The sequence below is a fragment of the Nicotiana attenuata genome, chromosome 8 (assembly GCF_001879085.1).
Source record: "Nicotiana attenuata strain UT chromosome 8, NIATTr2, whole genome shotgun sequence".
In the NCBI taxonomy this organism is placed as follows: Eukaryota; Viridiplantae; Streptophyta; class Magnoliopsida; order Solanales; family Solanaceae; genus Nicotiana; species Nicotiana attenuata.
In genome coordinates, this window is record NC_031996.1 from 33,170,212 (window position 1) to 33,224,487 (window position 54,276).

Genomic DNA, 54,276 nt, shown 5'->3' on the forward strand with positions numbered 1-54,276 from the left:
GGGGGGGGGGGGGGGGTTAGAAAAGAAAAGAAAATAAATAAAAATAAAATAAAATTTACATCTAACTTACCTGGGTGACGGAAAGTCACGACTCACCGCGGTCGACCGCGGTCCCACCGCGGCCGCGGTGAGTGAAGGAACGAAAAATAGAATCCTCGTGTTTTACCGCGATCGTACCGCGGTCCCACCGCGGCCGCGGTGGGTCGAGCACTTATGAGGCAGAATACTCGTCATTTACCGCGGTCGAGCCGCGATCGCGGTCACGAGGATTTTTTTTCATAACAAGGTTACATAAGGAAACAAAAACAATAACATTCATGGGTTGCCTCCCATGCAGCGCCTGATTTAACGTCGTGGCATGACGCAGGCTTTGATCATCACTCCTCATTCGCGTACTGGGGCTCTTCCAAAGTTATTATCTCTCTGTACCCTTTTTCTTCGGCCATTCCAAGGTAATGTTTCAACCTTTGCCCATTTACTGTGAACTTATTCGTCTCATCTTCTGATTCAATCTCTACAGCTCCACTTAAGAATATTTGCACCACTCTGAAGGGTCCTGACCATCGGGACTTCAACTTACCCAGGAACAATCTCAATCTCGAGTTGAATAACAACACTAGATCTCCGGATTTGAAGTTCCGATCCAAGATGTGCTTATCATGCATCAGTTTCATCCTTTCTATGTATAATCTAGCACTCTCAAATGCCTAGAACCTGAATTCCTCGAGCTCATGTAACCTAGTGATTCTGCTGGTGCCTGCTGTCTCCATATCCAAATTCAACTGCCGCAGTGCCCAAAGTGCTTTATGTTCGAGCTCTACCGGAAGGTGGCATGCCTTTCCAAACACCAACTTGTACGGTGACATACCAATTGGAGTTTTGAATGCTGTGCGGTACGCTCACAATGTATCTTCCAGCTTCTTCGCCCAATCGGTCCTTGTTGCATTCACTGGTTTTGCAAGGACACTTTTAATTTCCCTATTTGACACTTCAACTTGCCCGCTCGACTGTGGGTGATAAGGGGTGGTCACTTTATGACGAACTCCATACTTTTCCAACAGCCCTGCGAACGCTCTATTGCAAAAATGGGTTCCACCATCACTGATTATAGCTCTCGGGGTGCCAAAACGTGTGAAGATGTTTTCTTTAGAAAGCCTGTTACCCTTTTTGCATCATTGGTTGGGAGAGCCACCGCTTCGACCCACTTGGAGACATAGTCAACCTCTACCAATATATATTTGTTACCATACGAGCTGACAAATGACCCCATAAAGTCGATTCCCCATATGTCAAAAACCTCCACCTCTTGAATTGTGGTCATTGGCATCTCGTGACGGCGTGATATGTTGCATGTCCTTTGGCATTCATCGCAACTTTTGACCCAAGCGTGGGCATCCTTGAACAGAGTTGGCCAATACAAACCCGATTCCAACACCTTAGCTGTTATCCGAATTCCTCCAAAGTGTCCACCATATGGTGAAGCATCGCAAGCCTGCAAAACAGAATGTTGATCTTTCACGGGGATACACCTCCGGATCATGTTATCTACACATATTTTAAATAGTACAGGTTCATCCCAATATTAAGACCGACAATCGCGAAAAAAAAATTTCTTTTGAATTGAAGAGAGTTCATAAGGTACAATACCGCTTGCTAAATAATTAGCAATATCAGCATACCACGACATCTCCTCCATTGTCATTGCTAGTAACTGTTCATCCGAGAATGTCTCTATTATATCCTCAACCTCTACCTTCCTTTTAGCTCTTTCCAACCTTAAGAGGTGGTCAGCTACTTGGTTCTCTGTTCCTTTGCTGTCCCGGATCTCCAGATTGAATTTTTGTAGCAAAAGAACCCAGTGAATCAAGCGTGGCTTTGACTCCTTCTTTTCTATCAAGTACCTAATTGCTGCATGGTCAGTATAAACAATAACTTTTGAACCAATCAAGTATGACCTGAATTTGTCGAATGCAAAAACGACAGCCAACATCTCTTTTTCCGTCACGGTGTAGTTGAGTTGTGCACCACTTAGCGTTCTGCTTGCATAATAAATTGGGTGCATCATTTTATCCTTTCGCTGCCCCAAGACTGCTCCTATAGCATAGTCACTTGCGTCGCATATGAGCTCAAACGGTTGCTCCCAGTTGAGTGCAACAATGATGGGTGCAGTCACCAATCTCTTCTTCAGCTCCGCAAATGTCAACCTACAATCATTAGAAAACACAAAGGGCTGATCCTTTTCAAGGAGTTTACATAAAGGGTTAGCAATCTTAGAGAAATCTTTTATGAATCGCCTGTAGAACCCGGCGTGCCCAAGGAAACTTCTCACTGCCTTGACTGAAGTAGGCGGTGGCAACTTCTCTATCACGTCAACCTTAGCATGGTCAACCTCGATTCCTTTACTGGACACTCGATGCCCCAAGACTATCCCTTCTTATACCATAAAATGGCACTTTTCCCAATTCAGCACTAAATTTGTCTCCACACATCTTCTGAGCACTCTTCTTAAATTGTGAAGACAGTCCTCGAATGAATCCCCCACCACGGAGAAATCATCCATAAATACCTCCATGATGTCTTCAACCATGTCCGTGAAAATGGCTAACATACACCGTCGGAATGTAGCCGGTGCATTACAAAGCCCAAAAGGCATTCGTCTAAAGGCAAAGATGCCATACGGACAGGTGAAGGATGTTTTCTCTCTGTCTTCGGGGGCTATTGAGATCTGATTGTACCCCGAATATCCATCCAAGAAACATAAGTGAGATCGCCCAGCCAACCTGTCCAACATTTGGTCAATGAATGGCAAGGGAAAATGGTCCTTCCGAGTGGCCGTGTTCAATTTCCGGTAATCCATGCAAATCCGCCATCCCGTGACTGTATGAGTCGAGATCAACTCGTTATTCTCATTTTGTACGACCATCATTCCTCTTTTTTTTGGTACACACTGAACAGGGCTGTCCCAATTGCTGTCAGAGATGGGGAAGATGATACCCGCATCTAACCATTTGATCACTTCCTTCTTCACCACCTCTTTCATATTCGGGTTCAGCCTTCGTTGATGTTCTCTGGAAGGTTTGTGCCCTTCTTCCAAGAGAATCTTGTGCATACAAAAAGCTGGGCTGATACCCTTTATGTCCGCCATGGAACCAATGGCAGTCTTGCATTCCTGTAACACCTGTAGGAGTTGCTCTACCTGCACATCTAGCAAACCGAATGATATAATAATAGGTAAAGTAGAATTAGGCCCTAAGAAAGCGTACCTGAGGTGAGCTGGAAGCGGTTTCAGCTCTAGTCTGGGTGGTTCCTCTACTGATGGTTTTGCTGGTGGTGTAGCTATCTTTTCTAACTCAAGGGACTCGAACCGAGGTTCCCTCTTCCAGAATCCTTGGCCTTCGAGTGCCATGACCCACTCTGCCAACCCTTCACCATCCATCTCCTCCAAATTTGTCAAGCAAGCTCCCAATGGATCTTTAGCATTCAGGATCTCATCATCTTCATGCAGGGTCACATCCACTGCCTCCATTTAGGGAGAAATTAGCATATTCACTGGGTCTCCTCATGGATTGTTGAACGTTGAATATAACTTCTTCATCGTTTAACCTCATTTTTAATTCCCCTGTTTCACGATCAATCAATGCTCTCCCAGTGGCTATGAATGGCCTCCCTAGAATGATGGGTATCTCCTCATCTACGTGGCAATCCAGAATAATAAAGTCTACAGGGAATACAAACTTTTCCACTTGTACCATCACTTCATCAAGAATCCCTGTCGGCCTTTTAACCGTGCGGTCAGCTAGTTGCAACATCATCGAAGTCGGTCTACCTCTGCCAATGCCCAGTTTTGTATATATTGCCAAAGACATCAAGTATATGCTAGCTCCTAAGTCACACAATGTTTTTGCAAAGGCATAACTTCCAATAGTACACGGAATAGTGAAGCTACCCAGGTCAGAAATTCTTTTGAGCCATGGGTCTTGTCACTACTGCACTGCATGTCTGTGTCAGAGTTACTGTGGACAGGTCCTGAAAGTCAAATTTTTGTGAAATTAGGTCCTTCATCATCTTTGCATAGCCTGGCATTTCCCTCAAAGCATCCATCAGAGGAATATTCAATTGAATTTGACGAAGCATCTCCAACAATTTCCTGTATTGATCTTCTTTCTTTTGTTTTTCCGGTCTCTGAGGGAATGGTGCAGGTATCACCCTTTGTGCACTGCTTGCTGGCTTCTCTTTGTTGGGGTTTTGTGGCACAAGAGGTACCACTTGTTCTGCAGCTTGTTCACTCTCTTTAGCCTTACCCTTATCATCCTGAACCTGTTCAACCACCACTTCAGTAAGTTCTGTTGATTCATCTATCTCTGATGGAACTGGAGCGACTGGCTTAGTCTCTCTGCTGGATTGCGCAACTTCTTGCTCTCTATCTAAATCTCTCCCATTCTGGAGACTTACTGCCATCAGCTGATTCGGGTTTTGCTCCTTGGTGTTAATATTCGTGTCGGCTGGCAATGTTTCCTGTGGGCGTTTATTTAAGGCCATGGACAACTACCCCAATTGAGTTTCAATATTCTTTATTGCTGAGTCATGCACTGCCAACTTTTCCTGTATCTTACCATTTGTTCCAATGAGTTGTTGAAGCATACCCCTAATTTCTACCATGTTGCCATCCTGTTGCTAAGGAGGTGGCTGATATGCCAACTGTTGCTGGTTCTGCTGTGGATAGCCATGTTGTCTCTGATATGACACCATTTGGCCTTGGGGCTGCATACCTCCAGGTTGTGGCATGTTTGGTCTGTACTGCTGATTGGATGCTGGTATCCACTGTTGTCCTCCTTGGACCCCCAAAATTGTTGACATAATTTATATCCTCTCTTAACCCTTGGTTGTCACCTTCTCCACTCCATGAACACACATAAGATTGATTAATGCAAGGTGTGCAAAGTCCTCCATTTGTTGTGTAAACGATATGCACTTGCTTTGTACCCATCTCATCAATCTTCTTTGTCAATATACTCATCTGAGTCATGAGTGTGGCTATGTTCTCTGCATGCAAATTATTTGGGTCAAGAGGAACTGAATGCACTATTGGTGTCAGGGTCGTACCTCTCGTCATCCACCCCGAATTCTGGGACATCTTGTCATGAAGGATTTTACATTCTGTGAATGTCTTGCTAAAAAATGCTCCCCTAGTTGAAGCATCTACATTGGCTTTTAAATCGTCTGCTAACCCCATGCAGAATCTCTGGCCGAGCATCTGGTCTGGAATACCATGGTGGGGACACTTCACTAGCNGACAAAGCGGTCGTTGCAAATATAATCCGATTTTTCAACCCCGGAGGTGAATCCTCAGGGAACAAACCTATCTATTACAACTCTTAGTGATGCTAGTACAAGCTCAAACAATTTCCGAATGCAATATTTTTTTATCAATAACTATTGGGTTTTGTTTAACTAAAGTAAAATGATATCAAAACTAACAATATTCTAAATTAAAGATAATTCAATGGTAAAAAGATCTAGGGTATTGATTTCACCAATTGCTAGCTTAATTCTTAACTCTTTTGCTATAATCTCGCAATAATACTCTATGAGGATTATGAGCTATGGGTTACCGCAATTATCCCTCGATCAACTACGATAATTTACTAGAGCATTCTCTCGAACTACTCTAGCTGATAATTTATGCAGCTCTGAATTATCCCACCAAAGTTTCGTTATCTCTAACCTCACTTTTAAATTCAAGTAATGAATCTCTTCAATTACCCAAAAGTGGTGTTGTTCAACAACAATCTAATCTACTATTCTATCTCAAGCAACACAAGTCAATTAGACCCGATTAATCGAGGGCCCATTCAATTAATCACCATACAAAACATAGTTGAACAATCATATAATAAACCCGGCTCGATTATAACAAAACTGAGTCAAAACTTCATCTAACAATTGGTTCCATCAACCCTAGATTAAATTTTTAGCTACTCATAGTAAAACAAGATAAAACCATAAAATCATTCATAATTCACAAAATAATGATAACAAGAAGAAGAATGAAAAACTCTAATGGTGTCTTGATCTTCTCACACTTGTTCTTGCCTCCAATTTAGTCTAAAAACAAGCTTTACCTTGTACTTGGTCGAGTTTGTTGAGTTTATATAGAGTTAGGATAAGTTTCCCATGTTTTACACTTTAGCCCTTAAACTTCTTGACTTCCTCCAGATCGACCGCGGTCGCGGGACAACCGCAGCGCGACCGTGGTGATTTACGACCATTTTGTTTTCCGCTTTCTTTCACCGCGTTCCAGCCGCGGTCCGACCGCGGTCGCGGTGGACTATTGCCCAGTTATTCTTCGCCTTTTCTTGCTCATTTTCATCTGGGCTCTTCTCGATTGGCCTTGTATCTTCATTTTTGACCCCAAAACACTCTACATTCTCCTCTTAACTCGGAGTAGCTCCTGCAAAGCATATAAACCTCAATTAGAGCATTTTTTTATCATTTAGCACTTAAAACATCAATAAGGTATGGTTAATTTAGAGCATAAATAGCATCTACATCGCATAATATAGGCTACTATCCACACCCCACACTTAAATCGTTGTTAGTCCTCTAGCAACAAAACCACACTCTATAGGCCTAATCATCTCTGGGTCACTTCCCTACTCCTTATACCAAGAATAATTCTCATAGATAGACTACCTTAGCGTAACCTCCTAACCTCAAGAGTGGACTCCCTCTCTAGTCACGTAGTGTCCCTAACCGGCTTTCATACTCTCAGTCAGAGGTCCAGACTTACCTTTCCTNATCCTACCAAAATTTTGTTATCTCTAACCCCACTTTTAAGTTCAAGTAATGAATCTCTTCAATTACTCAAAAGTGGCGTTGTTCAACAACAGTCTAACCTAGTATTCTTTCTCAAGCAACACAAGACAATTAGACACGATTAATCAAGGGCCCATTCAATTAATCACCATACAACACATAGTTGAACAATCATATAATAAACCCGGCTCGATTGTAACAAAATTGAGTCAAAACTTCATCCAACAATTGGTTCCATCAACCCTAGATTAAATGTTAGCTACTCATAGCAAAGCAAGATAAAACTACAAAAGTATTCATAATGTGCAATTGAAATAACAAAGAGTAGATAGAAAAATTCTAATGGTTGCTTGCTCTTCTCACACTTGTTCTAGCCTCCAAATCAATCTAAAAATAAGCTTTACCTTTGCTTGGGCGAGTTTGTTGAGTTTATAAAGGGTTGCGATAAGTTTTCCCCGATTTACACTTTAGTCCCAAAATTTCTGGGCAGTTACACAGTCCACCGCGGCCGCGCCAGAACGCGGCGCGACCGCGGTGAAAGACAAACATTCTGCCTCGCTTTCTTAGCCTACCGCGGTCCAGCCGCGGTCGACCGCGGTCGCGGTGGCACCAAGCCCAGTCCTCTTTGCCTCTTTCTTGCTTATTTTCGCTCGGGGTCTTCTTGATTGGCCTTTTATCCACATTCTTGACTCCAAACTCCATATGCTCTTCCTAACTTGGATTAGTCCCTGCGAAGCAAAAGAACACCAATTAGAGTATTTTATTATCATTTAGCCTTTAAAACAACCATAAAGTATGGCACAATTGGAGTGTAAATAATATCTATATAGCCTATTATCAAATGGCTATCTTGAAGAAGAAGTCTATGTTGAACAACCATTGGGCTTCGTGGTCAAAAACCATGAAGATAAAGTGTTGCGGTTGAAGAAAGCTTTATATAGATTAAAGCAAGCCCCACGAGCATGGAATAGTTGCATCGACAAGTATTTTCAGGACAATGGGTTTACTCGTTGTCTCCATGAATATGCTCTTACCTTAAAGTTCATACTAATGGAGATATCTTACTTGTTTGTCTTTATGTTGATGATCTTATTTTCACGGTCAATAACTCAAGTTTTTTTGAAGCTTTGAAGAAAGATATGTCCCGTGAGTTTGAGATGACAGACGTAGGGCTCATGTCATACTACCTGGGCCTAGAAGTGAAGCAGATGGAGGATGGAATTTTTATCTCTCAAGAAAGCTATACAAAAGAGATATTGAAGAAGTTCAACATACTCGATTGCAACCCCGTGAACACACCGATGGAGAGTGGGACAAAATTGTCCAAGTTTGATGAAGGAGAAAAGGTGGATCCCACATTTTTCAAAAGTCTTGTGGGAAGTTTGAGGTACTTAACTTGTACTAGGCCAGATATACTCTTTGCAGTTGGAGTAGTAAGCCGCTTCATGGAAGCTCCTACCTCCACTCATTTGAAAGTCACTAGAAGAATTCTTCGTCACCTAAAAGGTACGATTGACTTTGGATTATTTTATTCTTCTTCTAATGATTTCAACCTTATGGGATTTTGTGATAGTGACTATGCGGAAGATATTGATGATAGAAAAAGTATAACTGGTTTTGTATTTTTCTTGGGTGATTCTGTTATTTCTTGGAGTTCAAAGAAACAATCAATTGTTACTCTCTCAACTTGTGAAGCTGAATATATAGCAGCAACATCATGTACATGTCATGCTATTTGGCTGAGAAGATTGTTGAAGGAGCTCAATTTGCCACAAATTGAAGCTACGGAGATTTGTATTGACAACAAATCCGCACAGGCACTCGCAAAGAATCTAGTGTATCATGATCGAAACAAGCATATTGATACAAGGTATCACTTCATCAGAGAATGCATTGCCAAGAAGGAAGTCGAGCTCAAATATGTGGAGTCTCATGATCAAGTTGCAGATATCTTCACAAAGCCTCTCAAGTTTGAAGATTTTCAGAGATTGGGATCTTGTCTGGGAATGAAGAAGAAAAATCAAAATTAAGGGAGAGATTTGTAACAACTTTCAGGTATAGATACGGTACTTGTGAACACTTTTTATGCAAGAATAACAAAATTATAATCACATAAAACATGTTATTCCTAAAGTAGCATGCATGACCACATATTTGGAGATCATCACAAGAATCTATGAAGATGTATTTCACGAACATCAAAAAGGATAGAAATTCATTAAAACAATGATAAGTAGAGTTGGAAAAGTTAGTTAGATGTTGAATCTGCAAACCTCCTTTTGTTTTAGAAAATTTCAAAATTAAGGGAGCAAATGACCAAAAATAGCAAAAGAATGAGGCCGATCCGTTGGTAATCCATCAAACTCTCCACTTTATACTTCTAACTGGAAAGAGAATCACTTGAGAAATCGGATAAACAAAAATGATCATTCCGATCCCAAAGCTTCAACCTTTGGACCATGAAGAGCAGGGAACGAAGGTCTTTGCCCCAGCCAACACCACGAATGGAATGAAGGTACTGATGGACAAGGTGTCGACAGTACTGAAGGTGGTTCACACCCTCTATAAGGTAACACCAACGTAGCTTTTCACAGAGGATTTTCGCCTTTTCAATGTCGATCCGTTTCTCCCTCACAAAATGCTCCGAGTACCATAGTTTGGAAAAATTCCAAATGGTTTCGGTCGTGCTTTTGGTTTCAATCGTGTGGGTATGTTATGGTTGAGGGACTGCCCACTATCAATATGGGTTTGCAGAGGAAATTTAGGGAAAACAGTTTTCTTTTTTAAGTAAACACGTATGTTTAAAATCAGTTAGTTTCTTAATATTGATGAAATATGAAATATGAATTAAATAAAGCACTTTCTTTTTTTTAAAAAAAACTCTTACGGTCTTCATAGTTCAAAAGTAGATGATCAAATAATTTTTTAAAATGTATGTTTTAAACTTAGTTAACTTTTAAAAAAAAAAAACCGAAATTTTGAATCAAATAAAGTTGTGTTAAAAAAAGTCGGATTCATGGTTCAAAGTTAAAGAGTAAAAAAAGTACAATATTTTTTAAAATCAGTTGATTTTTTATAAATAAAGAAATATTTATCTTTTTAAAAATAAAGAAATCTAAAAATTGTGAAGGATTTTTTTTTCAAATAATTTTATAGCTCCTATTTTTTTTGGAGGATTGTCTTAAAATGCCAAGTGGCATATTCTGATGGTGCCACTTGGCAAAATGAGAATGCCTTTTCTTCTGCTTTTAATTATAAATTGATGATTTTAAAATAGTGGTTACTTACAGTTTATGGTGTGAATAGTGAATAGCACTAAGAACAATTCCGCGAAAATTCTTTCAGTCCACCGATGATAAAATGAAATTTTAATACCACCAGTCCACAAACTTTAAAACCACCAGGAACACTTCGATTTACCTTCACCCGCTCAAATCGAACTTAATAGCCCGTGAACACTGGAAACTAAATTAGCTCCAGCATTTTGATCGATAACAAATTTTGGATTTGATATCAGACTAGGAATGCATAGGCACAAATACAAGGGCTTGAAATAGCATCCACGTGTTATGTTCTGATGGGTGGCTGTTCACACGCACTCTCTTATTTGTAAAAGATATGAAGTGGGTGTTTAAATGACACAGTCTATGAGCACTTGAAGTATTTAAACGGAACAAGGTTAAGATGAGGTGTCAAAATGAAAAACAGCCCCAAGTTCAATTGCCTGTGTATATATTTGGCCTATTTTTTTTTAAGGATCACGTGAGTTACACGTGGGTTCCGATGTTAGCTTTAACAGTTAATTTTGAAAGTATGTTAGTTTTAGGGTAGAAGACAAAAAATATCCACTTTTTCCGTACATTAAGGACTATACCTGTTAAGGGGTATATATCGAGGACTAAGATAAATCAACCCCAATACATTAAGGGCTATTTTGATCATTTCCTCTAAGAACAGGAGTACATGTATATAAGGGTGCATATGAATCGGGTTGGTTCGATTTTTATCAAAATCAAACTAAACCAACTATAACGGTTTGGATTAGTTCGGTTTTGTCGGGTTTTTTTTTTTGTTACATGAATATTATTCAAACTTACTTTGTTAACTTTTTTATCAGTAAATACATGTTTGGTGAAAATTAAAAAAATTGACAAACATATGATCTATTAACATATTCTTATGGGAGAATTTTCTTAGTAACATATGATAGTGTAGGCATTTAAATTTTATCGAATTTAAATCGATAAAATAATATGGACTATATTTTAAATTCAAGATATTTTAGTCCGGATAAATTGGGCTAATATAATTGAATTAATCTTATAAGTCCAATACATATGGATTAAATAAATAAGTCTTAATCCATTGGGCTAGCCCATTCAATTGGGCTAAAAGTGATAAGCCCATTTTATTAAGCCCAAGATGTCATCTTCCTAGAGGCCCAGTTTGGTGTCACATGTCAAATGACGTGGCCCGCCAAGTCAAGCAGAAGAGCCAATAGGACCATGCCACATGTCAAAATGACAATGCATGCCCAGTCACACTAAAAGGCCAATGAAATTGCGCCGCGGGTGCAAGTGACATGTTCTGGCCAAACAAATGCGGCCATGTCACACTTTAATTTGATTGGTCGGAAAGAGTTTATTCTTACCACAACTCCTCCTTTCGACAACTATAAATAGGGGTATTCATAACCAAGAAAAGGAACCGGAAGTTATAACAAGAAGCAAGAGAGAGCTCGTGGATCAAACACCGCAAATTCCTCCACAAGTTTCAAGCAATCAAGTTCAAGTTCAACAAATCAAGTTCAAGCTCAAGAACGAAGAACAAATCAAGTTCAAGCTCAAGAACGAAGAACAAATCAAGTTCAAGCTCAAGAACGAAGAACAAATCAAGTTCAAGCTCAAGGACGAAGAACAAATCAAGTTCAAGCTCAAGAACGAAGAACAAATCAAGGTTCAAGGAGTGCGAGTTCAAATCGAAGTTGCCAGTTGAATTCAAGATCATCGTTCGTGGCAACAAACATAGATTCAAGATCAAGCTCAAAGGCCCTTGAATTTATTTATACTATTGAAAAGAAGAATAAGAGGAATCATAGAGATTGTACACTCAAATATTCGAAATAAAATACTACGATTGTTGCGATATTTTCGGTCTTGATTTTATTTTCTCGACGCAAATTTATTGTCTACAAATAGTTATTTTTTTTGTCGTCTGACAGTAATTTATCGTTGATGTACACTTTTAAGGTTAATTGAATCAATAAATAAACATAAAAACTAATATTATACTTATATAATGATATGTTCTGTTTAATTTTAAATTATCGAAATACCACTTCAAAAAATATAAGAATTTAATCGATCTTGACATATGAATATGGAAGAACATAGAGATTGATGCATTTAGTAACACTTGATAAGAAAATGATCAACAACAACATCAACAACGGCTCAGTAAGATCCCATAAGTGGGGTCTAGGGAGGGTAGTGTGTACGCAGACCTTACCCTACCCGAGGGGGTAGAGAGGCTGTTTCCGATAGACCCTCAGCTCAAGAAAGTTATCATACAACCCATTATTTAAAAGTTAATAAGAATAGAGCACTTCACAATTAACTAAATATTACATCCCATAAGAGAATCACAAATATTTCTAGATATTTTTTAAAGAAAATTTTATGAAAAATTTTAAAAATATATATATATATATATATATAAATTATATATTTATATGTTGGTTTGATCCAGATTTTTTTACTCAATACCACACCAAATCAAACCAAACCTCCATTTTTGTTTTTGGTGCGATTTTCCGATTGCCCTACTTATTTATATATACAACACATCAATACGAAAGACATGGGAATGGCATATTCGTTATTCCAAAGGATGTAAAAGGCATTTCTGGCTATAAAATCAATGATTCACACATCATATTCTGTCGGCTCAAACGTCGGGTAAAACTGATAAAACCCAACACCATAGACCATAACAGTGCGCAAAGAAGCTTCGCGATTTCTGTAATTGTCATTTCATCAAACACTTCGCAAAAGAATACGGAGCGATCATTGTTCCTTAATTTTACATAGCGAGTAAAATATTGGCGGAAATTCAAATTGAACTGGACAATAAGATAAAAATGAGCGATGTAGCTGATAAAATAGCGTATTTTCAAGCGATCACAGGTGTTGAAGACACCGATTTGTGCACTGAAATCCTTGCCGCTCATGGCTGGGATCTCGAACTTGCGATCTCTACTTTTACCTCATCAAACTCTTCAGAAAATCACCATTCTGCTACTGACTATGCCTCCGAACCCACCACGAGCACGAATCTACAACCGGCAGAAACCGGTCTCGTCGCCGGTGGAACCGCCGGACAACCACCGGGACTAGCTTGGAAAATTATTACTCTTCCGTTCTCCATCATTTCCGGTAGTCTAGGGTTAATTTCAGGTGCTTTAGGGTTTGGTGTATGGGCCGCGGGAGGTGTACTTTCCTATTCGTTGAGAATGATCGGGCTCAATTCGGGCCGTAATGGCGAGTCCACGTCACCTTTAGTATCCGTATCTGCATCGGCTTCAGAGGCAATGAATTTTGTGAATATTTTTGATAGGGATTTTGGGAGTATAAGGCCGAATTTTATTGCTGAAGGTTTTATGGATGCTTTACAGAGGTCTAGGCATGAGTTTAAGCTGCTTTTCGTGTATTTGCATTCGCCTGAGCATCCTGATACGCCTATGTTTTGCGAAAGGACTTTGTGCAATGAGGCATTGGTGGCATTTATTAATGAGAATTTTGTTTCCTGGGGTGGGAGTATTAGAGCTAGTGAAGGTTTCAAGATGAGTAATAGCTTGAAGGCGTCAAGGTTTCCCTTTTGTGCTGTCGTTATGGCTGCGACAAACCAGAGGATTGCTCTGCTTCAGCAGGTAAACAGTGAAGCCTGTTAGGCGATTTTAATAATATGATTGTTTTGTTTTTTGCAAATTTTCAATGTGCTGTTAGTGTATGGATTTGGATTAATAGAGAGCTAGTAAAGGAAACAATTTCTAGAAGTGGTCTGGCAAATGTTGTTATATTGCTTTGCAAGTTGTCGATATAGTGTTAGCATATGAATTTGGATTGACTGAGAGTTCATAATGGAAATAGTATCTAGAAATTGTTTGTATCTTGTCTAACAAGATTCCATTGACCTGTAAAAAGCGGGCCTAACCCTTGGGGATGCGGTCGTTTCGGGGAAATACTTTAGTTGAAGTGAATGCCATATTAAATCCTGGCCTAAAGTTGCTTTATTTAGTCAAAGACTAGCTTTAGATTATGTGAGGGAAATTATGATTCTAGATTGAATTTGGATCAGTAACTTGAAAGCAATCAGCACAATCTTGGACAAATTGGGGATTGCTTGGAAAAATTCTTTAAACTTGTGGTCTTCACAAATCTTTGATTCCTTTTTTTTTTGGGTGCATGATAGAGCCATCTTTAACCTATTAACCACATAGGACATTGGAGAGCAATGCATGTCAAAATATGATTTCGTACTTAATGGCGTGGCATGATTTGATTTAAGGACTTTGGTTGACTTGTCAGGCCGAGACAAAGCAATGACAACATTGAACAATTTGTCAACCACCTGAGTTTATCATAGAACACTCCTCAGTTTGCCATACTTTGTTTTATATGATACTTTTTTTCCTAATAAGTAATGAGGTCAGTGCGGAAATCAGTAATGCCTAGCTTAATGTGATTTTCCTAGATGTCTATTTGTCTACGGCTCTACGCACAGAGCGTATGGTCGGTTTCTTCTGTCACTAATAAAATATGACGAAATGAGAGAATTTGGAATAGAACTGCTGGTAAATTCAAGAGGATCTAGTTGTCTATGGGATTGAAGTATGGTTACTTACCTGACTGCAATTAAGTTGTCTGGCTATTTCTGTTAACTTCTGTACTACTGTTGTACTAGTATACAAAAGTTCCTTTTGAATCATTTTCTAGAGTTAGAGAATGATCTGAGTGCAATAACTGTTGTATGTTCAGTCAGCTGATTTTTGTGATTTTGGGTATGTAGGTGTCATATGGTTGTGACTTGTGTCCCTCATTGTTATGCTGAAATAGTAATCTTTGAAGTAGACAGAGAAATGGTGGATCCTGTGTTTCTACTTCATTCTTTTCTTATCCACATAGTTACACCTTTTGCGCCAGCTTGAATATCAGGAAATATATAAATACACCACCAACAACAACAATACCTCAGTCCCAAACAAGTTGGGTCAGCTATACGAATCCTCACTTCTTCATTTAAGCTCAACTTATACCATCATCATATAGGAAATATATTAATCAAGATAGAAGGATTTTTCTACTGAAATGATGTCTAAAAATGTCGTAAAAAAGAAACAAACTTTGGTACACAAGCTTCCTTTTATCATTATCGGAACAAGGTTTAGTATTTCTAAGAATCAAGGCTCTATTCTTTTTACCTCTGTATGCTATGTACTCAGTGTGATGAAATCGGTTGTTGTTAGAAGCAGTTTTATCAACTTTTGCACATATTGCCCACTTTGGTTTTTTGCTTCATTGTCTCTTTCACCTCAATATTCGTTTAAGTTTTTTACCACCCTCTCGTTGTAATTTTTGTCACAAGAGTCAACTCATCCCGACATTGACTAGCAATGGTGGCACACATAATGCTTGTAGTTTTTTAAAATATTACGTTTCAGTTGTTCTGGACAATAGGGCACACTTGAAGTATTTTCTGTTCGGAAATTTATCTCTCTGTAAATATCTGAAATCACTTCTCTCAGAAATAAAAACTTTCCCCCTAAATCTAAAGCCTAAAGTTTACCTTTCACTTTTTTATCCATCCCTAAGTGAGTAAAAGGGCGTATTATCTTGTCATATTTCCTAAAAGCGCCGGTTTTCAGCACCAAAGGATTATTGTTGAACACAGTGTTATCTCTGTATTGAAGCGAATTGATCCTTCTTTGTTCTTCCAGCACACTGCTTCATCCTGTTCCATGCTTCATTAATTAGGTTGTTGGAGAGGTAAGCATGTAGTATTCCTTGTTGCTGCTATATGATAATGTTAAAGTTGTTTTCGTGAATTGTGTTAAGATGCTCTGTTGAGTCTGATCTTTTGGTCAAGAAATAAAATCAGATGAGAAGCTTTATTCTCTCTCGGTTTAGCTGCTTATGTGGGGTCACCTTAAGCATATCTGTACTCCTTGTTTGCTTAGGTTTACTGTTGTTATCCTTTAATCTAGGAGGAAAGATAGTGGTTTTCTAGCTAAAAGGTGAATTGCGGTGCTCTATTACCCTCGGAGCTTTGACCTCCCTGTTCCTTTGTATAGGTAATATGTTAATGATGTTTGAAGTCCTAGATTTGAAGTTAAACTCTTGAGTGTGGTCTCTCTGTTTCTCGTTTTATCTCTTGTAATTGTCTTGGAAAACTTGGCATTGATTAGCACTGGTTAGCGTCCGGCATTGTTGTATTTTTGCTTAGCGGTTTGGCTTAGTCTATTTGACATGATTGGAAATGTTTTGTCATTAATTGGGACATATCATGTGAACATTCTTTCCCGTGGTTTTCGTTAGTTCTGTACTTCCTTTCTATTGCTTTATCCTTCTTAGCTATCTGGCAAAAAGTAGCTGTGCAAGCTTTTTTCCATTTGTCGGCGAAATCCAATTCTTAGTTGTATTTACTACATTATTTACCAAAAGTAGTGCAAAATCATACCAGATATTATTTGACGTTTTGTGGCAGCAAACTTGCTGGACTGGTTTGATGTCTTCTTGTAAATTATATTCTGATGAACACTGCAGGTTGAGGGACCAAAATCTCCTGAAGAATTGCTTACTGCACTGCAAAGGGTGCTTGAGGAAAGTGCACCTGTGCTTGTTTCTGCCAGGCTTGAAGCAGAAGAAAGGAGAACTAATATACGTTTGAGGGAAGAGCAAGATGCCGCTTATCGTGCTGCCCTTGAAGCTGATCAGGCAAGTACTTTTAGGTTCTAAATAGGCTTTACAAGTTCAATCTTGAGAACAGGGAAAAAGTAATTTGTGCGTTTCTGAACTGTTTGTCCTATACCAGGCTAGAGAGCGTCAGAGGAAAGAAGAGCAAGAGCGGCAGGAAAGGGAGGCTGCTGAAGCTGAAAGGAAAAGAAAGGAGGAAGAAGAGGCTCGTGAAAGAGCAGCCCATGAAGCCGCTGAAAGAAAAGCTGCATTAGCTAAGATGCGTGAGGAGAAATTACTGTCACTGGGCCCTGAACCCGATAAGGGTCCTGATGTTACTCAAGTAATCAGCTTGGTCTTGATTCTTGTATTTACCTGTCGTTGTCAGTATGTCATAACCGTAGAGATGTGGTTGTTTCTCTTGGTTTTAAGTATGCAACGAGGAAACTTTGAGAGTAAAATGCACATATTAAATGACGTAGAAATAGCTGCTTCTCAGGTGATTAAATTCTTTATTTTCTTGTATCCTTCAGGTTTTGGTAAGGTTTCCTACCGGTGAGCGCAAGGAAAGGAGATTTCGTTGTACTACAACCATACAATCTCTGTATGACTATGTTGATTCTCTGGGATGCCTGGAGGTTGAGAGATACAGCCTCGTGTCTAACTTCCCCCGCACAGTGTATGGTTCAGAGAAGCTTGCTCTGTCCCTGAAGGATGCTGGATTACATCCTCAGGCCAGCCTTTTTGTGGAGTTGAACTCATGAGAACAACATGCTGAATAATGGAGTCTATTGGAAGTTTTGTGCTAGAGATAATAGCTTTTGCTGAAAATGTTTTGTCTGTCAATCAGAATTTGCAATGAATTTAATTAGATGCACTATTGTCTTGTTAACCTCGTTAAATTTCTACTACTTTCTCTCAAAGTAACAGATAATTGGGAACCATGATATATTCTTTACTTAGCTTTTGAATGAAGCCCCAGATATAACAAGTATTTCTTTTGGTAAGTATTGGAAAGGGATTGTTACATGAGTAGCCAGCTAGTTTTACGCTTCACTTTTTCTAGCCGGTATACATAGATTATACATTGATATAAACATATTATACATGAATTTTATATACATTATACATCCGTTGGCTATTTTTAGTTTAAGAAAATAGGTGGGTGGCTATTTGGGTTGATTCTTCTTGGTTGTTACCCAACCTGTCTATATGCAAGCAACCATATCTGATGGAACTCTTTACTCATTTTTCATCACACTGAGTGTTAATGTAACACATGCCAAGGTGACATGTCCTAATGCTTTTTATACGTGATATTTATCGTGAATTGATTAGTCTTATATTGTTTTAACCTACCACATTGTTTCTCCTTCATCTGAAATTGGGACCTGCAAATCGGCAATGGAAAAGACTTCGAAAAGACCAAGTATATTAGCATAGGTGTAACTCAAGGCCTGCTTCTTACCAATCTTAAGGACCACAGTTATATGATCATTTCTAAATAAGGAAAGTTATATTATCATTTCTAAATAAGGAAAGACATCTGAAAATGATCATTTCTAAATAAGGAAAGACATCTGAAAGACATTGTCACAATATTCTTCAAATACTCATTCAAACAAGCTGAATTTGGCTATAAAATCCCAGGCATTATTACAGAGTCACATTAATATTCAATCTTGAGAAGTTTTCAGCAATACAAATTAGGGCTGTCAAATTTGGCCCAAGCCCAAATGACCCGCCCAACCCGCCCAAGGTTGGGTTGGTTATTGACCCGTCCATTTATTGAACTTAGCCCATCTTGACCCAACTCATCTCAACCTATTTAAAGTTGGGCTAATTTTTAGCCCAAATTGATCCATGAGTAAGTTTGTCAAAATATCTTAGAAATAATTTTATTTTTTGTTTAATATTTTAAATATACCATAACAAAAGCAAAAAACCCTTATTTAGTAATTATACAATTTATAAGAAAATAACACATTAATTAAAGTTTAATAAGAGTTGGGCGGGTTGGGTTATGACCCGAATTTTAACCCATCTTGACCCAACCCATCTTAGCCCAAGTAACTTTTGGGCGGGTCATTTGACCCACCCAATTATTGACTCAACCCATTTTGACCCGTCCAAAATTGACCCAACCCGCCCATTTGACACCCCTAATACAAATCACCACAATTTTTGCTAAAAAAATGACATGAAAAATTTAAAGAAAAAACAAGAAAGAGAACACAAGCATATCATAAGTTACACAACACTGGTCATATCTTGCTCTTGTTGGAATGGCAATATCTGTGTAAATCAGTCAACTGCAACTTGGTACTAGCTGCTAATCCTTAGCAATCTCTTTTAAGGAAACCAAACTACCTTCCTCACAAGTTCACTGCAAAACCCAAATTTGAATTCAGGGCTCCTTTCTTCCATTGTAGAACAGAAAGATACACAATGTACATTAAAATACACAGTCTAAAGAGTCGAACAAATCAACCGAGGAATCAAATTCACTTTGAGAGACCTAATATTATTTGTAGTTCACCTTTACATGTTTGTCGATTCCACGAACATTACTGATTTAGTTTTCCTCTTATATCAGGAAGGAATAAACTAATATTATTTGTAGTTCACCTTTACATGTTTGTTTATTTCATGAACAGTACTGGTTTAGTTTTCCTCTTATATCAGGAAGGAATAAGCAAATAATAGCAAGAACAAACAACCATGAACCCCCCTCCCCAAAAAAAAAAAAATTTTTTTGCAAAGACGCACAAAGGGTACTAAAGAAAACTATAGCAACAACAAACAACAATGACAAACACTACGAAGCCCTCATAAAAATGAATTTTTAACAGGATTGTCAGAGCAGGAGTAGCCAAATTCAGAATATGAACATAGGCAAGCTGTATATGGATAGTACGAGCTCACTAATGAAATTACTGCATTGACAGAGACCGCCCTTATAAGAGTTTCATAGAACCATTTTCTACTTATGCAATGATTTTTCTAAATCTTTTCACTGACCATGTATATCATAATTAAAAGGCCGTACAACAAGCACATGCAACGAATGTAACAAACTCTTTATCACAGTCTACAATATACTCCTATTTAGTAGTTATAAAGAAGAAATCCTATTACAATCAACAGGTTAATTCTTACCTAATGATTCAACACAGTTCATGATCAGAAGTCAAAATATGTAATGGATATTGAAAGTTCATCGTTGATGATTTACTTACTTGAATCAAAAGCATAAACTTTAAGCATGTTGTTTCCCAATTCCTCATGCTTTTCCTGGATCTGCTTGGCAAAAGTGACAAGAGGATGACAGCATTTATGTAACTCAATTAGCTGCAGCGTCACACTATCTGCAAATCCTTCTGGGATTTCTTGTAAGTACCTGCATTCTCTGATGTATACACGCTCAAGGCATTGGAAACAATCATCGGTGGCTGTCCAATAAATAAGAAGCAGATCCTCAAGGAGTAAAAACTTCAATTTAGGGAATCCCATCTCTGTTATTTCCCACTCATTGCCTGAGAAGGCACCATTCTTCAATTCGAGCACCTCGAGATTGGGCAACTTGCTAAAAATGTTCGTGTAGTTCCATGGAAGACAAGTGCGGCTAAGCGTCAACTTCTTGAGATATGGTGGGAAAGAACCTGGACTTGGATTTATTAAACACGGCGGATAGTCAAAACCATAATAGAGTGAAACTGTAACCTTCAGTGCCTCGAGCTCTTCTAAATATTTAAGATTATTATGCCATCCCGTCTCACTATTAAATTCCTGTGCTTCACCAACAATTTCCAATTTCTTCACTTTCTTAATCCCTTCAAATATTTCCTTAGTGCAACAAGAAGGTCTCAACCCATAAACAGTTTGTAAGTTTTCCAAAATCGAGTTCTTCACCTCATTTTGTGATGCCAGCTGAGGAGAGTCCAAATACATACACCAACAATGGAGATGCCTTAATTGAGATAATTTCCAAATTCCATTTGGTAAGGAGTACATTCCCCATATACCAGTGTGTATTGGACGAACAACGAGAGTTTGTAAATTCAGAAGTTTAGAAATTGGTAACTTACCAGGCTTCCTAATCCTCAATGCCAAATACCTTAAAAGAACTAGTTCTAGTATAGCTATGGGGAAATGGAGAATCTTCCTTTTCTCCATGTCCAATACCCTAAGAAGTTTGAAATAACAGCGATTTAGAATGATTTTTTTACAATTGACAGAAAAGGAACGTAATTTACTATAAGCAAAATGAGGGAATGGACGGTGAAGATAAAAGCGCCTTAATTGTAGTGACATCCACCTGCAGCCTTCAGGAATAAACCATAGAGGTCCATCAATATCGGTATTCACAAAATACAGAAGATTCTGTCTGTCGGCTTCTTTCAAGCAGAAATCATGAACAAGATCATGAATCATACATCTTATGATTTTACCATCCATACTTCTTTTGCTAACAATAACTAGACTTTTATCAATAAGATAATTTAAATGACTAGCGGCCACTTCTTCCAATCCCTCCAAACCCTTTACCTTTAGGAGCCCTTCCGCAATCCATAATCTATTCAACTTTTCCATAGAAATTTTACTAGCTTTTGGAAAAAGTCCAAAATACAGAAAGCAACCTTTCAGATAGGAAGGAAGATGATTGTAGCTTAAAGCTAGCACTTCTGAGCATTGTTGATAAGCATCAACGTCTGCTAATGAGCTCAAACTTTCAGCTACTTTTCTCCACTCTTCCAATGTCCTCTTGCTAGACAGAAACTTGGCAACCACGACAATCATAAGTGGTAATCCTTTGCAGTTTTTTGCGACGTCCTTCCCGACATCCTCAAATTCAATTGGAAAACCTTTTTCTGCAAATGCTTTTTGGTAAAACAAATTCCAACTGTCATCGGGGCCTAGTAAATGCATCCTGAAAGGATCCTCCGGAGAGCTAGCATATTGAGCAACCTCAACGTCTCGAGTAGTCAACAATACCCGACTTCTTTTACCATCGTCTGGAAGACACAGTCTAATCTCTCCGAACCAAGCTAGATAGTCTCCTATCACTAGGCTCACCAACCAACCTGGACTTTTTTTTTATTATTCCTACCGGATATCAAAACAAACCATAAGGATTGTTTCCAGCCATGAGTTCCCCTATGACATAAGCGCTCTTGGGTGGGGTGGGCCATTCCATCAAATCTTTGAGAAGGGGCCCAATCTCGTATTTGATGGTCGGCGTGGCGATAGGCTTCGTTTCTACGACTGCCTTCCCAGCCGTTGAAAGACTGAGCGAGAACGGTAAGGGGCGCACAAACAAAGAATGTCGTTGTGCGGGGTTCGTTGTTATGATGTTCCATATTCAAATAGCGGAGATTCACGAAGAAGTATTGCGCTATTTACCTGTGAGTGGTATTATTGGACTGATCTTTTGGTGGGAGATGTTCTTTATTTTAGATAATGAAAGCATTCCATTACTACCAACCCAAAGAAATACGACCTCTCTGAGATATACGGTATCCCAAGCGTTTTTGCTCCATATGTCATCCACAACAATCAAATACCTTCGACCCATTAAACTTTGTTTCAAGCAAACGGCTAAATCTGAATCGCTTTTCTTATCAAGGTCTTCTTCCTTCCCAATATTAGCATCTTCAAGGAGGCCTAAAAGCATATTTCTATAACTATAGTCCTCAGACACGGTAACCCATCCACGGATGTCAAAGAAGCTCAAAACTGAGGGATGAGAAAACAGCTTTTTGGCAAAAGTTGACTTACCAATGCCGCCCATACCTGTAACAGAGATGACTTCCAGTTCAGGCGAGTCTCTGGTAAGTTGACTCAGCATGTTTGCTTGTTCAATGTTGTACCCCACCATATCGTTCTCAAGGGTTGGAGCATGCAATCGTGGTGAACTTGAATCAAGGAATTTCCAGCTTGCAAGTTGTTGTTCGGACTGTGCTTGATGAGCTCTTCCTTGAGGGAATCAACATTTTCAATACCTCGTTGTAAGATCTCAAAAAGACTCTCGAGGGCTTCCTTTTGATGGAGTCCATCATGTTGTTCCTCCATTACCACCTTCATCTGTGATTCAACTTCATCTTCTGCTTCATTTGCTGTCTCTGGCCTTTTCGTGCAAATTCTCCGTTTGTTCACCATCAGAATTATCAAGAAGCTCTTGCAGAGAATCAACCTTCTCGTAGAGTAAATTCAAACTTTCCACATGAGTGTCCAATAGATCTAACTTTGATAGCAAAAGCTGAAGCTGTTCTATTGTTCCCATTAGAGAAGCCAATGCAACGTATGCAGCCATCTCTCTCTGTACTTCTGCAGTAAAGGACCTTCAGATTAGCGAATGAATCAATTTGGACTAGGGAGACACTTAAAATGACAGATATGGCAAACACTAACATTGAATTATTGTATCGCATGCAATAAAAATTGACATTGTTTTGACAATTGACGTGATTCACATAGTCTCGGTCCAGCATATACACACAGAAAATACAGTAGATAGATTCCACCAATGCAACCTAACACATGCGCATGCCTATTATGGAATATAAACTGCGGATTAATTGTATTGATTATACCCAAAATCAGATCTAAGCATCTAACATATTTAACAAGTCCCTCATTTTAACGCTTACCTTTCTAATTACTCGGGATGCCCCAACCAACAACTGGTGCGCTCCTCCATACAATATTTAAAAAATAAGCTACTTATCACCAAGGCAAATCGGAGGAAAAGGTACAAAATAACCATTTACAATCCGAATAGAAGAACATGATCATACAAAGATATTTTTTGTCTTATATTACTTATCTTTTAGGTCTTAACATAAAAATCTCTTCTGAAATGAGTGTTGCGTTTTTATTAAGGGGTGTGAATGGGAAATGGAAGAGGCACCTCTTGGATTGCACCTCTTTATCTCACCCTCTCATTGTCTATAAATTTTGAGGCTTGGCCTCATTTTTAACAAGGAAAATCTGAAATCTTCTCCTCTCTTTTCTACATTGTTGCATTATTTTCTAAATAAATATAAGTGTCATGTGTGATTTGCTCCGTTTGTTGAGTTCGCTGAAGTTCTGTGATTTGAAGTGCCGCTATTACAGAATAGTTATTCCGTTCTATCCTAGGAGGAATTAATCTGTATACCTTGGACAACAGTGAGGGGATTAAATTCCTTAAGGACACACTGTGAATTCAGTGGGCTCGGAATTATTTTACAATGTGTTTATTGAACTAACGTTTGTTTGCTGCTCTGATTTTCTGATTTTGAACACAGTAATACCAACAATTAGTCATATAACTATAACTAAAAACATCTGTAATGGGTCAGATAAGAATTATTGAATTTCGATCCGCATACACATACTAAAAGAAGAATAAAATCAAACTAAATACAGAATCTCCATCATGATGTCACATTAACCTACAATAATTATGCTCTTTTAAAGAATATTAGCAACAAAATACTAGTAGAAAATGACTTTCTCATATCAAACACAGTATGACAGGAGAGGAGTCAGAGCTCTGACTTACGGGTTCGACAAAACCCAATAATTTCGGTACAGACTCGGTACTTGTGCTAAAAAATCTATTTATTATGTATAAATAACTAATTCAGAACCCGCTAATTTAGAATCTATAGACGGCACCAATCAAACTCTAGATGCAGCAATCCAAAATGAGTGAAGCATAAACAGAATGATATGTAAATTGTAAAATAAGAGAAGCACCTTAATTAAAGCAGAGATCTCTCTCTTGGAAGCTCTTGAATGCGTTTGCCTCACTAATAAGAGAGAGTAATGATTTTTTCTTTTTCTTGGGAAGTTTCCGGTGAAGAATAATGTGAATGAGAGCATTTTTCTTAGTTGAGGTGTAATTACATTATCTCCTCTCTATATTATATTGTTGTTATTATTATTATTATTATTATTATTATTATTATTATTATTATTATTTATTGACTCATGTTAAATATTATTCATCAACTGTGGCTGGCCTCTACTTAATTAATGCCACTAATCATGGAATATTTTTATTTGCATATGGTTTTCTTAATATTGGGTTAACGACAGTAGTTTTTGCACAGTCCGTGTATATATATACTTACTCCGTTTCAATTTATGTGAACATGTTTGGCTGGGCATGGAGTTTAAGAAAAAATGAAAACTTTTAGAATTTGTGGTCCTAAACAAGTTAAAAAGGGGCCCAGAGTATTTGTGTGTATATATATACTTACTCCGTTTCAATTTATGTGAACATGTTTGGCTGGGCATGGAGTTTAAGAAAAAATGAAAACTTTTAGAATTTGTGGTCCTAAACAAGTTAAAAAGGGGCCCAGAGTATTTGTGTGTATATATATACTTACTCCGTTTCAATTTGTGTGAACACGTTTGGCTGGGCATGGAGTTTAAGAAAAAATGAAAACTTTTAGAATTTGTGGTCCTAAACAAGTTAAAAAGGGGCCCAGAGTATTTGTTGTTAGTAGACTGTATTTGTAAAATAATTCTGGAAATATAAATGAGTATAAACAGAAATGAACATAAACAGAAATGACATAAAACCAATTCGAGCCCACTGAATTCACAGTGTTTCCTTAAGGAATTTAATCCCCTCCTAGTACCCAAGGTTATGGATTATTTCCTCCCAGGATAGAACGAATTACACACTGGTGTAGTGGTACTTCAAACCCCAGTGTTTCAGCGAACACAAAGTTCGGTAGCAAATCACACTTACTTTTTGCTTTGTTTGATGCTAAAAGTATGCAGAAGAAGGAGAAGAAACTCAGAAAATCATAGTGAAATTCTGAGCAGAATAGTGTTGTATTTATAGCCAAAGTTAGGCTGAAATCTGAAGAGGTGCAACTCTTCAGAATGGCTGTTTATGCAAAACGCCCACAGCATAAATGCCATTACATAAATGGCCATTTACTCAATAATAATGTTACCAAAAAGTTAATCAATCAATCGATCATTTGACCAAATCCGAATCCGAATCCGAATCCGAAGCCGAAGCCGAAGCCGAAGCCGAAGCCGAAGCCGTAGCCGTAGCCGAAGCCGAAGCCGAGCCGAGCGAGCGACGACGACGACGGCGCGAGGCTTGCCTTCTTCTCAACTCTTTAAGAGCTAGAAGAAGAGCAATTGCTTATATACCCATAAAAAACCTCTTCCTCTTCCAATATGGGACAATGCCCATTTGCCAAGGGGGGGAACTTGAAATTTCACTCAAAAAATTTTATTTCCCTCCATTTCCCATTCACCCTCTTTTAAGTATTTAATATATTAATTAAACACATCCAAAACCCAACAATCCCCCACATGAATGGGGAATGGCTATATTACGGAAGTATGCATGAAAAACTGTGTGATTCGCAAGTAAAGATTAATTGCATCTGGATAAGTAGGTTTCCCTTTGAACTTTCCGTAGTGAACTTATGTCGGATATACTCGATCAATCTGTAGATTTGATATCTTTGAACCGTCGAACTTTAGTGTATACCTAGACAACCACAAGTCACACAACCAACCCTTAACCGTCTTTGGTTCTCATTGTTGTGTTCTTTTCAGCCATGAACACCGCCTGGTTTCATAAGTGCGTAGAGAACTGGCCTTACAATGTTCTCCTTGAAGCGGCTAACACTTCACACTTACATAGATGATTCCTAAACGTGTCATCCCGTAGATACACTATTTGATATACCCCGTATCAAATTTAGAAATCATTAAAAAGCCTTAATGCTTTATCCTTGGTACTGAACATTGTCTCATCACGAGAATGGACCAAAAGTTTAGTTGACAATGTTGAACCGTCATAAATGACTTTGTTTGATCTCCTTGAACCTAGATCTTGGGATCTCCAGTCTTCTAGGTGGAGTTACCGCCACTATGACTTGTTCTCGGCCACAGTCCCATCCCCTTAATGACTTCTCAACTACCTCTCTAGTTAGGCCTTTTGTAAGTGGATCCGACACATTATCACTTGACTTTACATAGTCAATCGTGATAATTCCTCTAAAGAGTAATTGTCTAACGATTTTATGTCTTCGTCGCATATGGCGAGACTTACCGTTATACATAACGCTCCTAGCCCTTCCAATTGCTGCTTGACTATCACAATGTATGCATATTGGTTCCAACGGTTTGGGCCAAAATGGAATATTTTCCAAGAAATTTCGGAGCCATTCAACTTCTTCACCGGCTTTATCCAAGGCTATGAACTCAGCCTCCATTGTAGAGCGGGCAATACAAGTTTGTTTGGATGACTTCCAAGATACCGCTCCTCCACCAATAGTGAATACATATCCACTTGTGGACTTGGAATCAATTGATCCGGTGATCCAATTTGCATCATAGTATCCCTCAATGACCGCAGGATATTTATTGTAGTGCAAAGCAAAGTCCTGGGTATGTACTAAATACCCCAAAACTCGTTTCATGGCCATCCAATGAGATTGGCCTGGATTGCTCGTATATCGACTCAATTTACTTATAGCACAAGCTATATCTGGTCGTGTACAATTCATGATGTACATTAAGCAACCCAACACACGAGCATAATCCAATTGTGATATGCTCTGGCCTTTGTTCTTTGCTAATGCAAGATTCACATCAATTGGAGTCTTTGCAACTTTAAAGCCCAAGTGCTTGAATTTTTCAAGTACTATCTTAATATAATGAGATTGTGACAATGCTAGACCTTGAGAAGTCTTATGGATCTTAATTCCCAGAATTAAATCAGCAACTCCCAAGTCTTTCATATCAAACTTGCTAGTTAGCATACGCTTGGTAGCATTTATGTTGGCAATGTCATTACTCATTATAAGCATATCATCCACATATAAGCAAACAATGACTATGTGATTTGGAACATTTTTGATATACACACATTTATCACATTCATTTATCTTAAATCCATGTGACAACATTGTTTGGTCAAATTTAGCATGCCATTGTTTGGGTGCTTATTTTAATCCGTAAAGGGACTTAACAAGTCTACATACCTTCTTTTCTTTACCTGGAACCACAAACCCTTCAGGTTGTTCCATGTAGATTTCTTCCTCCAACTCTCCATTTAAGAAGGTCGTCTTAACATCCATTTGATGAATTTCAAGACCATAAACTACAGCTAACACTACTAACGTTCGTATGGATGTAATTCTTGTAACTGGAGAGTATGTATCAAAATAGTCAAGACCTTCTCGTTGTCTATACCCTTTGACTACAAGTCTTGCCTTATACTTGCCAATAGTGCCATCATCTTTCATTTTCCTCTTAAAGATCCATTTAGAACCCAACGGTTTATTTCCAGGAGGAAGATCAACCAATTCCCATGTATGGTTGTTCAGTATGGATTCTATTTCACTATTGACTGCCTCTTTCCATAACAATGATTCCGAAGAAGACATAGCTTCTTTAAATGTTTGAGGCTCATTTTCCAATAAGAAAGTCACAAAATCTGGTCCAAATGAAGTAGACATTCTTTGACGTTTACTACGTCTTGGATCCTCCTGGTTAAGTGTACTTTCTTTTGTTTCTTCCCGAGGTCGTTTAGATCCTTCACCAATCGACTCACATTCCTTTTTATGCGGATATACATTTTCAAAGAACTCAGCATTATCTGATTCTATAACCGTATTATTATGAATGTCGGGATTTTCTGATTTATGAACCAGAAATCGATATGCTTTACTATTAGTCGCATATCCTATGAAAACACAATCAACGGTTTTCGGTCCTATTTTTACCCTTTTGGGTTTAGGAACTTGCACTTTTGACAAACACCCCCACACTTTAAAATAATTCAAGTTGAGCTTCCTTCCTTTCCATTTTTCATATGGAATGGATTGTGTTTTGTTATGGGGTACTCGATTTAATATTCGGCTAGCCGTAAGAACGGCTTCCCCCCACAAGTTCTGTGGCAAACCAGAACTTATCAATAATGCGTTCATCATCTCCTTTAATGAACAATTCTTTCTTTCTGCAATCCCATTGGATTGGAGCATGTAATGGGCCGTTGTTTGATGAATAATTCCATATTCTAAACATATTTGTTCAAAAGGAGATTCATATTCACCACCCCTATCACTTCTTATCATTTTGATTTTCTTATTAAGTTGCGTTTCAACTTCATTTTTGTATTGCTTGAATGCATCTATTGCTTCATCTTTACTATTAAGTAAGTAAACATAGCAATATCGAGTACTATCGTCAATAAAAGTTATGAAATACTTTTTTCCACCGCGAGATGGTATTGACTTCATGTCACAAATATCTGTGTGAATTAAGTCTAAAGGATTTGAATTCCTTTCAACCGACTTATAAGGATGTTTAACATACTTAGATTCCACACATACTTGACATTTTGATTTGTCACATTCAAACTTGGGCAATACTTCCAAATTAATCATTTTCCGTAAGGTTTTATAATTGACATGACCCAAACGTACATGCCATAATTCATTTGACTCAAGTAAGTAAGACGAAGCTGAAATTTTATTATTATTTTCAAAAACCATTACATTCAGCTTGAAAAGGCCCTCAGTGAGGTAACCTTTTCCTACAAACATCTCATTCTTACTTATTACAACCTTATCGAAAACAAAAACACATTTAAACCCATTCTTAACAAGAAGTCCAGTAGAGACTAAATTCTTCCTAATCTCGGGAACATGAAGGACGTTGTTCAAAGTCACCACTTTGCCGGAAGTCATTCTGAGAAATATTTTCCCATATCCTTCAATCTTCGCCTTTGAAGCATTTCCCATAGAAATCGTATCATCGGGTCCAACGGGAGCATAAGAAGCAAAAGCTTCTCTAACAGCACAAACATGGCGAGTGGCTCCAGAATCAATCCACCACTCTTTAGGATTGCCCACCAAGTTGCATTCGGAAAGCATGGCACATAAATCATCAACATCATCATGCTTTTCAACCATGTTTGCTTGACCCCTTTTCTTGTCTTTCTTCGGAGCACGACACTCCGTAGATTTGTGTCCAGTTTTCCCACAGTTGTAGCAATTTCCACTGAACCGCTTCTTGCTTGGGTTGTATTTCGGTCCAGAAGCCTTCTTTCTCTTTTTGTTCTCTTCAACAATATTTGCTCCCATTATTGTTGAATTTCCACGGCCTCTCTTTTCCGCAGCTTTGTTGTCCTCTTCGATTCTCAACCGAACAATGAGATCTTCAAGGGACATCTCCTTGCGTTTGTGTTTCAAGTAGTTTTTGAAGTCCTTCCACAAAGGAGGCAACTTCTCAATCATCGCTGCTACTTGAAATGCTTCATTGATAACAAGACCTTCAATGAAATTTCTATTAGTAAAAATACTAAGATTACTACTTTCAACATCAATATTAAATTGAGTTATACCTTCAGCAAGGAGATCGTGAATAATCACTTGCAATTCCTGGACTTGGGTAATAACAGACTTGCTATCTACCATTTTGTAGTCCAAAAACTTTGCAGCAACAAACTTTTTCAACCCGGCATCTTCGGTTTTGTATTTCTTTTCAAGCGCAGTCCACAGTTCCTTTGACGTTTCCACGCCACTGTAGACGTTATACAAACCATCCTCCAGCCCGCTTAGAATATAATTCTTGCACAAAAAATCTGAATGCTTCCACGCCTCAATCACGAGAAAGCGTTCAGTTTCTGGAGTTTCGTCGGACAGCACAGGAACATCTTCCTTGATGAACTTCTGGAGACTTAGAGTAGTCAAATAGAAGAACATCTTTTGCTGCCAGCGCTTGAAATCAATCCAGGAAAATTTTTCGGGTTTCTCGCCGGTGCCAATGCTGCCGGTGTCGTTCGACTTGTTGAGGCATTGGCAGTCACCATTGGAACAGCTTGGTTCTCATTTTCATTAGTCATTTCTGTAAAAGAATGACACAAACGTTAAAATCACATAGATTTTAATAGAGTACAAAACCACAAAGGTTTTACTCTTCCAGAAACAGTAAGTACAAATACAGAAATCAAAGTAAATTCCTTAAGCTTGTTAGTAGACTGTATTTGTAAAATAATTCTGGAAATATAAATGAGTATAAACAGAAATGAACATAAACAGAAATGACATAAAACCAATTCGAGCCCACTGAATTCACAGTGTTTCCTTAAGGAATTTAATCCCCTCCTAGTACCCAAGGTTATGGATTATTTCCTCCCAGGATAGAACGAATTACACACTGGTGTAGTGGTACTTCAAACCCCAGTGTTTCAGCGAACACAAAGTTCGGTAGCAAATCACACTTACTTTTTGCTTTGTTTGATGCTAAAAGTATGCAGAAGAAGGAGAAGAAACTCAGAAAATCGTAGTGAAATTCTGAGCAGAATAGTGTTGTATTTATAGCCAAAGTTAGGCTGAAATCTGAAGAGGTGCAACTCTTCAGAATGGCTGTTTATGCAAAACGCCCACAGCATAAATGCCATTACATAAATGGCCATTTACTCAATAATAAAGAGGGAAAATAAAGAGGGTAGTTACTTTTTCTGTTACCAAAACAGAAAAACGGATTGGATTTAATATTAATATTTTGTTATTAAAACAAATATTTAATAACATTTCTGTTAATATTTTACTATTAACAAATAAATTTGGTCCAAAAAGTTAATCAATCAATCGATTGACCAAATCCAAATCCGAATAGCCGTAGCCGTAGCCGTAGCCGTAGCCGTAGCCGTAGCCGAAGCCGAAGCCGAGCCGAGCGACGACGACGGCGCGAAGCTTGCCTTCTTCTCAACTCTTTAAGAGCTAGAAGAAGAGCAATTGCTTATATATCCATAAAAAACCTCTTCCTCTTCCAATATGGGACAATGCCCATTTGCCAAGGGGGGAACTTAAAATTTCACTCAAAAATTTTATTTCCCTCCATTTTCTATTCACCCTCTTTGAAGTATTTAATATATTAATTAAACACATCCAAAACCCAACAAATTATACTGTACAATTATTTGCTTACCTTTAAGATAATAGTTCTGTCATTTCTATCTTTCTATAACGTCTTTCACTAGTCAAGGCAATTGTATATCAGCATATATCATCTCGAAGAACATATTAGATATATCATCTATCGGAAATAATCTCTCTACCTCCACAAGGTTTTATCCTCCTCGGACCCTACACTGTGGAAATATACTGGGTGTGATGTTGTTATTGAGTATTACTTGTTTACCTTTAAAGTAGGGCTATGCATAATTTGATAAATACCGAATTACCATACCGGAACCGAAAATTTGGTATTTGATATTAGATATTTTGGTATTCGGTATGGCATTTGGTTTAGTTTTTAAAAACAATTGGTATTAGGTATTTTAAAATGAAATACCGAATTACCGATACCGTACCGAAATAGATATTATATTGCACAATACACATATTATTAATTATAACATAAATATAAAAATCTAAAATTTTACTTTCCTTTATTCTCTAAGTTCATCAATTAACTCTAAGCAAGTAACAAGACATTGCTAATGATCAAATTTATTCCTTTATGTATAGTTTTCTCTTTCTGGGTTGATATTTGCTGGTTTTGGACAAACCTTTTGTCAACAAACATTTTTGTTTTGTACTTTTGAGTACTTTAATTAAGAATATTACAATCTATGACTTGACACACTAGTTAGTATTCAAACCGAATAAACCGAAGTTACCGAACTGAATAAACCGAAACGAAAGGAGAAAAACCGAACCATACCGAATTTAATTAGGTACGGTATTGGTATATCATTTTAAGAAACCGAATACCAAAAATACTGAACCAAAATGTTCAAAATACCGTACCGTACCGACCGACGAATACCCCTACTTTAAAGTACTAGACTTCTACACTTGGGTTCTATAAATTCAAACATATTTGTTAATGATGGAAAGAAAAGAAATCGACTGAAAAAATGAGTTATTTACTTAAAATTGCTAAATCATATAGATTATTTCTTTTACTTTTTATAACTCGAAACCGATCAACCCTTAATATACCTCCCCTCCTCCGTCACAGCTTACACTTCTTGTTGGCATTTGACAACAAAAAGAAATAAAAATGTCAATTTTTTTATATAATCCAGACTGGGAATTGACTTGAAATATGCCGACTGCTCTTGACTGGCTGACTTGGGAACTTCTGCAAATTTTCATCTGTAGTCAAATCATTTTAATAAACAGATTTGAAATTCTTTTTTTAAATTTGGTAACAGAAATTAATTCCGAGATTTAAGCACAGGAAGATCAATGGATAAAATCGGAGGACTTAATACCTTCGAATCTTGTTTTAATTGCTTCATTTGTTTAATAATCTCCATTTCAGCTACTTTGCTTGCCAAGGCTTAGACAGATAAAAAGAAATCACTTAACGATTTTTGCCTTGGGTATTTTTTTTTTTCTTTTTGAAAATCATGGTGGTCTGGGCTAGCCACCTTGCACGTACCTCGACTAATTCCACAGAATACTTGTTACTTTCCACCAGCAACATGTAGTAGGTAACTCTATCCATCAAGGCTTGGATAGATGGGAAGAATCTGCTAATGTTTTTTGTCTCCGCGGCGAATTAAACCTAAGACCTTATGGTTCTAATCACTTCATTGACCGCTAGGCCACACCCTTGAACAGTCTTCTTGCGAATAATGTTCTTCGTGGTGCAATTTTGACTTGCAATTTGAGAGGGGATTTTGTTAAATTGAAAGAGTCATATATGTCTAATTCCATTTGCTTTAGTGGATTTGACGATCTGCTAAAAATGATCTCATTCAAAATGGTGCTCTTGAGAGAGTCATTAAGGGTAGTTACTCAGTAGCGTAAATACGTATAAGATGCTTTTATTTGCTGAACAGTTATTTCTTTATTCCAATGAATGCCAAATTTTGAAATTCACTAGATCAAATAGAGTGAAAATACCAGAAATTGTAATTTCACATGTATCAAGCTGAAGAGCTTATATACAATCAGTACATCATATCTATAGATTGCACTGAATCCAAACTTTTATTCATTTTCCTACTTGAACTATAATTTCCAACATGCAAAAGTATCAAGACTTTTGCATACACTTCATCTACCTATAATTTTTTTCCAAAAAAAAAAAAAAGGTTCCTCTTGCCCTCGAGATGGAACCACTTCATTCTTTCTAAATATAGTATGATTTTATTTGCTACAATTACATAATTCGATCACGATTGCTCGTATCTGCACTTGCAAACGTGATCGACTCATAAATAAATAAATAAATAAATATGACGAAATATTTTTAACGCTTGCCATAAGTTCGATCAGCAAATTCTTGACAAGCTTTTTCACAACCTCCAATAGTAGCACCTGGAACTGCTAGGCATGTTGGCATACATTCTTTGGCCTTTTCTGAGAGTTCTGCTCTTGCTATATTTCCATGTTGGACCAATACAACTAGCATACAAAGGAGAAACAAAGTCGTCAATTGAATTTTTGCCATTGTTTTTAGTGTTTTAAAAATGATTTAAGTTTTGAGACAAGAATACAATGAATTAGTTGTTTCTCTATCTATTTATAGCATTATGTCTCAAAGGTAAGGGTAAGGTATTCCATTATTATCTCCTTATCTACTTCCCTCTCACAGGTCTTAAACAACCAATCTTTGGTGGCATTCACACAATTTTCAAAAAATTTTTATTTTGGAAATGTTATTTTTTAATTCTTTGAAATTTTACTCTCCTACTCCCTCAGTTTCAATTTAGACGAGGTAGTTTTAAATGTCTTCATTTATTTCTTAAATTTCATGTCCAGTTAGATAAGTTCACATAAATTGGAATAGAGTTATGACATGTGTTGCATATTGAGTTGCACGTGTGAGAGGTTCATAAAAGAAAGTGATCTTAGGCTATTTAGGGAGTTTTTGACAGAGGCGGACCCAGAATTTTTATGCGACGGGGGCACATTATTCTGCTCAACCAGTGCCTCCTAAAGGCTTGTAGTGTTAAAGGGTGCCAACTGCTTTAAATTAACCATTTTCAAGGTATATATATATATATATATATATATATGTATATATATATATATATATATATATATATATATATATATATATATATATAGAATTTCGGCCGAAATTTACGGGATCCGGTGACCCCTCACCCATACACATGGTCCGCCTCTGATTTTAAACACAACATGTTGCATATTAAGCCGTGTATGTATAATGAACCCCTTCGGGAACATCCAATTAAAAAAAAAGTTTTTAAAATTATACTTACTCGTACAGAAAAATGTACAAAAAGAATTTGTTAACATTCTTGTTATTATTAAAATTTGACCAATTTCTCCTGTTCAAAGTTCAGGATTTATTAACATTGTGGATAAGTACTTTTTATTTTTATTTCTTTAGTTTCATGTACTTACCAACTTTTTGTCAACAAGTTGATTAAGTTATTGGCCGAAAAATTAGAACAGATATCACTATCTCTCTTCTCACCTACCAACCCATGAAGGGGATTTGTTGGCTAACCAAGACTTAGTCACAATTGAAATGCATTAATGTTGACTAAAAACATGTATTTATCTATCTGTCTTATCAACAATCATGAGGCAATAGGGCAGCAAAATCAAACTAATGACCACAAATGAAAGAGCAGAAATCAAGAACAAAACAAGAGCTACCTAAACCAAAATGTAGGGCCAATGAAAGATATAATTAAACTTGTTGAAGTGATTTTCTTATTCTCTGTAGAACATTATCTTCTTGAGGGAGTACACAAGTTGAAGTAACTTTTTTCTGTAATGACAAAAATGTAAATAAAGTTACTAAAAACAAGATACAAATATCATCAATAAGTTTAAGAGTCACAAATTTTCATACAAACCCTTAAAAAGTTCTCAAAACTAGAAAAATAAACTAACAAGGTAATGTACCTAAAGTGTGAAGCCAATAACTTTATCTTTTTTCCCCACTTTTTTCTCTAGCAAAGTGGAAGAGGAGCACCATTCCATTTCTTCAAGCAATTAAGCAATGGATCTACTAACTTCCCTCCATTCATAGCTGTGAATACTTTGTCAAATTCTTCTCCAGGTGATTGGACTTTCTCACCTGTCAAATAATTAGTCTTTAATTCTTCCCTCACAAACTTGTACAATGGATATGACCTGCATTCTTGAATCCTATTAGGAATTGCTGGCTTTCCATTCTCCAAGTTACATCTAGCACTCTCAATTTCCTTAGGCAAAACAATCTTCAATTCTTCCTCAAATGCTTTGATTTTATGGAAAATTGAAGTGCTAGAATTCTTCTCCGCGTCGCCATTCGATAGAGCATGATCCACTAAGACTTGTCTTAACTTCTGCATTAATGGATAGTTAGCACTGCAAGGGTCATCAGCATATGCAAAACAATATTCTCTATCAACCACTGTGAGCAAGTCTTTCTCACTGAATCTTGATTGGTGAAGCCCTCCATTTTGACCAGTTATCAGCACTTTCTTGGCCACTAAACTCACTGCACTTTTCACTGAAGCCTTGAGATTTTCTTCCAAGTGTCTCAAGTCAATGGCTTGGCAAAGTGCTACTAGATAAGTAGAAGACATGAGTTTCAAAATGTCGACCGCCTCAGCTGTTTTTCTTGAGGAGATTAAGCCCAAAGAGTTGACATCTTGGTTGTGTTGCTCAGCACTTTGGACATGGTTAGTCACTGGATTTGCAAGAAATTGGAGTTCAGAACAGTAAGATGCCATGGCAATTTCAGCACCTTTGAAACCATAATCCAAGCTAGGATTCCGTCCCCCGGTCAAATTTGAAGGTAATCCATTGTTGTAATAGTCATTGACAAGTTCAGAAAATTGTGCAAACATAAGTTTCCCAATCGAGGCAAGTGCTAGCCTAGTGTTGTCCATTGATACACCTATTGGTGTCCCTTGGAAATTTCCACCATGTAATGCCTTGTTTCTTGAAACATCAATCAAAGGGTTGTCATTAACTGAGTTAATCTCTCTTTCAATCATTTTTGTTGCTGATCTAATGACCTCAATTTGAGGACCTAACCATTGTGGAGATGTACGTAGAGCGTAACGATCTTGCTTAGGCTTTTGTAAAGGATCCATTTCATGGATTTTCTTAGCTTCCTTAACATAACAACTTCCTTCCAAAATATGTTCCATTATAGCTGCAGCTTCTATTTGACCAGGGTGATGCTTCAATTTGTGTGTTAAATGGTCTGTAAACTCAGGCTTTCCTTGCATAACTTCAGCAAAAATAGCTGATAAAACTTCCGAAAGAACAGCAAGAATGTTAGCGTCAAAAAGAACCATAGCAGCCAAACCAGAACCAACAGCAGTGCCATTAACCAAAGCTAAGCCTTCTTTGGGCTGCAACTCAAAGAATCCAGTGTCTATACCGGCCCGTTGAAACGCCTTGTTAGCATCCAACAACTCTCCATTAGGTCCAGTTGCTTTGGAATTGGGCCGGCCCGTTAAAAGCCCAGCAATGTAGGACAGTGGTACCAAGTCACCAGATGCTGTGATTGTGCCACGGAGAGGCAAACATGGGGTGATGTTATTGTTGAGCAATTTTGTTATAGCTTCTAAGATCTCAAATCTTATGCCGGAGTAGCCTTGGAGTAGGGTGTTGATCCTCACCAACATGGCGGCCCTCGTGGCGGAGTGTGGCAGCGTGTGGCAAGACTCCGTCCCATTGCCAAAGATTCCGGCATTCAAGAACCTGGTTCAAATGATATTCCATTTAGCAAATCAGCTTTAAGTTGCGTACAAAATTAACTGTAGAAATGACACGAGGTAGACAGGTAGTTACTCTAAAGGGTTGCTATTTAGGAATTAGTTAGTGCGTCCTAAATTTTAGTTTATCAGTTCAATTTTTCAGGACAAAAATATCCTGTATTGTCCTAAAGATAAAGATTTTTTGTTTAAAATTTCAAGACAAAATAAGTACTCCCTCCGTTCACTTTTACTTGTCCACTATTGACTTTGCACGCCCCTTAAGAAATAATAAATAAATTGCATAATTTACCATGATACCCATATTAATTGGTGTATAGTTTTAATGGATTTGAAAAATGATTTGAAATGAGTAATTAATGTTAAGGGCAAACAGAAAAAATAAATTATTTTTCTCTTGATATGCGAAAAACAACAACTAAAAATGAAAATTTATTTTTAGAATACGTGACAACTAAAAGTGAACAGAGGGAGTAATAACTAATCTCTAAATAGCATCCCTGAGAACGGCTATGTGTGCACTTGCCTCGGAGTATGAAATGAAATGTATTAAAGCACTAAGAATAATAAATACGGGTAAATTTTCCCTCAAATTTTAGTAAAAGTGCCAGTTTTAAAGGAGTAATGCTGATCAAAATCAGAGCCAAAAACGTACTTTTCCCTTATAAAGCAAACAAATCCTGTTACAAAATATAATGGAGTATACTTTTGGGGGCTTTTTCTTTGTTATTTTAAGTTATTTCTTTAAATTAAAAGTTGAGTAGGGATATCTTTTGTCACCCAGTCTCTCTTGTAAATAACGTTACTATGGTTTAATATTTGGGACCACTTTAACCTAACAAATCTGTGGATTAAATAGACAGATGTTGCATCTATTAAATGCCTTCTTTTTAGACAAAATTAGACCTAAATCTGCATCTATTATTTATTAGGCAAATAAAGCAAAAGCAACTTTGAACCATAATGTATTAAGGCTTTCATGCAGTCACGTCCGTTTGGGCTATTCATGTGGGATGTTTACAACGTCAACAGTTTTTCTGGTTAATTAATAATTTGATTTGTTTGGGGCCAAAATTAAGTTGAATTTAATTAAGCAATTCTGCAACTACTTTTCTATCTGTAAACAAACCTATTTGTTAGTGATATAGATTTCATTTTTTTATGTTAACGACTCCACTAATATACTCACCAGCGTAGAATATATATATAAGTTGCTGCAACGTGTAGTAATGGCATAACCCCACAAAGCATGGTTGAGAAAAAAAAGGGGGAAAATTGAAGACTTGCACGAAAACAAAAGCAGAATTATTTTCAACGAAAATAAATTTTCTATTAATAAACTTGATAATTCGAATTAAGTGAGTGAAATAATTAGGAAGAAAAATCCATGAAATATAAAGGCGGCTTTGTTTTCTTTTTCTTGACTTTTATTCCCCATCCTTTTCTTTTACTTTGTTTAGTTGTTTGCGGAAATGAAAGGCTACGTCTTCCTTATAATTAGTAGTGGAGGCCTATTTGCCTTCATGTCTTTCCACCTACTTATTAAAAAACAAGGTGGACATAGCTACCTACCTCCAAAAGTTAGCCAAAAGTATAAAGTTTAAGTTTTATATATTAATATCGGGAAAATATATTTATTTAAATTATTTATAAAATAATTAAAAGTTAAGTAACTCTATAAAAATACGAATAATTTGATAATTTGGTACAAATAATAACTAATCTACTACTATATTAAACTACAATCAACAATATAAATATCATAACACTGTCGATATATATATATATATATATATATATATATATAAAACCCAATTACAGCTTGTTTTTACTCTTCCAAGCGGTAATTAAATATGATACTTCCTCTATCTCATTTTATATGACATGATTCACAGTACGAGAGTCAAACTATCTAATCTTCGATGTGAATTATTTGGATGTAGAATCTTCAATTTTTTTAAATAAAATTTTCAATTTAGAAAGTACATAGCAAGAATTATTACTCACAATAATTAACAAATTAAAATATTTAAAAAGCATATACAAAATTACGGTTTAAGAAAAACTCTTCTAGTTCTCCAAATAGTAACTATGTCACATAAAACTAAAAGTAAAAATTTATTGCGATAACTTTTATACTAGGTAACCAAGATTGTCTACGTAACATGTAGTGATAATAGAATTTGTGTTTACCTTATTAGCTCCTTCTGTAGAGCTGCACCTTGCTTGGTTCTCCTATGTGATGTAGCACCAAAACCAGTAGTTACACCATAGCTATCAGTCCCATTTTTCATGCCTTCAATGACCCAATCACTGCTGGCCTTGACGCCCGCCCTAGCCGCCTCCGCCAGCTCCACCATCACCTCTGTGCCCGACCTGCCTGCTATCGCGGCCACCTGACCTATCGTTAACGTCTCTCCACCTAGCCGGACCACCGGCTTCCTAAACTCCTCCACCATTTTCTTGACTTCATCAAGGTGGCTACCCTTGAGTGCATCAGCTGCCATGTTCCAATTCAAAGGGTCTTGTTGTTCATGACCCTTAATACATAATTCTTGACTAACATGACCATTACAATTTCCATTGGCATACTCCATTCTTATGTGAACAAATTCTCAATATTTTGGACAAATACTCAATTGGTTAGGAAAGAAAACTATATGTGATGTTTGATGAATATTGGGCTATAGGTGCATGTATATATGATTGTGTTGCTCTATGTTTATTTGGTTGGTGGAGGTTAGGAAATTGCAAAGCTTATGAGTATTAGCTTAAGCTGAATTTCCTGAGTTTGTTAAGCCAAAATGTGAGTCTTTAAATAGAATGGGAAAATGTATTGTCATTGAGTGTTGGACTTTCGCAGGCCGATGTGTTAGTTGAAAATCAAGATTGGCCGTTGGATTGCACATAGAAATGGACGGCTGAGATTGTTGACACGTGGAGAACATGAGGTAGTTGTACTTGGAAAAGGAAGGCAGCCAGGGTAGGCGTATTTTCACTAACAGCCACTCTTCAAACCAAACACACACACCCCCCCCCCCCAAACCAAACAAAGATCCACCTAGAAAGAACCCACCAACCCTCTTTAATTTTTTTAAGTGGTTCAAGAATTTATGTCTCTAGGTACAAATACGGCAGTCCAGTATACAAAGCATCCCGTATTTACACAGGTTTCGGAGTATAAGGGTCGCAGTCCAAGAGGTGTGATTAGGGGTGGCAAAATGGTTAAAAGAAAACAGTTAACCACCTATATTATCCACTAAAAAATGGGTTGGATAATGAACTTTATAAAAACGGGTCAAATATGGATAATAACCATATTATCCATTTAGAAAATGGATAACCAATGGGTAGCCAATGGATAACGAATGTGTCTGACTTTTACATTTGTAAAGCCTCAAATTGGGGGTTCCTCAAGGTAGGGAGACTAAGAATTCTCTCAAAAGTGATCATAGACAAGAAGTCATGGATAATATGGGTTACCCATATTATCCGCTGGTTAACCCGTTTTTTATCCGTATTAAATATGGGTCGGGTCGGATAATTGATCTGTTTTTTTATTACCCGTTTTCGATTCGAAACATATCCGACCGGACCCGCCCGTTTGCCACTCCTAAGTATGATGTAGATAGCCTACCCTAATACAAACATTAGTAGCTGCTTCCACGACTATGTTTGTAGATACAATAATAGCAAATTTACGTCAGTGGCTGGAGCACTTTTTAGTAAAAAATGCTTCTTACCATAATGACCTCCATTGCGACGTTAATTCGGATTAGTTGAGTCAATGAATTACAGATACCAAATAATTATATATATCAAGCAAAAATTTATGTCAAGGGAACATATAATATTATTTTCCTCAGTATATATAAACTTCTATTCGTGTGCAAATGAAGGTGGAAAGGGAAGGATGTTTGTTCAAGTCAAAGAAGGAAGGGAAAGAAAGGGTTTGGGCATGGTTGTTGGGAAGGACTCAAACAAAAGCAACACGTCATTTCACATTTGAGGAATACGTGAAAAACGTCACAAAAGTGAAGCAAAATAATTTCCATAATTCTGACCTTTCGTCTAAATGGGATGTTTTAAGAGTGATTATTTTCACTTTTTTGGGCACGGACAAAATGAATATTCCATTAAGCTAAATTTTGGTATACGAATTTGGTTGAAGATCTTTATTCATTCAACTATCTTCATCCTAAGTTGGTAACTAGGAATCTTAACGTTTTTTAGATAAGAAATATATGGAATCTTATTTGTTATAAAGTTTATTTTTCTTTATGCATCAAGTATTCGAAATTCACAAATTCAATTAATTATGCAAGTAGGCAAACTAAGGGAAAAAGTGCTCCATACCAAGAGGTTCTTCATTCCCTGAGTTCGAACCCGAACGAAGGGATTTAACGATCTCACATAACTCTGCGTGGTTATTATAGGAGTATCAGTCTAGCAGTCAAACCATGAAAGTAGTTATACCTAAAATAATCTTGGAGTCGTTAGATTGAAGTCTTAATAAAAAGATCATTTGCATGTACTATACATGAAACTGCACACACAAGTTGTTGATAAATATTTCAATGCAAAAAGTGATTATTGTCCAAAATTTGAGTATTAGTTACTTTCTATAGTTTTAATCTATACTATATTAAAAGCATGAAGGCTTTTAACGAAATATCGTTTGTCTTTTTTACCCTTTAAAAATTGTATCGAGGGTAGTTCAGCTGATAGTTAGTTAGACAGTTAGATTAGTAGATATAATTAAAGGTGTACAGTTGGCATATATACAGCTGGAGTTAGTTGGATTAGGCAAGTGCATTATACTTTGTATATACAAGTGTATAGTGTACAAGCTAGTCAATAAAGAATAATATGAGTTTTCAGATTCCAGAATATTCTCTCTCTATTCTTCATCTCGCTTCTCTCTTCGCAGAGACTCCATTGTCGAGCTTCTAAGCTCTTAACATGGTATCAGAGCTACGAGACACGATCAACGTTCAAATCGTCTCTTATTTCCTTCTCTCAAGATAGGTGCTACTGCGATCTCACAAAATTTTGAAGGATTGTTCTACAATGGCTCATTGTAAAATTAGGGCTTGAATTTTCCCCTAATTCAGCTAGGAGAACAATGGCAGTCGGAGATGAGCAAATGTAGCGGCTATAGGAACTGGTAACGTACCAATTGAACCTAAAATTGATCATACCCACCCACTTTTTGTGCATCCATCGGACACTCCTGGTTCAGTTCTGATTCCGGTCCAGCTCAAGGGGTCTGAGAATTACGGATTATGGCGGAGGTTGATACGTATAGCACTACAAACCAAACGCAAGTTAGGCTTTGTCACTGGGACATGTAGGAAGGAGTCATTCAAGGATGAATATCATGAACATTGGGAGACTTGCAATGCGATAGTACTCTCATGGATCATGAACACAGTTGCACCGCATCTTCTCAGTGGAATAGTCTATACCTCTGATGCACATTTAGTGTGGGAAGATCTGCGAGAGCGACTCGACAAGGTTAATAGAGTACGCATTTTCCAGTCGCATCGCGAAATTGCGACAATTTCTCAAGGTAGAGACTCTGTTTCGCTATATTTCACAAAGTTAAAGGAACTATGGGTAGAATATGATGCCATGGTTCCTTCACCAAATTGTGGATGTGCTAAGTCCAAAGAGAATGTTGAGCATTTCCTTCAATAGTGTTTGCTTCAGTTTCTCATTGGTTTAAATGATTCCTATGACCAAGCACAACGTCAAATTCTCATGAAAACAGTTAAGCCTACACTAAATCAGACATATGCCATGATTATTGAGAGTGAAAGCCAATTGACTCTGAATGGTGGGATTAGTTCAATTACAGAAGGAAATGACATTACTATGGGGTACCAAAGGAACCCGGCAGAAACCTAAGAGAAATTTCAATATGCAATGCGAATATTGCAAGATGAAAGGTCATAGTAAAGAAAATTGCTATCAACTTGTTGGATATCCTCCGGACATCAAGGGCAGAAAGAAGACAGGGATAGCGGCTAATGCCACAACCTTTGGTAGGACACAGGATCAACACATAAATATGACTCCAAATCAGAGCTTCACTGGATGTCATTTTCAAGGGTACAATGTTGTTGATAACGGCTATGGTTTTACTCCGAGAGGTCACAGGCAGAGTTTCTCTAATGTTGATCATTGCCAAGGTTCAACATCTCAGGCTCATAGTCAAGGAATGATAAACAATACTATGTTTAGTCAAGGACCACTTGATGCAGGAGGAGCACATAATGCAAGGGCTATGTTTATGTTTTTCTCCCAGGAGCAATACAATCAAATCCTAAAACTACTCAACAAGGATAACAACAATGAAGTAGCAGCCAATGCAGTAGGTATTGCCACTTCTTTCCTTGCATGTGATAAGCAGACTGAATGGATTGTAGATAGTGGTGCCACAAATCATATGGTTGCAGATAGCAGCATGTTATCTACTATTTCTCGGAAGGAGAATCAGAGGGTTCTTTTACCTAATGGGAGTAAGATACCTATTACGCATGTAGGAAATTCTAAACTGATGCAGGGGGATATTCACAATGTGTTGTGTGTTCTAGACTTCAAGTTCAATTTGCTATCTGTATCAAAGTTAACCAGAGAATTAAGATACTTTATGGCTTTCTATCCTAACTTCTGTTTAATGCAGGACCTTCACACTGGGAAGGTGAAGGGGATTGGTAGATTGGAAGGTGAATTGTACTACTGGGATCCCAAGAGTGAAGAACCAGTTCCAGCAGTACATTCAGTAGCTTTGAGTACAAAGGATGAAGAAGAACTTTGGCACAGAAGACTAGGCCATGTGCCTGGAAAAGTGTTGCAACAACTTTCCTTAGTACAATCTAGCTTGAATAAAAACATTATGTCTTGTTCTATATGCCCTTTAGCTAAACAAACAAAGGCTCATTTTCCTACAAGTCATAGCAGATCTAGTACACCTTTTGACTTGGTACATGCAGATGTTTGGGGACCTTATAGAGTCCCACATTTGATGGCCATAGGTATTTTCTCACATTGGTGGATGATTGTAGTAGGATAGTTTGGTTGTTTCTTTTGCATTTGAAGAGTGATGTCAGCACAGTTCTCAAGGAATTTCTGTCACTTGTACATACTCAGTTCAATAAAATAGTAAAAATTTTCCGAAGTGACAATGGTACTGAGTTTTTTAACTCACAATGCAATGCCTTATTTCGCAATGCAGGGATTGTGCATCAAAGCTCTTGTGTCCATACACCCCAACAAAGTGGGGTGGTTGAAGGGAAACATAGGCAAATTCTTGAGGTAGCAAGGGCCCTTAGATTTCAGGCTGGCATACCATTGCGATTTTGGGGGTTGTGTGCTCTTAATGCAGCATACTTGATTATAGGATACCATCTTCTATTTTAAATGGGAAGTCACCATTTGAAGTGTTTTATGGGAGAAAACCTAATCTAAAACACTTGAGGGTCATTGGTAGCCTTTGTTATGCCACTGTTACTGGTCCCAAAGGTGACAAATTCAGCCCTAGAGCTGAAGCAGCAGTCCATATGTGGTATTCTAGCACACAAAAGGACTATAAACTCTACGGTCTCACATATAAAACTTTTTTTGTTAGTAGAGATGTAGTGTTTAAGGAGAATGTTTTTCGTTTCATGTCTCCTCATTCAGTAATAGGTACCAAGGTGTCATCTTACTGTCCTTATATTGCTTCTGATGGTCTTAGCCAAACAACTTGCACAGAACCATGTTCAAAACCAAGTCTAGAACAACTAGTTCATGCAGAATTGTTGGTGAACACTGAAGGCAACATCCCTACTATCACCTAGGGCCACATAACTTCCCCACAACATACAGAGAATTCTGTGGCAGGGACTCCAGTTGTTTCTCACGCAGGTTCTCCTCAGCAGCCTAGGAGATCTGCTAGGCACTTTAGACCCCCTGGTTGGTTGAATGATTTTGTGCACGATCCTCTGCCAAGTGATCACACCACAACATCTTGCTTGTACCCTATCTTTGACTATATGTCATATACCCCTCTCTCTCTGCCTCATATCTTGATTCCATATGCAATTACTCAACTATCCCAGAATCTTAGACTTATGTTGAAGCTGTGCATGATGCACATTTGGTGACTTCCATGAATCAGGAGATTTAGGCACTTATGGATAACAATACTTGGTCCCTTGTGGAGTTGCCTGCTGGGAAGAGGGCTATTGGTTGAAAATGGGTATATAAAGTGAAATATAATGCCCAAGGTGAGGTGGAGAAATACAAGGCTAGATTAGTGGCTAAAGGGTATACTCAACAAAAAGGCTTGGATTATCAGGAGACATTTTCTCCGGTGGTTAAGATGGTCACAGTTCGAGCTATCTTGTCCATGCTGCCATGAATGGTTGGCATCTACACCAAATGGATGTTTTTAATGCTTTTCTACAAGGGGACCTGGTTGAGGATGTTTACATGGTACAACCTCCTGGTTTTGCTAGTAAGGGGGAGCCGTCCAAAGTTTGCAAGTTGCAAAAGTCTTTGTATGGCTTGAAACAAGCTTCTCGCCAATGGAATCTGAAATTGTCTGATGCTTTGTTGAGCTCTGTCTTTCTTTAGAGTCGCCATGATTATTCCCTTTTTACTAAGAAGGTTGCTCACCATATTGTGCTCATTCTTGTCTATGTGGATGATCTCTTGATTACAGGATCTTCTGCCAGCCTCATTCAGGAAGCTAAAGATTTATTGAAGCATCATTTCAAGATCAAGGACCTGGGGGAATTGAAGTACTTCCTTGGTCTTGAAATAGTTTGGAGCAAAGATGGTATTTCTGTGTGTCAAAGGAAGTTCACACTGGATTTAATATCAGCACTTGGATTGGCAGGTTCTAAACCTGTTAGTACACCATTGGAAGTGAATCAGAGGCTAACAAGTGTTGACTATTACAAAGGGATTGCAGCAGGTACATCAATAGCAGATGAAGTGCTAGAAGATGCAACTAGTTATCAGAAGCTAGTTGGCAAACTTCTCTATCTCACAATGACTAGGCCTGATATAGTATATGCAGTACAGAACCTAAGTCAATTTATGCATGTGCCAAAGAGATCACATATGGAGGCAACATTAAAAGTAGTGAAGTATTTGAAAAATACTCCAGGACTAGAGATATTGTTGTCTTCCAATGTTTCCAATGAGTTAACTGTTTACTATGATGTTGATTGGGCCGCTTGCCCCATGACAAGGAAATCAGTCAGTGGTTTTGTTGTAAAACTTGGAGACTCTCTAATTTCTTGGAAGTTTAAGAAGCAGAGCACCATATCCAAAAGCTCAGCTGAAGCTGAGTATAGGAGCATGGGGACTGCCATAGCAGTGGTTGTTTGGCTGGTGGGACTATTTGGAGAACTGAATCTGCAACTAAAACTTCCAGTCAAGTTGTTCTGTGATAGTAAGGTTGCGCTTCAAATTGTAGCAAATCCAATTTACCATGAACGAACGAAGCATATAGAAATCAATTGTCATTTTGTAAGGGAAAAAATTCAGGAAGGATTGGTGGAAACAACGCATATCAGGTCAGGCCTACAACTGGCAGATATACTGACCAAGGGACTTGGTCGTACACAGCATGAGTTCTTGTTATCAAGGCTAGGGGTGTTCAATCTGTTCTCACCACATAGCTTGAGGGGGAGTATTGAGGGTAGTTCAGCTGATAGTTAGTTAGACAGTTAGATTAGTAGATATAATTAAAGGTGTACAGCTGGCATATATACAGCTGGAGTTAGTTGGATTAGGCAAGTGCATTATACTTTGTATATATAAGTGTACAGTGTACAAGCTAGTCGATAAAGAATAATATAGAGTTTTCAGATTCCAGAATATTCTCTCTCTATTCTTCATCTCGCTTCTCTCTTCGTAGATACTCCATTGTCGAGCTTCTAAGCTTTTAACAAATTACTTTAACACTAGACAAAATAGTCATTTAGTTATTTAACTAATATTTATGGATAATATTTAATTATTTTCCTAATATTTAGGACTTAAAAATCAACTAAATTTTGTGTTTTAAAATCCTTCCTTATTTAGACTACATGATGTAACATGTTTGTATTTCTTATAGAAGGCTTTATTAAACACGAAATGTAGTGAGAAATACTGCTTCTTCACAAGTTTCCATATATTTCCTTTTCTATTTTGTTTCTTAATGTTTTAATCGATTTAGACTAAATTAGATTAGGAATTAATTTATTAGTTAAAAATAATACAAGTATGAACAATAAATGTATGAAATTACGCCGTCCTATGCATTTAAGCCTGACTCTCCTATTCCTAATATAAACATGCAAAATAAAATAAGAATTATATTTGTTGTAAGTTTATCCTTTTCAACTGTCTTCATTAAGATATCATTGAGGTATTTCTATGGCTAGAACTATTCTTTTCATTATTCTTTTGTAGGATTAGTTTATAGTTTGCTTTTCTTCTATAGTTTTGTTTGATTAATTTTTGTGTCCCTCTTTAACTGTAGTTGATTATTTGATGGCTTAGTATGAACTTGTTATTGTTATGATTAATATCGGATACAGATTTATATGTTTAGTTATCAATTTTGTGTATTCTATTATACATTTTATAGTCCCCTAACTTATTGGATAGGTGCTTAATAGTTTTCATGTAGAGCTTCAAATAGTATCTTTACACCTTATGAGAAAAAAAATATTTGATCGCCTGAAAGTTAACCAATGAACTTGACATTGCTGGAGTAAAATATGTTATTTATTCATATTTATTTATGTAAATTTGTTGTATTTGCGGATAAGAATATCTATAAAGATTGGATTGTAGTTTGTTAAATATTCACTAAGGTGGCGGATGCTTCATCATATAATTTTAGACCTTTCACCATTGTTGCCTATTGGTAAAGTTAAATATAACAAAAAATTGGGCATTTAACTTTTTGAAACTTTACATTCAAGTCATTTTTTTTTTCAAAGATGTTATAAGCGTCGAGAAAATCCAAAAGAGGTACTAAAGAAGTTTCAAGGTTTAGGTACTGTTTATATCTTCCCAATTAAGTGATGACGCTTAATAATTTTGAAACAAGAAATGTGCAACACCTTTTTATAGTCTTTTTTGAGACTGTGATATGGATTTTAGCTATATTCATATCAGTGAAATTTAGACTTGAAAGAAATTAAAATTCTGTGGAATTAACATGGAAGACATTAGAGTTTGATGGAATATATCTACTTAAAAGGTAAACTTAATTTGTTTGACTGAGATGATTGAATAGTTCTATAAGACATAATTTCTTTCTTTATCGTGCAGTTAAATAAGATTAACAATAATCATTTTCTTGAACTTACATAAATGTTTTTAGTTTTTTTTTAAAAATAATTCAAACATAAATTTAATATTTATTTATTTAACTTTATAAAATTTATACTCATTGAGGTTGGATACACGCGTAACACGAGTACCAATAGACTAGTAATGTTCAAATGTAGATGCCAGTAATATTTAAGGGGCATACTTTAATTTGTACAGTATTTCGAGTAACTCTAGAAGTAGTAAAATAGTTACATTATGGATAAGTTCCGATTATGGATAAGTTATATTACGAATATCACTAAAATTACTGTTCTCAACTTAAATTGTTTTTATAAGTACAGTATATTTATTGACTTAAATTTTTATGTATAGTTGGTCCTGTACTCTCATGTTTGACATTTTATAATTGGGATAATGTAGGGTACGTGTAACGACTCGGCCGGTCGTTTCATGAGTTACAACCCCGTTTTCCCCATTTCTACTTCCTTATGTGTTGTACAGCTGTATTTCATCGTATCGTGTTGGTTGTTCTGTGTTCGGAGTGGTCTTGGAGTGGAATGAGACACTTAGTCTCTTATTTAGAAGCTTAAGTTGAAAAAGTCAACCGGATGTTGACTTATGTGTAGAAGATCTCGGATGTGAATTCTGATGGTTCGGATAGCTTCGTTAGGTGATTTTGGACTTAGGAGCATGTTCGGAATGTAATTTGGAGGTTCGTGGTAGATTTAGGCTTGAATTGGCGAAATTGGAAATTTGGCGTTCTCCGGTCGGCAGTGGAAATCTTGATATCGGGGTCGGAATGGAATTTCGAAAATTGAAGTACGCCCGTTTTTTTATTTGTGACGTGTGTACAAAATTTCAGGTCATTCGGGTGAGGTTTGATAGGCTCGACATCGTCTGCGGAATTCGAAAGTTTGGAAATCCTTAGGTTTGAATCCGAGGGCGATTTGGTATTTTGATGTTGTTTTGAGTGTTCCGAAGGTTTGAATAAGTTTGAATGGTGATATGTGACTTGTTGGCATGTTTGGTTGAGGTCCGAGGGCCTCGGGATGATCTCGGGAGGTTGACGGATCAAGGATGAGATTTGAGGAAGTGCTGAAGATTGCCTTCAGTTGTCATAACTGCACCTGCAGAGTGGGGACCGCAGGTGCGAGGCCTGCAGAAGCGCATAAGCAGCCGCAAATGCGGCCATAGGTGAGAAGGGCAGGAGCCACAGGTGCGCGCATGGGACCGCACCTGCATGATCGTAGATGCGGGGTTTTGACCGCAGAAGTGGTTTTCAAAGTTTAAGCGAAAACCGTACCTGTGCAGCGTCGCAGGAGCGACTTATGGACCGTAGATGCGGAAGTTCTGGGTAGTGTCGCGCCCCCTTTTTCTCGCAAAATCGGGTTTATGATATTTGGGAAGACAACTCGTTCCCTTTTGGGAATTGGATTTTGGATTGAAGAGTCGCCACCTAATGATTTAAGTGCATTAGGACACTAAGAAGGGTTTGAGTCAAGTAACCAGAGATTGGGTAAGAGTTTGAAATTATCCCAAGGGGAGGTGTTAGGCACCCCTCAGGATCCACTAGTGTGGTTCCCGACCAAACTATTGTTGTGACTTAAATACAAATAACACATAGGCAAGTAAGAGTTTTAAATAAGAGGGGATTTTCATGTAATGGACACAAATAAACAAAGTCGGAAAGCACTAAAGAGAGTTGATTTGCTTAGAAGAAATGGTTTTAAAGGATTTAAAAGAAACAAAGAACAAAGGGAAAGGGGGTCCTATGTTTATTAATAATATGGATCACCCCACACAACATCCGGTAATCACTCCTCAATGAGGGGCTACACGTGATGTTATCGCGTGGTCATCATATCCATATCTACCCTTTCCCACCCCGTTAAGGTATTAAAGCGCGGAATGGTCTCATTTACTTATTGCATTCTATTACCCGCCCCAATCCTATCAGCCCCGGAGGTACTTGGGACTACTAATCCTAAAGGGAGGAGATATTGGCTTATTTGTGGTTTCAAAAGGTAAAATACTAAGGAGACAGGCAAAAACACATATAGCAAGTTTGGGGAAAGCATATAAGCAGATAAAAAGGCTCAAATACACCTCCTTTAAACAGAGAAAGCAAGTGATTAGCATGACTTACACATAATGTTTAGGGTCTAGTTAAAACTTAAAGGGTTGAGGCAGACTGATTTATTACATAGTTCAGATAAGAAGCCCGAAGCAGGCCTACCTGTTAGTTGTAGCTAATAAAATCTGATTCAGTTTATAATTTTACCCTAAGGCTTGCCTAAGTGTTGGACGAATACATACTGATTTAAGAAAAAGTTGTCAGTTATTAAAGAAAAGCGAGTTTTAGCAAAAGATCATAAGTTTTGCAACTGGTAAGGCATTATTACTGGTTTTAGACTTATAAGCGAGTGAGGCGATTCAGATTTAGTTAAAGCTCCTATAGGCATGCTTTCTATGCATTGTTGACTTTAAACCCTTTTATAGACATGGTAAAATGCAGAAACCTTATAAACATGATATCTAGGTGCTGAATTTTATTTAAAGCCTATGAACATGATATCTAATTGCAATTGACTGATTAAGATCTATAAATATGATTGCCTAATGAAGAATGGATATACAATATTCAGAAAGACCTATAGGCATATTTTCTATATGCATATGCAGAATTTTGATTTCGAATAACTGTAGACATGGCATCTATATGAGAGAATGCAGGATTCCTAAAGACATGTTATCTATATATGAGAGAATGCAGAAATTCAGAAACTCCTATAAACATGATATCTATATATGAGAAAATGCAGAAATTCAGAAACTCCTATAGACATGGTATCTATATATGAGAAAAGGCAGGATTCGTAAAGACATGTTATCTACCCTTTGCATACATGGTTATCCCTTCCCTTTTTCACTAGCCATCCCCAGGAGTTTATTACAAAATTATTACAACCCAGAATGAAGATAAAAGAAAATACATCAGAAATTAAAAATGTACAACCAAGGAGAGCCTGATTCAGGCTTCCTGTCTGAAGTATGAAGTAAACCAACTCCAACAGATCAATGTTTCAAAGCCTTTCTCTCATTTGGGGTGTGTCAAAGTTCCCTAAGAGTCTCATATGAACTCCGGGCAGTGCTTACACCCAAACGTATCACCAGATTAAGACATAGTGCAGTGTGGAAGGGCCAGCCTTCAGGTGTCCAAGTTCAGAGGGAACTCAAGGTTCCAAGGCAAGGCTCACAAGAGGGGGGGGGGGGGCAGAACTTAAGGACTAAGAGAGAGTGCAAGTGCAGAAGCAGAATTCTGAAAGGGGAAAGGGAAAAGGGAAAACAACTTAAATCAGTACACATAAGGGTATAGGGGAATGAGGGAGTTGCAAGAGGCAAAAGCAGGCTGGTGGGCATACCCAGCAATGGGAGATGCTGGCACACCCTTAGGCCTGTTAACACATATTGTTTAGAGGTTAAGATCCCCATGGATCAAACTTAATTCATGGACAACAACTTTTATTGCCATGCCTCAAGTCATAACTCAAAACACATAGGGGTAATAGGGGGTAGGGATTCATTACAAACAAACAGAACGGAATCAACATGCTAGTTTAAATATTTAACTCTGCAGCAGCAGTAAAGTAGACGTGGATACAAAAGCTGTAAATAAACACATTGTGATGAGCTGAAGCTTAACTTAGGACATACCAGTTTCAAAGAAACAAATAGAGAAGAAAGTGTTGGCCCAAGATCAGTTGAAGTTTTGAAGAATGACAAATGAACTCAGTAAAGGACCAGGTCCATCTTAGGAGACACAATTGTTATGGCCCATGCACATGAGATGCACGTGAAGAAGATAAGTCCTTGGGGATCAAGCAGCAATATCTTCTGACCTGATCGAAAAGATTGCATATGGGATAAGGAGAAGATGTCTCCTTATAAGAAGAGAACACATCCGGATAAGGGTTGGAGTTTGGATTGGTCTAGGACTCAAACTCAATGGAGGATCAGAAATTGAGTTACAATCCAACTCTAATTACTAATCTAATAAATAACTGAGTTGTTCTCTTTTACAGGTATGCACATACGCTGAAGTTAAGCAAAATTGAGAGCAAAAGAGCAAGGCTATTTTGCAAGCAATTTATGTGAGATTGAGTGTGCAAGCCTGCAGCTACTTGAACAAGATAGAAGAACCAGTTCCATTGTGTTTATTCTTATTCTAGTTCAATTGTAGTAGGTGATTTAAAACTTGTACCTTTCTAGCTTTCATAGAAGCAATTGTATTAGGTACTTTGAGTATTCAAGTTAAAGTTAACTTGAAAGTGTCGCAACAGTTGAGGCTGTGAGCCACACTGGGATTAGAGTTAATCCTTAGGTTTACAAGAGTTTTGTAAATGCTGTTTTTGGCTCATTGAGTTTAGTGGATGTTTGGGAAAATCCTACTGAGTAGTAGGTCGTGGTTTTTTCACCTTTTGAGCCAGGTGTTTTCCACGTAAAAATCCTTGTGTTCTTTTATTTTCTGTATTTTAATTTCGCAAACAGTAGTAGTTAGAACACCTAAAAAAATCAGGTTCTTCTAGATCGAAAATTGGGTACCATACAAATCACCCCCCCTCTTGTGTGGTATTGACGTTTGGAACATCAATTGGTATCAGAGCGGGTTATCCTTGAAGAGGCTAACACCTTAGGAAAAGATCAACATGAGTGCACCACCTGGGAACTGGGAAGGGCAATCCACTGCCAGGCCTCCACTATTTAATGGACAGTATTACTCATGGTGGAAGAATAGGAAGAAGGATCACATCATAGGAGAAGACTATGAACTTTGGGACATAGTCACCTATGGCCCTTTGGAAACTACAATGAAAAATGAGGAAGGAGTGGAAGTGCCTAAGACAAGGGCTAATTGCACTGCTGAAGATTTGAAAAAGTGGGAGAAAAATGCTAAGGCCAAGAAATGGCTTGTGTGTGGACTGGGTCCAGATGAATACAGCAGGATCCAAAGCTGTACTACTACAAAAGAGATATGGGACACTTTAGCAAGTGGCTCATGAAGGAACACCTCAAGTGAAGAGATCTAGAGGAACACTGCTATATTCTCAATATGAGAATTTCACTATGAAAGATGGAGAAACCATTCAAGAGATGTACACTAGGTTCACTACACTGACAAATGAACTTAAGTCTCTTGGAAGAGTTATTCTTGAAGAAGACAAGGTTGAGAAGATCTTGACAAGAGTTCTTCCAGTTGCTTGGGAAAGCAAAATCACTGCCATTCAGGAGTCCAAGAATATGGCCACTCTCAGGCTAGATGAACTGATTGGGAATCTTACTGCTTATGAACTGAGAAGGCAAACCAGGAAGATGGATACACCCAAGAAGGAGAGAAGTTTGACTCTCAAAATTACAGAAGGTTCAGACCTAGAAGATGATGAGATGGCTATGATCACTAGAGATTTCAAAAATTACCTGATGAGAGGAAAGGGT

General features: G+C 37.6%; 6 protein-coding genes across 7 annotated transcripts in view; 2 read left to right on the forward strand and 4 right to left on the reverse strand.

Annotated features, from left to right (window-relative positions):
- On the forward strand, positions 7,600–8,846 carry LOC109231639 (uncharacterized mitochondrial protein AtMg00810-like). The gene has a single exon (XM_019397286.1). It carries the CDS (start codon positions 7,956–7,958, stop codon positions 8,844–8,846), a length of 891 nt encoding a protein of 296 aa, XP_019252831.1. The 5' UTR covers positions 7,600–7,955.
- On the forward strand, positions 12,751–17,776 carry LOC109231222 (plant UBX domain-containing protein 10-like). Its single transcript, XM_019396807.1, has 4 exons — positions 12,751–13,744; positions 16,638–16,808; positions 16,906–17,109; positions 17,300–17,776. The coding sequence occupies exons 1-4, from the start codon at positions 12,956–12,958 to the stop codon at positions 17,528–17,530; spliced, it is 1,395 nt and encodes a 464-aa protein (XP_019252352.1). The 5' UTR covers positions 12,751–12,955; the 3' UTR covers positions 17,531–17,776.
- On the reverse strand, positions 18,777–21,863 carry LOC109231640 (putative late blight resistance protein homolog R1B-16; the record flags this gene model as incomplete). Its single annotated transcript, XM_019397287.1, has 2 exons — positions 18,777–19,152; positions 20,006–21,863. Coding segments are annotated over 2 exons (1,869 nt in total), but the record flags the coding sequence as incomplete, so codon positions are not given.
- LOC109231223 (putative late blight resistance protein homolog R1A-3) lies at positions 21,857–24,634 on the reverse strand. The gene is made up of 2 exons (XM_019396808.1): positions 24,510–24,634; positions 21,857–23,093 (listed from the first exon to the last, which is right to left on the reverse strand). Exon 2 carries the CDS (start codon positions 22,642–22,644, stop codon positions 22,162–22,164), a length of 483 nt encoding a protein of 160 aa, XP_019252353.1. The 5' UTR covers positions 22,645–23,093; positions 24,510–24,634; the 3' UTR covers positions 21,857–22,161.
- On the reverse strand, positions 35,406–40,257 carry LOC109231224 (phenylalanine ammonia-lyase-like). Of its 2 annotated transcripts, XM_019396810.1 has the most exons (3): positions 39,649–40,257; positions 35,645–37,441; positions 35,406–35,507 (listed from the first exon to the last, which is right to left on the reverse strand). In XM_019396810.1, exons 1-2 carry the CDS (start codon positions 40,050–40,052, stop codon positions 35,692–35,694), a joined length of 2,154 nt encoding a protein of 717 aa, XP_019252355.1. In that variant the 5' UTR covers positions 40,053–40,257; the 3' UTR covers positions 35,406–35,507; positions 35,645–35,691. The 2 variants fall into 2 exon arrangements, with proteins under 2 accessions (XP_019252355.1, XP_019252354.1); XM_019396809.1 differs by having other exon boundaries at positions 35,422–37,441.
- LOC109231641 overlaps positions 47,753–54,276 on the reverse strand; it is a 51,333-nt gene continuing 44,809 nt past the window's right edge. Inside the window, exon 2 of the mRNA XM_019397288.1 lies at positions 47,753–47,781. Coding sequence (XP_019252833.1) covers positions 47,753–47,781 — 29 coding nt within the window. The remainder of the gene's footprint in view (positions 47,782–54,276) is intronic.

Excerpts from the sequence above, each read along its gene's own strand:
- LOC109231223 (XM_019396808.1), bottom strand. The coding sequence starts at position 22,644 with ATGGTGGGGTACAACATTGAACAAGCAAACATGCTGAGTCAACTTACC.
- LOC109231224 (XM_019396810.1), bottom strand. The coding sequence starts at position 40,052 with ATGGAGTATGCCAATGGAAATTGTAATGGTCATGTTAGTCAAGAATTA. Across the intron at positions 37,442-39,648 it reads CTACAGAAGGAGCTAATAAG|GTTCTTGAATGCCGGAATCT; the intron begins GTAAACACAAAT and ends CATTTGAACCAG.
- LOC109231222 (XM_019396807.1), top strand. The coding sequence starts at position 12,956 with ATGAGCGATGTAGCTGATAAAATAGCGTATTTTCAAGCGATCACAGGT. Across the intron at positions 16,809-16,905 it reads CTGCCCTTGAAGCTGATCAG|GCTAGAGAGCGTCAGAGGAA; the intron begins GCAAGTACTTTT and ends GTCCTATACCAG. Across the intron at positions 17,110-17,299 it reads AGGGTCCTGATGTTACTCAA|GTTTTGGTAAGGTTTCCTAC; the intron begins GTAATCAGCTTG and ends TGTATCCTTCAG.
- LOC109231639 (XM_019397286.1), top strand. The coding sequence starts at position 7,956 with ATGTCCCGTGAGTTTGAGATGACAGACGTAGGGCTCATGTCATACTAC.